At 46.4% G+C, this 72,089-nt stretch overlaps 1 protein-coding gene across 1 annotated transcript; it reads left to right on the top strand.

Annotated features, from left to right (window-relative positions):
- Positions 1–13,789: 13,789 nt before the first annotated feature.
- Positions 13,790–41,395, top strand: LOC144493083 (integral membrane protein 2A-like). Its single transcript, XM_078211963.1, has 6 exons — positions 13,790–14,052; positions 22,749–22,883; positions 26,265–26,462; positions 37,322–37,432; positions 40,021–40,171; positions 40,308–41,395. The coding sequence occupies exons 1-6, from the start codon at positions 13,981–13,983 to the stop codon at positions 40,394–40,396; spliced, it is 756 nt and encodes a 251-aa protein (XP_078068089.1). The 5' UTR covers positions 13,790–13,980; the 3' UTR covers positions 40,397–41,395.
- Positions 41,396–72,089: the final 30,694 nt, after the last annotated feature.

Consider the following 72,089-nt stretch of genomic DNA (forward strand, 5'->3'; position numbering starts at 1 on the left):
TTATAAGATAATGCGGGGGCTGGATAGGGTGGAGGCGGAGAAATTCTTTCCACTTAGTAAGGAACAAAGAACAAAGAACAATACAGCACAGGAACAGGTCCTTCGGCCCTCCAAGCCTGCGCCACTCATGTGCCTAACTAGACCATTCGTTTGTATCCCTCTATTCCCAGTCTGTTCATGTGGTTATCTAGATAAGTCTTAAACGATCCCAGCGTGTCCGCCTCAATCACCTTGCTTGGGAGTGCATTCCAGGCCCCCACCACCCTCTGTGTAAAATACGTCCCCCTGACATATTGTGTTGAACCTTGCCCCCCTCAACTTGAACCTGTGACCCCTTGTGTTCGTCACCTCCGACCTGGGAAAAAGCTTCCCACTGTTCACCCTATCTATGCCATTCATAATTTTATACACCTCTATTAGGTCGCCCCTCATCCTCCGTCTTTCCAGGGAGAACATCCCCAGTTTACCGAATCGCTCCTCATAGCTAAGACCCTCCATACCAGGCAACATCCTGGTAAACCTTTTCTGTACTCTCTCCAAAGCCTCCATGTCCTTCTGGTAGTGTGGCGACCAGAACTGGACGCAGTATTCCAAATGTGGCCTAACCATCGTTCTATACAGCTGCAACATCATATGCCAACTTTTATATTCTATGCCCCGTCCAATAAAGGCAAGCATGCCATATGCCTTCTTCACCACCCTCTCCACCTGTGCTGCTACCTTTAAGGATCTATGGACTTGTACACCCAGGTCCCTCTGTGTCTATACTCCTGATGGTTCTGCCATTTCTTGTATAGCTCCCCCCTACATTAGTTCTTCCAAAATTCCATCTGCCATTTCTCCGCCCAATTTTCCAGCCTATCTCTATCCTGCTGTATTGTCCGACAATGTTCATTGCTATCCGCAAGTCCAACCATCTTCGTGTCATCCGCAAACTTGCTGATAACACCAGTTACACCTTCTTCCAAATCATTTATATATATCACAAATAGCAGAGGTCCCAGTACAGAGCCCTGCGGAACACCACTGGTCACAGACCTCCAGCCGGAAAAAGACCCTTCGACTGCTACCCTCTGTCTCCTGTGGCCAGGCCAGTTTTCTACCCATCTAGTCACCTCTCCTTGTTCCCATGAGCCTTAACCTTCTTAACCAACCTGCCATGAGGGACTTTGTCAAATGCGTTACTGAAATCCATATAGACGACATCCACGGCCCTTCCTTCGTCAACCGTTTTTGTCACTTCCTCAAAAAACTCCACCAAATTTGTGAGGCATGACCTCCCTCGTACAAAACCATGCTGTCTATCGCTAATGAGATTATTCAGTTCTAAATGCGCATATATCCTATCTCTAAGAATCTTCTCCAAAAATTTCCCTACCACGGACGTCAAGCTCACCGACCTATAATTACCCAGGTTATCCTTGCTACCCTTCTTAAATAATGGGACCACATTTGCTATGTGGGACCAAATTGACTGCCATTTTCCTACATTGAAACAGTTCACTTCAGAAGTATTTCATTGGTTGTAAAGTGTTTTGAGATGACGAAATGCGCATTTTTCTTTTTTTTCACAGAAGTAAAATTAAGTTTGCCTGAAGCTGATGGTCTGTTAAGCCTGTAGACATCCATCAAGATTACTATATAAAAACAGAAGTTATGGATCATGCTGCAGTTCACATAGCTGTTGGCATTACATTTTTTCAAATATTTTTTACATCTAATTTAGAATAGGGCATGTAGCCAAGTATTGGTCATCTACTGTTCTGGATCTATGTGATTCTTAGGATAATTTTGACCTTTTTTGATGAAACTACTCTGAATCGAAAACTCCCCTGGTCAGTTTTGAAAGTGATATTTGCAGGAGTTTTCTTTCATCTGTATAGCTGAAGGCACATTAAGTTCCTCATTGTGCATCAGTTTGAAGATTCTTCCTCAATTTCAGACATCTGCAGGGCCTGGAATTTCCTACTCCCTCATCATGGCCATTCCGAAAGTGTGGCAGAAATCCCATCCACCCACATATACAGGGCTTCTGACACATTTCCAGTGAAACTAGAATACCAGATAAGAGTCAACCCAGAGGAAATTTACTGCTGCATGTTAGGATTTTCCTCTACCATACAAATTTCTGACTTAATTCCATCTTACCGAGGGACTGCCTTAGAAGAAGGAAAATAAGAGGGAGGTGGTTGCATATTCAGTGATGGTGTTGCCATTGAATGTGACAAAAATACTCAATATTGGGAAGTTGTATCTTAGTATCAATAGCCAATGTACTTCAAGAGTAAATTATTGTATCCAAAAGACTTGGAGGTGTTTTTGAAAGATCTGCCACTGTAGCACGATTAGGCCACAATGGGATTGGCCCGTCCAGTTTTTGGGATATATCAGCTCTATGCGGCAAAGTAGATCAGCTGCCTTCATAGCAAGTGGTTCATTTTTGAAGACAGTTCCTCATGGTTAGTCCCACAGAAAGCAGTTGAGGCCAAAACTATGTATGTTTTCAAGAAGGAGTTAGACATAGTTCTTGGAGTGAAGGGGATCAAAGAGTATGGGGGGGAAGATGGGATCGGGCTATTGAGTTGGGTGATCAACCATGATCATTACGAATAGCAGAACAGGCTCAAAGGGCCCTACTCCTGCTCCTTTTTTCTATGTTTCTATATTTCTTTGTAACTTGCAATTATATTACATAATTATATGTACAGTGGTACAGTGGATAACACTGCTGTCTCACAGTATCAGGGACCGGGTTCAATTCCGGGCTTGGGTGACTGTGTAAAGTTTGCATGTTAGAACATAGAACATAGAAAGCCACAGCACAAACAGGCCCTTCGGCCCACAAGTTGCGCCGATCACATCCCCACCTCTAGGCCTATCTATAGCCCTCAATCCCATTAAATCCCATGTACTCATCCAGAAGTCTCTTAAAAGACCCCAACGAGTTTGCCTCCACCACCACCGACATCAGCCGATTCCACTCACCCACCACCCTCTGAGTGAAAAACTTACCCCTGACATCTCCTCTGTACCTACCCCCCAGCACCTTAAACCTGTGTCCTCTCATAGCAACCATTTCAGCCCTTGGAAATAGCCTCTGAGAGTCTACCCTATCCAGACCTCTCAACATCTTGTAAACCTCTATCAGGTCACCTCTCATCCTTCGTCTCTCCAGGGAGAAGAGACCAAGCTCCCTCAACCTATCCTCATAAGGCATGCCCCCCAATCCAGGCAACATCCTTGTAAATTTCCTCTGCACCCTTTCAATGGCTTCAACATCTTTCCTGTAATGAGGTGACCAGAACTGCGCGCAGTACTCCAAGTGGGGTCTAACCAGGGTCCTATAAAGCTGCAGCATTATCTCCCGACTCCTAAACTCAATCCCTCGATTAATGAAGGCCAGTACGCCGTACGCCTTCTTGACCGCATCCTCCACCTGCGAGGCCGATTTAAGAGTCCTATGGACCCGGACCCCAAGGTCCTTCTGATCCTCTACACTGCTAAGAATGGTACCCTTCATATTATACTGCTGCTTCATCCCATTGGATCTGCCAAAATGGATCACCACACACTTATCCGGGTTGAAGTCCATCTGCTGTTGTTGTTCCCATGTCTTTGTGGATTTCCTCCCCAGTCCAAAGGTATGCAGGTTAGGTGGACTGGCCATGCTAAGTTGCTCCTTAGTGTCCAAAGATGTGTGGGTTGGGTGGATTAGCCATGGGTTGTGGGGATAAGATGAGAGAGTGGGCTTAGGTAGAGTGCTTTTTCAGAGAATTGGTGCAGACTCAATGGGCTGAAAAGCCTCTTTCTGCACTGTAGGGATTCTATGGGATTCTGTAGTATAGTGTCTTGAAAACAATAAAACATTCCAAGGTGCTTTGCAGGAGCATTATAAATCAAAATATTACAGTGGGTTACATAAGGAGATATCAGGGCAGAGAATAAAAAGCTTAGGCAAAGTAGGTTTTAAGGAGTGTCTTGAAGGAGGAAAACAAATAGAGAGACAAAGAGATATAGGGTTCAGCAGCAGATTAGTGAGGTGGGGTGGAGTCCAGTGATGTTACAAAGGTGAAAATAAGCAGTCTTAGCAATGGTGCACTTTTGTAGTCATAAGCTCATCCTGGGATCAAATATGACACTAAAGTTGCATGCAGCCTGGTTCTGCCTCAGTTATCAGAGAAAGGATGAAATCAGGTGCTAGGAAGCAGAATTTCTGATGGGAACAAAAGATAAAGGCCGGGATTTTCCGGCTCTTCCCACCAGCGGTGACCCACTGCGGCACAGCCAGTGAGCAGTACAAATGGCCACCTTGGATTTCTTTATTCTGTTGAATGTGCCATATAATTACAAGTTACATAGAAACATAGAAAATAGGAGTAGGCCATTCAGCCCTTCGAACCTGCTCCACCATTCATTATGATCATGGCTGATCATCCAACTCAATAGCCTGATCACGTCTTCCCCCCATATCCTTTGATCAGCAGGATGAGAAGATCCCCCATGGCCAATGGTGTGCTGCCTCCGCCGCTGGAAAATTCCAGCCAGTGGCTTCCCACTATTTAATCGGAGGAAATTTCTGCTTATCCAGTTCTGGATAGAAGACAAGTAGTCTGACAATTTGGAGACAGTGGAGGGGTTGAGAAAGGTTGTGGTGAGGTAGCACAGGACATTATCAGCGTACATGTGGAAACTGACATTTTTAGATTATGTTTGTGCACTCTCTCCGCTGCCTCGTCCTTTCCTCTGTGTTTTCCCAATGAAGTCTTTTGATGTGCTCGATGTCTTCCCAACTTACCCTTCTTCATTTTGATTGGGCACAAGCTAGGGACTCTCGTGAGTCAGCGGGGATGTTGACTTCTTCACGGATGCTTTGAGGACATCCCTCAAGTGTTTCAGCTGTCCTCCCCTGACTGAGTAAAGCAGTTGCTTTGAGATCTTTCGTGGACACCAGAGGTGTAAGAATGGGAATTTCAAGGAGCATGGTGGAATCCAGCACCAACTAGGCACAAAGCTTTGTGCCGTGATTGGAGTTTATTCTTTCCAGTTTGGAAATGGTGGTCAATTCCATCTGCAATCCTATGGGCCCAAACTACGATGCAGGGTCTGATGGCCAATGTCTCAGCTTCCATTGCAGCACAGACAGCATTCACAGGACATTTGAGTGATGCAGCAGAAGATCAGACTGCTGCCATCACAATTCTGGATACCAGTATCCAAGGGGTCCCAAGGCATCACATAATCTATTGGCTAACAAATCTACTCCCCAAAGATCTTCTGCAAATCTGTTTGCCTGCTAAAAATCTTTCTTTCCCTCTTCCTCCTCACTTTAATAACAGGTTCTCCTGCCTTTCATGCCAGTCGCTCAATCTCCCACTCATGTCAAGAGAAAGCCTTGCTAGACCACCCATGTCTAGGAGCAGCTGGTTTGTGCAGAAGCCTGACGTAGTGAGATCAACTTTAGCTTCTGTTACACCACTTCCTGTCAACATTGGCAACTTGAAGTGACCACAGAAAGCACCAAACACATGTAACAATGTTTAGTTGTGCAAGGTTAACAGAGGGTGTCATCTGAAGCATGGAGCCCCAAAATGGCGCTGCTGGTGTCAAATTGGCTTTGCATACTGATTAACATCGTGATCTATTTGATTTGCAAACTTCCAGCCACCATGAGTTGCTACTTCCCTCACCAATACAGCAATTTAGTCCAAAGATGTGCAGGTTAGGTTGATTGGCCATGATAAATTGACTCTAGTTTCTGGGGGATTAGCAGGGTCAATATGTGAGGTTACAGGGATAGGCTGGGATAGTTGTCCGTGCAGGCTTGATGGGCTGAATGGCCTCCTTCAGTACTGTAGGGATTCTATGATTTGATCCAATTTATGGCAGAAGTGTGTGCGGATGCAGTGAACACTATATTGGTCCCCAAATGACTGCCCAGCCCAATTTTAAACCCAAGGTATTTGGAATAAGGGCGGTACGGTGGCACAGTGGTTAGCACTGCTGCTTCACAGCTCCAGGGTCCCAGGTTCGATTCCCGGCTCGGGTCACTGTCTGTGTGGAGTTTGCACATTCTCCCCGTGTCTGCATGGGTTTCCTCCGGGTGCTCCGGTTTCCTCCCACAGTCCAAAGATGTGCAGGTTAGGTTGATTGGCCAGGTTAAAGATTGCCCCTTAGAATCCTAAGATGCGTAGGTTAGAGGGATTAGCGGGTAAATATGTGGGGGTAGGGCCTGGGTGGGATTGTGGTCGGTGCAGACTCGATGGGCCGAATGGCCTCCTTCTGCACTGTAGGGTTTCTATGATTTCTATGAAATAAGATATAATCTATGTTAATGAATTTGGCCCAAGCTTAATTTATTTCAATTGGAACAATGTTTAGTTTGCCTGAAAGTTTGAACAACCAAATACTAACTTTGAATATATACATTAAACTGTGGGAGTGAATTTCCAGAGATTCTGCTGCTAACCATTGTAACTTTGATAGGGGAGCTACAGATATCTGTTTTATGATTCTGTTACTTCTGGACTTGACTATTCCAATACTGTCCTGGCCAGCCTCCCAGTTTGAACCCTTCTTAAGCTTAAGCTCATCAAAAACTCTACTGATCATTTCTAAATTGCACAGCTTCAGTTCACCTATCACCCGTGTGTTCACTTACCTATGTCAACTCCCAGTCTGGCAACAACTCAACTTTAAAATTTTCATCTTTGTTTTTAAAAGCTCCAATGATTTGCACACCACCCACCCAACCACCGTCCCATCTGTGCAACCTTTTTTAGCCTCTGCTAAGACTTCTGCACTCTTCCAATTCTGGCCTCTTATGCATTCCAAAATCCCTTTGCTACAGTTGCCAAGGTCCTAAAGTTCTGGAGTGCCCTTCTTAAATCTCTCCAATTCTCTCCTATAAATCCCTCCTTGAACTATCCATTTGGTCAAGCTTCGTCCATATTACAAAAGCTCCTTATGTGGTTTAATGCCAACTTTTGTCTGATTATGCTCATGTGAGGCACTGAGAGACATTTTACGACAATAAAGCCAAAATAATTGTTTTGTTTCTGTGACATGCCTGCTGATGATATGAAGGATGAGCAGGAAAATTCCAAGGGAAATTCACCCAACTTAATTTTACAGTTAAGCAATCAATTAAGCTGAAGTATCAATACATAGAGTGAACTCTTCATAAGATAAAGTGACGTAGACTAATTAAAATAGATTACAAGAAAGAAATGTGTATGTGTATAAAAGATATATATTTTATATATCAACTCCAATGTGCCAGCTCTGACATCATATAGGGAAATAGTAGGACACCAAGATCCCAAACCACCGACTAAGGTCATGGCTTGCTAGGCAGCAGTGATCTCCAGGCTCAGAGATGAGGACAACCTACAGTAAGCTCCTCAAAGCACTGGAGAAATAGCGGCAGCAGTGCCTCCAAATCCTGTAGCACAAAAGGCAGTCCATTAGCGAACTTATCCAGCATTGAGGCACTAAACACTCAAAAACAGTTCCACTGGGCAGGACATGTTGTTCACGTACCCAACACCAGATTCCCAAAGCAACTAATCTACTCAGGACTTGGTTGTGGCAGAAGTCGCCAAAGAGGACACCAGTAAAGATGTAGGGATGTCCTCTAAACATCCCTACCGACTCATGGAAGACCACGGTTTGTGACTAATCAAAATGGAAAATAGTCATTTGGGAAGATATGGAACACATTGTCATACTTCTTCAGTAACATGCAGTGGCAAAGTTGAGGGTCGGAAAGAACGCACAAACGTCCAAACAACTCACCTACCTGACCCTCCAAACACCTTTGCCCCATATGTGGCAGGTTCTGGAGATTGTGCATTAGACTTAACATCTCAGAACCCATCAAATCTTGTGAAAGTAAATCATCAAATTGAGGCATAGATTACAAAAGCAGGGAAGTCATGTTGGAGTTGCAAAGAACTTTAGTGAGGCCACAGCTAGAGTACTGTGTGTAGTTCTGGTCGCCACATTATAGGAAGGATGTGATTGCACTGGAGAGGGTACAGAGGAGATTCACCAGGATTCCTCTGTCTTGGTCACAGAAGACAGAGGGTGGTAGTGGAAGGGTCTTTTTCCAGCTGGAGGCCTGTGACTAGTGGTGTTCCGCAGGGCTCTGTATTGGGACCTCTGCTGTTTGTGATTTATATAAACAATCTGGAAGAAGGTGTAACTGGGGTGATCAGTAAGTTTGCGGACGACACAAAATTGGCAGGACTTGCAGATAGTGAGGAGCATCGTCAGAAGCTACAGAAGGATATAGATAGGCTGGAAATTTGGGCAAAGAAATGGCAGATGGAGTTCAATCCTGATGAATGCGAAGTGATGCATTTTTTTAGAAATAATGTAGGGAGGAGCTGTATGATAAATGGCAGAACCATAAAGGGTGTAGATACGCAGAGGGACCTGGGTGTGCAAGTCCACAGATCCTTGAAGGTGACGTCACAGGTGGAGAAGGTGGTGAAGAAGGCATATGGCATGCTTGCCTTTATAGGACGGGGCATAGAGTGTAAGAGTTGGGGTCGGATGTTGCAGATGTATAGAACGTTGGTTCAGCCGCATTTGGAATACTGCATCCAGTTCTGGTCGCCACACTACCAGAAGGACGTGGAGGCTTTGGAGAGAGTACAAAGGAGGTTTACCAGGATGTTGCCTGGTATGGAGGGGCTTAGTTATGAGGAGAGATTGGGTAAACTGGGGTTGTTCTCCCTGGAAAGACGGAGGATGAGGGGAGACTTAATAGAGGTGTATAAAATTATGAAAGGCATAGATAGGGTGAACGGTGGGAAGCTTTTCCCCAGGTCGGTGGTGACGTTCACGAGGGGTCATAGGTTCAAGGTGAAGGGGGGGAGGTTTAACACAGATATCAGAAGGACATATTTTACACAGAGGGTGGTGGGGGCCTGGAATGCGCTGCCAGGCAAGGTGGTGGAGGCGGACACACTGGGAACGTTTAAGACTTTTCTAGATAGCCATATGAATGGAGTGGGAATGGAGGGATATAAAAGAATGGTCTAATTTGGACCAGGGAGCGGACCGGGCTTGGAGGGCCGAAGGGCCTGTTCCTGTGCTGTATTGTTCTTTTTGATGTTGCCTGGGATGGAACATTTATGTTATGAAGAGAGGTTGGATAAGCTTGGTTTGTTTTCATTAGAGCAGAGAAGACTGAGGACCTACCTGATGAAGGTGTACAAGATTATGAGAGACATGGACCGAGTGGATAAGAAGCAGCTGTTCCCCTTAATTGAAGGATCAGCCACAAGGGGATATAGGTTCAAGGTGAGGGGCAGGAGGCTTAAAGCGAGATGTGAGGAAAAACATTTTTACCCAGAGGGTGGTGATGGTCTGGAATGCACTGCCTGGGAGGGTGGTGGAGGCGAGTTGCCTCACATCCTTTAAAAAGAAGCTGGATGAGCACTTGAAATGTCATAACATTCAAGGTTATGAGCTAAGTGCTGGTACATGGGGTTAGGTGGGAGGTCAGGTGTTTCCCATGTGTCGGTGTAGTTTTGATGGGCCAAAGCACCTATTTTGTACTGTATGATTCTATGATCCTCAATCATGAGGGATTGTCTAAGTATATATATATATATATAATAAATATAATGCACATACACACATATAAGTACACACATATATATAAGATGCAGACAGAAATAGAAAGAAAGTGAGACTAGCTGGAGAGGCAGTGAATGGGTGAATCAGAATGCGAGAGGTAGGATGGGAACAATAGAGGCTGCTCGAAAATGGCACCAATTAGGTCATATGATCCTACATCACACACAGCACAAAACAATATTAATATAGATGCACCATACTTTCAGTTCAGATTACAAAGGGTATGCTTGTGATAGCATTATCATAAGATTGTATTTTATGCAGTACAGGTATACTAGGAAGTCTTGTGACATAGTGGGTAATGTCCCTGCCTCTGAACCAGAAGCTCCGGGTTCAAGTCCCACCCCAGGACTTGATGACCAAGGAAGATGCGTTCATAATGCGGCCAAACAGGTTGAGTGTAAGAGCAGGAAGAGTGGGAGAGACTCCTGGTCAGCCATGCTTGATGTGGAGTGGCACCCCTCAAGCTATAATACCCTGCCAACAGACTAGCAACCTGTTCTAGGAATAACTAGCTATGAAAACAGACAAAAATCTGCCTTAGTGCACCACTAGGTATGGGAAGAGAATTGCATTGGACAGCTCGACTTCTGAATTTAAGATGCTCATGCGACTTACAGCAGTGACTGGCGCTGCAGCATCCAAGAGAATATCCATTACAGACCTGTAGGAGGTCACCGGAGATAAAAAAGACAAAAATGAAGTTTTCCACATGTTACATAGGGATGAAAGCAGATAGTGTTACAGATGTGGACGCTACCTTTCTTTGTGATAGAGAAAATGTGAGTTTGGACACTTGAATTCAGACAGGGGCTAAGGTTGCACATAGTTTGGTTCATCTGCCCGAGACAGTGTCATATTACACTGAGGTTGGTGAGACTACAGAGTGTGTGTTGAGAATCAAATGGCTTCGGTCTACTCAGTGTTTAGATGGATGAAATTAGGTCTCATACAAGATTGCATTCTGGACCAATAGTTGTGACAATACAAACTTTTGGAAGGATTGAGAAAGGCATTCGAGTGGATTCTCAGAGGCTTTTACCCAGGGCTGAAATGGTTGCCACAAGAGGTCACAGGTTTAGGGTGCTGGGGAGTAGGTACAGAGGAGATGTTAGGGGTAAGTTTTTCACTCAGAGGATGGCGGGTGCGTGGAATCGGCTGCTGGTAGTGGTGGTGGAGGTGGATTCGATAGGGTCTTTTAAGAGACTTCTGGATAAGTTTATGAAAGTTAGTAAGATAGAGGGTTATAGGCAAGCCGAGTAGGTAGAGACATGTTCAGCGCAACTTGTGGGCCGAAGGGCCTGTTTGTGCTGTAGCTTTTCTATGTTCTAAACACAAATAATGTCATCATTAAAAATACAACATTAAATTGAAATGGCCTAAAATGGGGCAACTTAAATTGAGGACTTGCTGAATTTTACTCGTGTATTAATGCTTCTGCCTCAATTTGGAACACAGCTACCTGACGGAGAATGATTTGATTTGATTTATTATTGTCTCATGTATTTACAGTAAAAAATATTGTTTCTTACGCGCTATACAAAGCATATCATTCAGAGAATGTAGTGTTATAGTCATAGCTAGAGTGTAGAGAAAGATCGACTTAATGCAGGTAAGTCCATTCAAAAGTCTGATAGCAGCAGGGAAGAAGCCGTTCTTGAGTCAGTTGGTACGTTACCTCAGACTTTTGTACCCTTTTCCTGAAGGAAGAAGGTGGAAGAGAGAATGTCCGGAGTGCGTGAGGTCTTTAATTATACTGCTTTTCTGAGGCAATGGGAAGTGTAGACAGAGTCAATGGATGGGAGGCTGGTTTGCGTGATGGATTGGGCTGCATTCATAGCCTTTTGTAGTTTCTTGCGGTCTTGGGCAGAGCAGGAGCCATACCAAGCTGTGATACAACCAGATAGAATACTTCCTATGGTGCATTTAACCTTTAGTCTTGGATGAGGCGTAGAACTCTTGCCAAAGTTAAGGTTGTGAATTCAAAGTTCAATCTGGACTAATACGTCATTCAGGCTGACATTTACAAAAACAGCAAAGCACCTTTGAAGTGGCATTTCAGATGAAACAAAGTAGTATGGTCCTGTGGTGATTCTGAAGAGCATTCCCACTTATCCTTCAACCACACCACAATTTTCTGCTTATTTGTTGAGCATGAAATCTTGCTGTACATAAAACTGGCTGTTGCATTTTCTACATAAGAGGCTACATAATTGTAAAATGCTTTGGAATGTCAGTTGCGAAGGACACTATATAAAATGCAAGTTCTTCGCCCAAGATCCTGAATTAAAATCCAATCTATATTAAGTCTACATTCAGTTGCTTCAGGAACACAGTAATCTCAACCCAGTTTATGGTGGCCAAAAGCCTATAGTGCAAAAACAGTGTTCCAATTTGGGACTGCAAGAGTAAAATCAAAGGAGGCTAGGAGCCACACTGAGCCAGCAGAATGCTGACCTTGCTAAGTCCATTTCCAGGGGTACAGGGGAAGAAACTGCATTGAGCTTAACCTGGTAGCACAAGTACAGCAAATACTCACTAGCAATTTAGATAGAATTAGCATATATATGGGCGGCACGGTAGCACAGTGGTTAGCACTGCTGCTTCACAGCTCCAGGGACCTGGGTTCGATTCCCGGCTTGGGTCACTGTCTGTGTGGAGTTTGCACATTCTCCTCGTGTCTGCGTGGGTTTCCTCCGAGTGCTCCGGTTTCCTCCCACAGTCCAAAGATGTGCGGGTTAGGTTGATTGGCCAGGTTAAAAAAAAATTGCCCCTGAGAGTCCTGAGATGCGTAGGTTAGAGGGATTAACAGGTAAAAATATGTGGGGGTAGGGCCTGGGTGGGATTGTGGTCGGTGCAGACTCGATGGGCCGAATGGCCTCCTTCTGCACTGTAGGGTTTCTGTGATTCTGTGCATCTGTAAAAGTTGGTGAGAGTTGTAGCTGACATGCCAAATTTCCTTAGTCTTCTGAGAAAATAGAGATGTTGGTGGGCTTTCCTAACTATAGTGTGAATGAAACATGTTATTGATCCAATGTGTTCAATAACCTTCAGGCTCAATCCAAATGATTTGGTTGGTTGATACCAAAATATCTCACTTCAGCTAATTTTTCTTTTGATGAATTGCCAGACTGTCAATTTCATAACCTGATAGTTTGTTTATCTGCAGATAATGTCCATTAAAGAAAGCAGACTATCTAAACCTGTTTTTACAGTGAAGCATGAGCAAGATTGTCTCATCAGTCTTGCAGGGATCTGTTTCCATAATGTTATGTTGCCTGGAAAGAGGTATTAAAGCTTGTGATTGCCTGTGATCACAGCAGACGTCTCATTAACGTTTGCAACACAAGATAATGCTCACTGCTGTGATTTAATTTCACACTGTCATTTAAGAATGAACAAATGTTAAGGGTTCAGCAGAATGGAGTTAGTGTTTACTGTTACCATGGGGCAGGTTGTGACAAAAAAATATATGCAGAATAAAACCGATCAGCTTTAACTGTGTTCATTTGAAATAAGTAAGAAGTTTAAGAACACCAGGTTAAAGTCCAACAGGTTTATTTGGTAGCAAAAGCCACTCAAGCTTTCGGAGCTCCAAGTCCCTTCTTCAGGTGAGTGGGAATTCTGTTCACAAACAGAGTTTATAAAGACACAGACTCAATTTACATGAATAATGGTTGGAATGCGAATACTTACAACTAATCAAGTCTTTAAGAAAATCTGAAAGACTTGGTTAGCTGTAAGTATTCACATTCCAACCATTATTCTGTAAACAGCAGGGCTGGAACAGACTGCCAGCACCGGGGGTGTGTTTTGAGTGGGGTTTATAATTAAAAAGGCTGGGATATCTTTCCCAATGCGCGGAGGGTGTGTTTATTTTTCTTACAACGAGACCACATGAAAACATATGACGTGTTGCTAGCTCACCCTCCCAAGTACATCTCCGAATAAGCGACTCCAGCTCAGCAGCGCTGCCGCCCACAAACCGCGCCGCCATTTCATCAGAGCAGCGCGCACCGTGACCTTTCACCTTTGCTTGGCTGGTGGGCAGCTTGGAACATCAGAGGGTAGTTGAAGCGGCAGGGAGTCTGCGCGGCGGCTCGCGGAGGAGGCGGCAGGGAGTCTGCGCGGCGGCTCGCGGAGGAGGCGGCAGGGAGTCTGCGCGGCGGCTCGCGGAGGAGGCGGCAGGGAGTCTGCGCGCAGTGGCTTGAGTGTGTGCGAGGCAGAGCTTGCGCAGCGGTTCGGGGACTACAGCAGCCGTTAGAGAGAGTGCGTCACAGCGGCCTAGAGTCACCACACCCGCACGGGACACAATCACCCCCACAGGCGGACATGGTCAAGATTGGATTCAACTCGCCCGCCGCCCCGAAGGACGGGAAAGGGGCTCTGCTGGTCTCGGAGCCGGTCAGTGGGAGCGAAAGGGAAGGCGATGGGGAGCCGTGCGAGGGGGCAGCTGATCCCCGGGTTATACTGCGCTCCGGGTCAGAGCCCTGGGAGCCCCGGGTCTGTGTGTCGGAGCCCCGGGGGGGGGGGGGGGGTCTGTGTGTCGGAGCCCCGGGGGGGGGGGGGGGTCTGTGTGTCGGAGCCCCGGGGGGGGGGGGGGGTCTGTGTGTCGGAGCCCCGGGGGGGGGGGGGTCTGTGTGTCGGAGCTCCGGGGGGTCTGTGTGTCGGAGCCCCGGGGGGGTCTGTGTGTCCACAGTAAGAAGTTTAACAACACCAGGTTAAAGTCCAACAGGTTTATTTGGTAGCAAAAGCCACACAAGCTTTCGGAGCGCTGCTCCTTCAGGTGAGTGGGAATTCTGTTCACAAACAGGGCATATAAAGACACAGACTCAATTTACAGAATAATGGTTGGAATGCGAGTCTTTACAGGTAATCAAGTCTTAAAGGTACAGACAATGTGAGTGGAGAGAGGGTTAAGCACAGGTTGAGATGTGTATTGTCTCCATCCAGGACAATTAGTGAGATTTTGCAAGCCCAGGCAAGCCGTGGGGGCTACTGATAGTGTGACATGAACCCAAGATCCCAGTTGAGGCCGTCCTCATGTGTGCGGAACTTGGCTATCAGTTTCTGCTCAGCGACTCTGCGCTGTCGTGTGTCGTGAAGGCCGCTTTGGAGAACGCTTACCCGAAGATCAGAGGCCGAATGCCTGTGACCGCTGAAGTGTTCCCCAACAGGAAGCGAACACTCCTGCCTGGTGATTGTCGAGCGGTGTTCATCCATTCGTTGTCGCAGCGTCTGCATGGTTTCTCCAATGTACCATGCCTTAGGACATCCTTTCCTGCAGCGTATCAGGTAGACAACGTTGGCCAAGTTGCAAGAGTATGTACCGTGTACCTGGTGAATGGTGTTCTCACATGAGATGATGGCATCCGTGTCGATAATCTGGCACGTCTTGCAGAGGTTGCTGTGGCAGGGTTGTGTGATGTCGTGGTCACTGTTCTCCTGAAGGCTGGGTAGTTTGCTGCGGACAATGGTCTGTTTGAGGTTGTGCGGTTGTTTGAAGGCAAGAAATGGGGGTGTGGGGATGGCCTTGGCAAGATGTTCATCTTCATCGATGACATGTTGAAGGCTCCGGAGAAGATGTCGTAGTTTCTCCACTCCAGGGAAGTACTGGACGACAAAGGGTACTCTGTCCGCCGTGTCCCGTGTTTGTCTTCTGAGGAGGTCAGTGTGGTTTTTCGCTGTGGCGCGTTGGAACTGTCGATCGATGAGTCGAGCGCCATATCCTGTTCTTATGAGGGCATCTTTCAGCGTCTGTTGGTGTCTGTTGCGATCCTCCTCATCTGAGCAGATCCTGTGTATACGGAGGGCTTATCCGTTGGGGATGGCTTCTTTAACATGTTTAGGGTGGAAGCTGGAGAAGTGGAGCATTGTGAGGTTATCCATGGGCTTGCGGTACAGTGAAGTGCTGAGGTGACCGTCCTTGATGGAGATGTGTGTGTCCAAGAATGCAACCAATTCCGGAGAGTAGTCCATGGTGAGTCTGATGGTGGGATGGAACGTGTTGATGTCATCATATAGTTGTTTCAGTGATTGTTCGCCAAGAGGCCAAAGGAAGAAAATGTCATCGATGCATCAGTTGAAGGTCCTGTGCGGTGAAGAGTTCTTGTTCGAACCTGTGCATAAAGATGTTGGCATATTGAGGTGCAAATTTGGTCCCCATGGCTGTTCCGTGTGTCTGGATGAAGAACTGGTTGTTGAAGGTGAAGACGCTGTGGTCCAGGATGAAGCGGATGAGTTGTAGAATTGCATCTGGAGATTGGCAGTTGTCGGCGTTAAGTACTGAGGCCGTTGCAGCAATGCCATCGTCGTGGGGGATCCTGGTGTGGAGTGCCGAGACATCCATTGTGACGAGGAGTGCTCCTTGTTCAACTGCTCCATGTGTGCTGAGTTTCTGTAGGAAGTCCGCAGTGTCACGACAGAAGCTGAGGGTTCTTTGTACAATGGGTTTCAGGATGCCCTCAACATAGCCGGAGAGGTTCTCACCCAGGGTCCCATTGCCTGATACGATGGGACGGCCGGGTGTGTTGGCCTTGTGTATCTTCGGGAGGCAGTAGAGATCTCCAACGCGGGGAGTACGTGGGATGAGAGCAAGGAGGGTGCTCTGAACGTCCGGATCAAAGGTCTTGATCAGTCTGTTGAGTTGACGGGTGTGTTCTTTGGTCGTATCTGCGGGTAACTTTCTGTAGTGTTCCTGGTTGTTCAGTTGTCGGTACACTTCTTTGCACTAATCCGTTCTGTTCAGTATGACGGTGGCCCCTCCTTTGTCTGCTGGTTTGATGACAATGTTGCGGTTGGTCTTGAGAGCACGGATGGCGTTGCGTTGTGCTTGGGTGACGTTCGGGGCTGTCTTGTGAGTGCGGCTAATGAATCTGGCCTTGACGCACCTCCTGATGGCTTGGGCATACATGTCGAGTCGAGGGCAGCGGCCTTCCGGAGGAGTCCAATTCGACATGCTACCGTGCATGTCGAATTGGAGTCCAATTAAAACATGCTACCGTGCAAAGGGACCTGGGGGTCCTTGTGCATGAAACGCAAAAGCCCAGTCTGCAGGTACAACAGGTGATCAAGAAGGCAAATGGGATGTTGGCCTATATTGCGAGGGGGATAGAATATAAAAGCAGGGATGTCTTGATGCACCTGTACAGGGCATTGGTGAGGCCGCAGCTGGAATACTGTGTGCAGTATTGGTCCCCTTATATGAGGAAGGATATATTGGCATTGGAGGGAGTGCAGAGAAGGTTCACCAGGTTGATACCGGAGATGAGGGGTTTGGATTATGAGGAGAGGCTGAGGAGATTGGGTTTGTACTCGTTGGAGTTTAGAAGGATGAGGGGGGATCTTATGGAGACTTATAAGATAATGCGGGGGCTGGATAGGGTGGAGGCGGAGAGATTCTTTCCACTTAGTAAGGAAGTTAAAACTAGAGGACACAGCCTCAAAATAAAGGGGGGTCGGTTTAAGACAGAGTTGAGGAGGAACTTCTTCTCCCAGAGGGTGGTGAATCTCTGGAATTCTCTGCCCACTGAGGTGGTGGAGGCTACCTCGCTGAATATGTTTAAAGCGCGGATGGATGGATTCCTGATCGGTAAGGGAATTAAGGGTTATGGGGATCAGGCGGGTAAGTGGTACTGATCCACGTCAGATCAGCCATGATCTTATTGAATGGCGGGGCAGGCTCGAGGGGCTAGATGGCCTACTCCTGCTCCTATTTCTTATGTTCTTATGTTCTTATGACTCTTTCCTCTTCGGTCGCTGTACCGGTTCATTGGCTGTCTCATTGTGTTCGCTGTTGGCCTCTTGGGGTTTGTGGAAGAACTCCCGCAGCCTCATTCGCCTGGTGAATTCCTCTGTGTCCGCTGCGAGACTGATGGGGTCCATTTTAGTGGTGGTGCAGAAATCGAGCCCTCGGCTGAGAACTTCGATTTCAACGGGTTGAAGTGTGTAGTCTGACAAGTTGACAATGGACTTCCGTGCAGTGCTACTGTTTTCTACTGTGGTACCGGGGGAGGCTTGGTTGCTGCTGGTGATGATGCCGAGTTTCTCAAGTTTCCTGTTCTTGGAACTACGCCATCTACATGCACACCATTGTCTCGTCTGCTTGGCAATATTTCTCAGCTGTTCTGCGTCCTGAGCGCAAGTTGACAATATGGACTCTCTTGGTTTCCAGGATGCGGCATTTGCTGTAGAGCCGATGTATGAGGTGTTTGAGGAGTGTGAGAGGTGAAACGGCAAAGTCTCTCAGCGTAGTCTGTGTTATAGGTTGACCTGAGTGGGTTCGCGATCCGTAGTCCTTTCGGGTATCTTGTCTGCTTTCTTGCATCTTTGTAAAAATTTGATGTCTGTGTCGATGTCTGGGTAAAATATGTAGGGATACGGGGATAGGACCTGGGTGGGATTGTCGGGATGTGGAGATGCCGGCGTTGGACTGGGGTGAACACAGTAAGAAGTCTCACAACACCAGGTTAAAGTCCAACAGGTTTATTTGGTAGCAAATATCATTGTGGAATTTGCTACCAAATAAACCTGTTGGACTTTAACCTGGTGTTGTGAGACTTCTTACTGGGATTGTCGGTGCAGACTCGATGGGCCGAATGGCCTCTTTTTGCACTGTTGGGTTTCTATGGTCCATATTCATAAGTGTATCTCAAGTCTTGTAAGTTGTACATAAACTGAATTCAGTGCTGTGTATTTGCGGAAATGTGCACTTAAATACACACTTCTGCCACTATCTACTTCAGTTGTCATTAAGTTAATATGTCACTGCTAAATTCCTAATCTGCACACCTCAGTAGTAGTTTTTGACCTTTTTTAAAATGAGGGGCAGTATTGTTCTTGTAATTCAAATCAGCAAATTAAAATAATTGGATATCACCATACATTAATTGAATTTAATTGCGGTGTTTGGTGACTGTTTTAAAAACTACGGTAACTTTAGCCTGAAAGGGAGTGCTCTCTCGCCACAAATGGTTTAATACCTTCCCTTAGATAATAATGGAGGTAAAACCTTTTTCTTTTTGATGATTCGTTGTCAGCAGGTTGCAGTGCATTGTTCCCTTTAACATTGTACAACTTGTTACAAATAAAGGAAAGACAAATATGTCTTGAACATCGATGCAAGTTAGTTTTCATGGTGCTTGAGATCTCAAAATTGCGACCTTAAATTTAAAGGCTATGAAGCATGACACACACAGACCTACAGCGAGCACACACACAGGCGAGCGCACACACAGACCCAGAGCGAGCGCGAGTGCGCGCGCGCCCAGAGCGAGTGCGCGCGCGCCCAGAGCGAGTGCGCGCGCGCGTGGGTCAGAGCCCCGGGGGGGGGGAGGTGTGTGTGCGTGCGTGCGTCAGAGCCCTGGGTATCTGTTGTGTGTGTGCCCCAGCTCTGTGTTTTTGCGAGCCCTGGATCTGGGTGATTTATTAAAATATTGTTTCTTCCGCACCATACACAGAAAGGATGTAGTGTTAGTCGTAGCTAGGGTGTAGAGAAAGATCAACGTAATGTGAGGTCCATTCAAAAGTCTGACAGCAGCAGGGGAAAAAACTGTTCTTGAGTCGGTTGGTTCATGACCTCAGACTTTTGTATCTTTTCCCCAAAGGAAGAAGAATGTCTGGGGTGTGTGGGGTCCTTAATTATGCTGGCTGCTTTGCCGAGGCCGCGGGAAGTGTAGACAGAGTCAATGGATGGAAGGTTGCTGTGCGTGGTGGATTGGGCTACATTCACGTCCTTTTGTAGTTCTTTGCGGTCTTGGGCAGAGCAGGAGCCATATCAAGCTGTAATACAACCAGAAAGAATGCTTTCTATGGTGCATCTGTAAAAGTTGGTGAGAGTCATAGCTGACATGTCAAATTTCCTCAGTCTTCTGAGAAAGTAGAGGAGTTGATGGGCTTTAAGTATAGCATCGGCGTGGAGGGACCAGGACAGATTGTTGGTGATCTGGGGACAAAATCATGAAGCTCTTGACAATTTCTACTTCGCCCCCATTGATGTAGACAGGGGCATGTTCTCCACTACAATTCCTAAAGTCGATGACAATCTCCTTCATTTTGTTGACATTGAGGGAGAGATTATTGTTGCTGCACCAGTTCACCAGATTCTCTATCTCATTCCTGTACTCTGTCTCGTCATTGTTTGAGATCCGACCCACTACGGTGGTGTCATCAGCAAATTTAAAAATCGAGTTGGAGGGGAATTTGGCCAGTCTTAAGTGTATAAGGAGTATAGTCGGGGGCTGAGAACACAGCATTGTGGGGCACCGGTGTTGAGGGGGCATCGTGGAGGAGGTGTTGTTGCCTATCCTTACTGATTGCGGTTGGTGGGTTAGGAAGTCGAGGATCCAGTCGCAGAGGGAGGAGCCAAGCCCCAGGTCACAGAGTTTGGATATGAGTTTTGTAGGACTAATGGTGTTGAAGGCTGAGTTGTACTTAATTAATAGTAGTCTGACATAGGTGTCTATCTTATTGAGGTGTTCCAGGGTCGAGTGTAGGGCCAGAGAAATGGTGTCTGTTGTAGAGCCATTGCGGCCGTAGGCGAGTCGTAGTGGATCCAGGCAACCTGGGAGGCCGGAATTGATTCTTGCCATTACTAATCTTTTGAAGCAGTTCGTAATGATGGATGTCACAACCACTATATGATAGTCATTTAAGGCAACTGCATGGTTTTTCTTTGGTACGGGAATGATGATCGTCTTGAAGCAAAGTGTGTGTGTGTTCGCTCTGGGGGTGTGTGTGTGTATGCTCGCTTTGGGTGCGTGTGCTCGCTCTGGGTGTGTGTGCGTGTGCTCGCTCTGGGTGTGTGTGCGTGTGCTCGCTCTGGGTGTGTGTGCGTGTGCTCGCTCTGGGTGTGTGTGCGTGTGCTCGCTCTGGGTGTGTGTGCGTGTGCTCACTCTGGGTGTGTGTGCGTGTGCTCGCTCTGGGTGTGTGTGCGTGTGCTCGCTCTGGGTGTGTGTGCGTGTGCTCGCTCTGGGTGTGTGCGCGTGTGCTCGCTCTGGGTGTGTGCGCGTGTGCTCGCTCTGGGTGTGTGTGCGTGTGCTCGCTCTGTGTGTGCGCGCGCGTGCGCTCGCTCTGTGTGTGCGCGCGCGTGCGCTCGCTCTGGGTGTGCGCGCGCGTGCGCTCGCTCTGGGTGTGCGCGCGCGTGCGCTCGCTCTGGGTGTGCGCGCGCGTGCGCTCGCTCTGGGTGTGCGCGCGCGTGCGCTCGCTCTGGGTGTGCGCGCGCGTGCGCTCGCTCTGGGTGTGCGCGCGCGTGCGCTCGCTCTGGGTGTGCGCGCGCGTGCGCTCGCTCTGGGTGTGCGCGCGCGTGCGCTCGCTCTGGGTGTGCGCGCGCGTGCGCTCGCTCTGGGTGTGCGCGCGCGTGCGCTCGCTCTGGGTGTGCGCGCGCGCGTGCGTGTGTGCGCTCGCCTGTGTGTGTGTGTGCTCGCTCGTGTGTGTGTGTGCTCGCTCGTGTGTGTGTGCTCGCTCGTGTGTGTGTGCTCGCTCGTGTGTGTGTGTGTGCTCGCGTGTGTGTGTGTGCTCGCGTGTGTGTGTGTGCTCGCGTGTGTGTGTGTGCTCGCGTGTGTGTGTGTGCTCGCGTGTGTGTGTGTGCTCGCGTGTGTGTGTGTGCTCGCTGTAGGTCTGTGTGTGTCACGTTTCATAGCCTTTAAATTCAACGTTGCAATTTTGAGATCTCAAGCACCATGAAAACTAACTTGCATCTATGTTCAAGACATATTTGTCTTTCCTTTATTTGTAACAAGTTGTACAATGTTAAAGGGAACAATGCACTGCAACCTGCTGACAACGAATCATCAAAAAGAAAAAGGTTTTACCTCCATTATTATCTAAGGGAAGGTATTAAACCATTTGTGGCGAGAGAGCACTCCCTTTCAGGCTAAAGTTACCGTAGTTTTTAAAACAGTCACCAAACACCGCAATTAAATTCAATTAATGTATGGTGATATCCAATTATTTTAATTTGCTGATTTGAATTACAAGAACAATACTGCCCCTCATTTTAAAAAAGGTCAAAAACTACTACTGAGGTGTGCAGATTAGGAATTTAGCAGTGACATATTAACTTAATGACAACTGAAGTAGATAGTGGCAGAAGTGTGTATTTAAGTGCACATTTCCGCAAATACACAGCACTGAATTCAGTTTATGTACAACTTACAAGACTTGAGATACACTTATGAATATGGACCATAGAAACCCAACAGTGCAAAAAGAGGCCATTCGGCCCATCGAATCTGCACCGACAATCCCAGTAAGAAGTCTCACAACACCAGGTTAAAGTCCAACAGGTTTATTTGGTAGCAAATTCCACAATGGTATTTGCTACCAAATAAACCTGTTGGACTTTAACCTGGTGTTGTGAGACTTCTTACTGTGTTCACCCTAGTCCAACGCCAGCATCTCCACATCCCGACAATCCCACCCAGGCCCTATCCCCGTATCCCTACATATTTTACCCGCTAATCCCTCTAACCCAGGACACTTAAGGGCCAATTTAGCTTGGCCAGTCAACCTAACCTGCACATCTTTGGACTGTGGGAGGAAACCGGAGCACCCGGAGGAAACCCACGCAGACACGGGGCGAACGTGCAAACTCCGCACAGATAGTGACCCGAGCCGGGAATCGAAGCCAGGTCCCTGGAGCTGTGAAGCAGCAGTGCTAACCACTGTGCTACCGTGCCGCCCCAAATGTACACCCAAATGTATTTCCCATTCATTTTCATATAAGATGGTTTCTGATGTTGAAGTACACACTGATTTCTGGTTATGGGTAGACGTAGCTTCCACTTAGGGCTACATTCCACTTTGCTAACTGATGGTTATTAGTCTGTAACAAATCCATATTAGGCTGTGTTCATTTTTAAACAGTGCCAAGTATATAAGTATTTGGACTGAAAATTACGACAATCTTAATTTTATCTTTTTAAGGACTGTTTTGCAGCAGAATTATTACAACTGCTGCTGTTGTAACTAGTGGAACAATCATTCATTTTGTAAAATTTTCACCCTGAATCCTGATGTCAACTTTATATAAGATACTTTTGGAGATAAATTACTGCACTTTGTTAAATGTATTTAACTTAGTAAACCAATTCATTTGGTAGGATCCAGAAATTGCTGCAGTGGATGGAGGTGAGAACTCCACAGGAAGATGTTTATTTATGCTTCTTGGACTGGCTTTCATACTATCCGGACTAATAATTGGAGGAGCCTGTCTGTATCGATTCATTGTGCCAAAGGTAATTTCTTGCTCATTATTTGTTATGCAATTTTGCAACGTGTAAAATTAATGAAACACTCGAGATTTTTCTGTAGGGGTGCCTACAAATACGTATCTGTGGAAGTTTTCTATAATATAGGATTTTTAGCACTGGATTGTCGCATATGAAAAAGTTTTGCAATGTTTTCCCTCCATCTTGTGTACTGCTCTTAATGAAATGTTTGTGTTGTTTTTGGAAAGACAATCTTATTAGAAGACTACCTGCACATGTAACAACCAGCTGATGCTAATCTCTAGCAAGTGTTTAGTTTTAGTGGCTATTACAAAGGAGTTGGTGATCTATGTTACATTTGACCTCTGGCTTGTGAAGTTGACTAAATCCCAATTAATGAGAATGCGTGTTTCCCTATAGGTGATGACACTAACATATTTGATCATGGCTGGACACCACACAACTTCTGTGGCAATTTAAGTTGAGTGAAATGAGTGAAACAAATATGGTCTATTGCCTTATAGTCAATCTTTGATGTAACAGCGTGAAACAGATGTCTATGCTATCTTTTCACAATATATTGTCCTGTTAACTAATCAGTGGAATTTGAAATAATTGTTTTGTTGCACCTAATTTCCCTTCCAATGGACTTTTTGAAAAGGTGCATATCTTTGGCTTTGATCTTTGGGTCCTCACTGTCCACGGGGATGGTGCCAGAGGACTGGAGAGTGGCGAATGTTGTTCCTCTGTTTAAGAAAAGGAATAGAAATGACCCTGGTAATTATAGACCGGTTAGTCTTACTTCGGTGGTTGGTAAATTGATGGAAAAGGTCCTTAGGGATGGGATTTACGACCATTTAGAAAGATGCGGATTAATCCGGGATAGTCGGCACGGATTCGTGAAGGTGGGTTGATGAAGGTAGGGCAGTTGATGTCATATACATGGATTTTAGTAAGGCGTTTGATAAGGTCCCCCATGGTCGGCTTATGATGAAAGTAAGGAGGTGTGGGATAGAGGGAAAGTTGGCCGATTGGATAGGTAACTGGCTGTCTGATCAAAGACAGAGGGTGGTGGTGGATGGAAAATTTTCGGACTGGAGGCAGGTTGCTAGCGGAGTGCCACAGGGGTCAGTGCTTGGTCCTCTGTTATTTGTGATTTTTATTAATGACCTGGAGGAGGGGGCTGAAGGGGGATCAGTAAATTTGCTGATGACACCAAGATTGGTGGAGTAGTGGATGAGGTGGAGGGCTGCTGTAGGCTGCAAAGAGGCATAGATAGGATGCAAAGCTGGGCTGAAAAATGGCAAATGGAGTTTAACCCTGATAAATGTGAGGTGATTCATTTTGGTAGGACAAATTTAAATGTGGATTACAGGGTCAAAGGTAGGGTTCTGAAGACTGTGGAGGAACAGAGAGATCTTGGGGTCCATATCCACGGATCTCTGAAGGTTGCCACTCAAGTGGATAGAGCTGTGAAGAAGGCCTATAGTGTGTTAGTTTTTATTAACAGGGTTGGAGTTTAAGAGCCGTGGGGTTATGCTGCAACTGTACAGGACCTTCGCGAGACCACATTTGGAATATTATGTGCAGTTCTGGTCACCTCACTATAAGAAGGATGTGGAAGTGCTGGAAAGAGTGCAAAGGAGATTTAACAGGATGTTGCCTGGTTTGCAGGGTAGGTCTTATGAGGAAAGGTTGAGGGAGCTAGGGCTGTTCTCTCTGGAGCGGAGGAGGTTGAGGGGAGACTTAATAGAGGTTTATAAAATGATGAAGGGGGTAGATAGAGTGAACATTCAAAGATTATTTCCTCGGGTGGATGGAGCTATTACAAGGGGGCATAACTATAGGGTTCATGGTGGGAGATTAAGGAAGGATGTGCGAGGTAGGTTCTTTACTCAGAGAGAGGTTGGGGTGTGGAATGGACTGCCTGCAGTGATAGTGGAGTCAGACACTTTAGGAACATTTAAGCGGTTATTGGATAGGCACATGGAGCACACCAGAATGATAGGAAGTGAGATAGCTTGATCTTGGTTTCAGATAAAGCTCGGCACAACATTATGGGCTGATGGGCCTGTTCTGTGCTGTACTGTTCTATGTTCTATCTCTAAGTCACCTGAGGGGTAGGAATGAAAATCTGATTTTTTTTAGTGGAAATTCATTACACAAATATTGAGCCATTGCCATAGATGCTCTTTGCTTTTCACTTTTCCCATTACAATAAGATACAGTACAGTTTTGAAAAGGAAATTGAATTTAAGAATTGAAATTTTTTAAAGAGGCTTTCTGAAGAATGTGCCAAAATTACTTTGAAATAATTGGCTTGACCAATGGCTCAATTATCTTAGTTTAGTAAACTACTTATTTTGACTTGCATTAAGGAATGCAACGTAATGTGCATAGTACTTTTACTGTACTCTTGTCCAGCAGATCACGTGGAGGCTTACATTCTTAATGGCATAACTAAAGAATTGGTACATGCAAGCCCTTTACTGAGACATTTTTGTTGGGTGCAAACAATACATAATACATTTGAGCAATGTTGCGTGTGCAAGAGTGGTGTTAGCTAACCTCTCTCTTTTTCCACTTCTCAAGGGAGGTACATTGCTGCATTACAATCTTTTGGAAGTTGCACATATGTATTTGCACAAGAAATGACATGGTTAAGTCTGCCTGTGCTCTTCTTTCAAAACTAGGTCAAACATTTTTGTGGGCATTTAAGTGGCATGTGTTAGGAATAAATGCGAGTGAGTTACTAAAATATTTGAACTCTTAACATTTTGAATTTACATTAAGCCTTTGGTCAGCAAATAAATTTACGAAAATAATTTGTAGTGTGTAGGTGCTCCTCAGTTGCAAGGTCACTATAATATTTTCAACTCCTTTGTATGCTGTGTGCCTTTGATTTCAGGGGGAAAGAAATTCAGCATTTTAACCCTGGGTAATTGTGAAAATTGAGCGCTATTCCAATTTGTGTGTGTGTGTTCCTGGAATACCAGCTTAATGCTTTGGCTGCTCTGCACCTTGTTATATGATGGTTTGCACCATGGTGGTCAACTGTGTTAAATGTCGCCTGATCTAGCTCAGGTGCCCCATTTTGGAATGGCAGCCTCTGACACACTTGTCGCAGAGGAAGACAATGGGCTGAGAAGATGCAACACGCTCTACCCTCTGTTTTCTCTGGATCCTCTTTTTGCTAGCTGAACTTAATCATTTCTGCTTTGCATCTTCCCCTGCCCTTACAAATAGTTAGCCTACAGAAGCTGTGGCTGTCAAACACTGTGTCCCAGTTGTCAGTGTCTGGCATCTTTGTATCTCGCTTGCAAATGTCTTAACTTGGAATCCTGAAGTAAAATTGTGCTGATTTTCCTTTTATGGGCATCAAAATTAATTTTTTTGTTTTTCTCTTAGAATAGAGTGTTCCATGGCCAAATGCAATACTTGGATTCTAATATCCTGCCAGATGCCCAGGAAACAGAGGCTCCTTACTTCCTTGCTACGGAAGACATACAGTTCTTGGGAAGTGATGAGAATGTGGCATTGATTGATGTTCCTGTTCCAGAATTTGATGATGCTGATCCAGCAGTCATCATTCATGATTTTGAGTTGGTAAGTTTACACATTAAAATTCCCAGTATGTAGCTTCAAAGTGAGGAAGGTTCTCTACCAAAAGAAGGTCCTGCAAAGATCCTCATTTTGTGGAAATGCATGTTCTGGTCTGAGAACTAATAGCAGTACACTTTGCTCTACACGTTATTTGTGAATTGCCTTCTGTGTTTGGGAGCATAAATGTTGCCTCCAATTTTTAGAATTATACGGTTTATGCTACTTGTTAATTTAAATTTCTCAAGCTAAAAGATGGCAAACGGCTTGGAATTTGGGGAGGAGGGGGTGAGAATCTGACATGTAAAATCCTCACCGCATTTAATAATGTGATCCCAGCTGAACATGTTACTACTGGACATGTCAGAACTTTTAACACGAGCATTTATTAAACAAGAAAAGATGAGCTACACTGTGCTACTCCACAACTATACTTTTACAGATATGTTTAGGCTTGTAAGGATAACAAAAGTTACAAAATCTATCTTGTACTCAGCCACAGTAAATACGCAGTGTATGTAAACCTTAAGGCAACCTTATGGCCCGGCACACGACACTCTGAAACCAAGTGACAGATGCCACCCCAAAGCAACTTCTATGGATCTCTCCTCAAATCCCTCTCCAGCCGTTTGTCAGGCCAAACCAACCGGTATCTCAGAATGCCATCTTTCTTCAAGAGTTTCAAATCTCAATGTTTTGGAATCTTCTCCTAAACAGTGCTTTCTGTCTCTCTCACCTTCCACAAGGATCCACCTCCAGGCTGAAGATGCAACTTTCCCTCCCCGCCCCCCCCATCAACTTTTTAACACCAGGGTTTTGATTTTGCTTCGTGTTCCCCTCCCCTGGATTGCCACATGCATTTAAGCTTTGTCTTCCTCACTCCCTTGGATACTCAGCCATGCTAACAGAACACCACTGCTTTAAAGGCCTGTATTAGGGAGTCTGACCTTGGATATCCTGACTTCTTGCAAACCCACTTTACCTTGATCCTGCTCCCCATAGCTTCTTCCCTCTAATTTGGTGCCTTTTCCTCTGGTCCTTTAACTTCACTGAACAGAACTTTACTCCCTGACTTGTGTATCTTCCATGGGCTTTCTTTTCGTCCCACTCCCTGGTTTCTGCGACTTCTATTCTTTTAGGATTTCGGCTTTCTATATTTTACTCCTGTGTCCAGCTCCTCCTGGCTTCTTCTTCCAACTAAGTTAGAACTGTTTTCTGTTTCTCCGCCTGTGCTGATCCCCTGTTGCTAGGCAACAACCCAGTTTTTTTCTCTACTTTTATTTCGCTTCCCGAAATCACTACCCATTTTGATAACACAACTCCCAATTAATGTCATAAAATCTTATTAAAATGCAGGTAAACTTACTAGTAACCCTTTAAATTGAAACCCAAACTCGAGTTACCTTTTTCTCAACACACATACAGAAATATAAATTGAATTTGAACTTAAAGCTATAGCTTATTCTTAACACCCACAAATACAACTTAAAACTATCTCACATTCCTAATAGTATGCTTTTTCTTTCAACCTGATATCATCATTCCTTAGCCACTGATGATTCTTTCTTCGCCTGCAGTACATCCGCCCAGGTCCTTCTCCTCTGTGAAAACCGAGGCAAAATACTCATTGAGCACCTCTGCCATTTCTACTGGTTCCGTACAGACTTTCCCGCCTTCACCTTTTATAGGCCCGATTCCGTCACGTCTCATCCTTTTACTCTTCACATATTTATAGAACGCCTTAGGGTTCTCCTTAATCCTACCTGCCAAGGCCTTCTCGTGACCCCTTCTGGCTCTCCTAATTTCCTTCTTTAGTCCCTTCCTCCAAGCCGTATACTCTTCTAAATCCCTATCTTCGCCAAGCTCTCTGAGCCTTTTGTACGCTTTCCTTTTCTTCTCGACTAGGTCCCGCACAGCTTTCTTGCACCACGGTTCCTTTAACCGACTAACACCTCCCTGTCTGCTCGGAACGTTGTCCTGTAGAACTCTAGACAGACATTCCTTGAAAAACTGCCACCTCTCTTCAGTACATTTCCCCGAGAATACCTCCTTCCAATTTACTCCTCTAATTTGCTGTCTAATATCTTCATATTTCCCCTTACTCCATATAAACACTTTCCTAGCTTGCCTGATCCTCTCTTTTTCCAATGCAAGCCTAAAGGAGATAGACATATGATCGCTATCCCCAAGATGCTCTCCCACTGAGAGATCTGACACCTGTCCAGGTTCATTGGTCAGTATCAGATCAAGTACAGCCTCTCCTCTTGTAGGCTTGTCCACATGCTGTGTCAGGAAACCCTCCTGAACACACCTAACGAACTCTTCCCCATCCAATCCCCTTACCCTCGGGATATTCCAATCTATGTTTGGGAAATTAAAGTCTCCCATTACAACAACTCTGCTATTACTGCATCTCTCCAGGATGTGTTTCCCTGTCTGCTCCTCCACCTCCCTGTTACTATTGGGCGGCCTATGGAAAACTCCCAGCAAAGTGACCGACCCCTTCGCACTCTGAACTTCCACCCACAGAGACTCGGTGGACAATCCCTCCACAGCATACACCTTCTCTACAGCTGTGACACTATTCCTGATCAGCAGTGCCACTCCACCCCCTCTCTTGCCTCCCTCCCTGTCCTTCCTGAAACATCTGAATCCCGGCACCTGGAGTATCCAGTCCTGTCCCTGAGACATCCAAGTCTCCGTAATGGCCACCACATCATACTTCCAGGCATCGATCCACGCTCTGAGCTCATCCCCTTTATTCACTATACTCCTGGCATTAAAGTAAACACATCTCAATCCTTTGGTCTGAGCTCTCCCCTTCTCTATTCCCTGTCCATCCGCCCTCTTGCACTGCCTATAACCCTTCTCTGTTTGCGAGCTACCTTCCTCACTCTCAGTCACCTCATTTTGATCCCCTCCCCTCAACCTATCTAGTTTAAACTCTCCCCAGTAGCCTTAGCCAACCTTCCTGCCAGGATATTGGTCCCCCTGGGATTCAAGTGCCACCCGTTTTTTGTGTACAGGTCACACCTACCCCTGAAGAGGTCCCAATGGTCCAGGAACCTGAATCCCTGCCCCCTGCACCAGTCCCTCAGCCACACATTCATCCTCCACCTCACTCCATTCCTGTCCTCACCTTCCCGTGGCACAGGCAGCAATGCTGAGATTACTACCTTTGCTTTCCTCCTTCTCAGCTGTCTCCCTAATTCCTTATACTCTCTTTTCATGACCCCTTCCCCCTTCCTACCCACATCAGCGGTACCAATATGTACCGCTACCTCTGGCTCCTCTCCCTCCCACCTCAGGATTTCTGGGACTCGCCCAGCGACATCCTGGATCCCAGCCCCAGGGAGGCAGACCACCATGTGAGACTCCCACCTGCCTCCGCAAAATCACCTGTCCGTCTCCCTGACTGTCGAGTCCCCGATTAATACTGCCTTCCTCCTCTTTTCTTTAGCCCCCTGAGTTACAGGGCCGGACTCCACCCCGGAGACATGGCCACTGCTGCTTCCCCCAGATGGGCTGTCCCCCCCAGCAGTACTCAGGCAGGAGTACTTGTTGTGCAGGGGCACACCCACCGGGGTGCTCTCAATCACCCGAGCTTTACCCTTCCTGGCCGTCACCCACTTGGCCTCCACCCGTGGCCCTGGTGTCACCACCTGATGATAGCTCTTGTCTATCACCACCTCATTCTCCCATACCAGCCTAAGATCCTCGAGCTGTTGTTCCAGCTCCCTAACACGGTCCCTCAGGAACCGCAGCTCGACACACCCCTCACAGATGTGGATGTCCGGGAGGCCAGGTGCCTCCAGGACCTCCCACATACTGCACTGCGAACAATACATAGAACATAGAACAGTACAACACAGAACAGGCCTTTCGGCCCACGATGTTGTGCCGAGCTTTATCTGAAACCAAGATCAAGCTATCCCACTCCCTATCATGCTGGTGTGCTCCCTGTGCCTATCCAATAGCCGCTTAAATGTTCCTAAAGTGTCTGACTCCACTATCACTGCAGGCAGTCCATTCCACACCCCAACCACTCTCTGCGTAAAGAACCTACCTCTGATATCCTCCCTATATCTCCCACCATGAACCCTATAGTTATGCCCCCTTGTAATAGCTCCATCCACCCGAGGAAATAGTCTTTGAACATTCACTCTATCTATCCCCTTCTTCATTTTATAAACCTCTATTAAGTCTCCCCTCAGCCTCCTCCGCTCCAGAGAGAACAGCCCTAGCTCCCTCAACCTTTCCTCATAGGACCTACCCTCCAAACCAGGCAGCATCCTGGTAAATCTCCTTTGCACTCTTTCCAGCGCTTCCACATCCTTCTTATAGTGAGGTGACCAGAACTGCACACACTATTCCAAATGTGGTCTCACCAAGGTCCTGTACAGTTGCAGCATAACCCCACGGCTCTTAAACTCCAACCCCCTGTTAATAAAAGTTAACACACTATAGGCCTTCTTCACAGCTCTATCCACTTGAGTGGCAACCTTTAGAGATCTGTGGATATGGACCCCAAGATCTCTGTTCCTCCACAGTCTTCAGAACCCTACCTTTGACCCTGTAATCCACATTTAAATTAGTCCTACCAAAATGAATCACCTCACATTTATCAGGGTTAAACTCCATTTGCCATTTTTCAGCCCAGCTTTGCATCCTATCTATGTCTCTTTGCAGCCTACAACAGCCCTCCACCTCATCCACTACTACACCAATCTTGGTGTCATCAGCAAATTTACTGATCCACCCTTCAGCCCCCTCCTCTAAGTCATTAATAAAAATCACAAAGAGCAGAGGATCAAGCACTGATCCCTGTGGCACTCCGCTAGCAACCTGCCTCCAATCCGAAAATTTTCCATCCACCACCACCCTCTGTCTTCGATCAGACAGCCAGTTACCTATCCAATCGGCCAACTTTCCCTCTATCCCACACCTCCTCACTTTCATCATAAGCCGACCATGGGGGACCTTATCAAACGCCTTACTAAAATCCATGTATATGACATCAACTGCCCTACCTTCATCCACACACTTAGTTACCTCCTCAAAAAATTCTATCAAATTTGTGAGGCACGACTTGCCCTTCACGAATCCGTGCTGACTATCCCGGATTAATCCGCATCTTTCTAAATGGTCGTAAATCCCATCCCTAAGGACCTTTTCCATCAATTTACCAACCACCAAAGTAAGACTAACCGGTCTATAATTACCAGGGTCATTTCTATTCCCTTTCTTAAACGGAGGAACAACATTCGCCATTCTCCAGTCCTCTGGCACCATCCCCGTGGACAGTGAGGATCCAAAGATCAAAGCCAAAGGCTCTGCAATCTCATCCCTTGCCTCCCAAAGAATCCTAGGATATATTTCATCGGGCCCAGGGGACCTATCGACCTTCAGTTTATTCAAAACTGCCACGACATCCTCCCTCCGAACATCTATTTCCTCCAGCCTATTAGCCTGTAACACCTTCTCTTCCTGAAAAACATGGCCCTTCTCCTTGGTGAACACTGAAGAAAAGTATTCATTCATCACCTCGCCTATCTCTACTGACTCCATACACAAGTTCCCACTACTGTCCTTGACCGGCCCTAACCTCACCCTGGTCATTCTTTTATTCCACACATAAGAGTAAAAAGCCTTGGGGTTTTCCTTGATCCGACCCGCCAAGGACTTCTCATGTCCTCTCCTAGCTCTCCTAAGCCCCTTTTTCAGCTCATTCCTTGCTAACTTGTAACCCTCAATCGAGCCATCTGAACCTTGTTTCCTCATCCCTACATAAGCTTCCCTCTTCCTTTTCACAAGACATCCCTCACTCGGCCATTTCCTCCCTGCCTGACAGGGACATACCTATCAAGGACACCCAGTATTTGTTCCTTGAAAAAGTTCCGCTTTTCAATAGTTCCTTTCCCAGACAGTTTCTGTTCCCAACTTATGCCCCCTAATTCTTGCCTAATCGCATCATAATTACCTCTCCCCCAATTGTAAACCTTGCCCTACCGTACGGCCCTATCCCTCTCCATTGCAATAACAAAAGACACCGAATTGTGGTCACTATCTCCAAAGTGCTCTCCCACAACCAAATCTAACACTTGGCCCGGTTCATTTCCCAGTACCAAATCCAATGTGGCCTCACCTCTTCTTGGCCTATCCATATATTGTGTCAGGAAACCCTCCTGCACACACTGCACAAAATCTGCCCCATCCGAACTATTCGACCTACAAAGGTTCCAATCAACATTTGGAAAGTTAAAGTCACACTGGCTTCACACTCATATTTCACCCGTTCTACCAAGGTACACAGAGAAAAGTAAATTAGAAATTTTTAAAAAAAGAAACTCACCCCTGCTCGCCCTTTCCCCCCAAAGCCCTGCGAGCCAAAGCCCTTACAGCTTTCACTCTGCTTCTCACTCACTCCACTGCCCGCTGTATACTGCGGCCTCCCTTTTATACTTCGCGCGCTTAAAAAACTACAAAATGTCCGCCCACATGACCCCACGCCCGGGCTACTTCCGGGTTACTCTTACACTCTTAATTAACTAAAACCCCGCGAAAAAATAGATATTTAAAGCAGCTCCCTTACCCTTAGCTCTGTATCACTGTATCCACCAGCTCTCCTGTCTCTCTCCTGTTCCGGTGCAACAATGAGTATGTGGATTTTAAGAAAGAGGTTGTGCTGGAATCTTTGAATGGCATCAAGATAGATAAGTCACCGGGTCCGGATGGGATGTACCCCAGGTTACTGTGGGAGGCGAGGGAAGAGATTGCAGAGCCTCTGGCGATGATCTTTGCATCGTCGATGGAGACGGAAGAGGTGCTGGAGGATTGAGGATGTGGTTCCTATTTTCAAGAAGGGGAATAGGGATAGCCCAGGAAATTACCGACCGGTGAGTCTAACCTCAGTGGTTGGTAAGCTGATGGAGAAGATCCTGAGGGACAGGATTTATGAGCATTTAGAGAGGTTTAGTATGCTCAAGAATACTCAACACGGCTTTGTCAAAGGCAGATCGTGCCTTACGAGCCTGGTGGAGTTCTTCGAAAATATGACTAAACACATTGATGAAGGGAAAGCGGTAGATGTGGTTTATATGGATTTTAGCAAGGCGTTCGATAACGTCCCCCATGCAAGGCTTCTGGAAAAGTGAGAGGGCATGGGATCCAAGGGGCTGCTGCCCTGTGGATCCAGAACTGGCTTGCCCAAAGGAGGCAGAGAGTGTGTATAGATGGGTCTTTTTCAAAATGGAGGTCGGTCACCAGTGGTGTGCCCCAGGGATCTGTTCTGGGACCCTTGCTGTTTGTCATTTTCATAAATGACCTGGATGAGGAAGTGGAGGGATGGGTTGGTAAGTTTGCCGATGACACGAAGGTTGGTGGGGTTGTGGATAGTCTGGAGGGATGTCAGAAGTTACAGAGGGACATAGATAGGATGCAAGACTGGGTGGAGAAGTGGCAGATGGACTTAAATCCAGATCAATGCGTAGTGGTCCATTTTGGCAGATCAAATGGGATGAAGGAGTACAATATTAAGGGAAAGACTCTTAGTACTGTAGAGGATCAGAAGGACCTTGGGGTCCGGATCCATAGGACTCTAAAATAGGCCCCGCAGGTGGAGGAGGTGGTTAAGAAGGCGTATGGTGTGCTGGCCTTTATCAATCGAGGGATTGAGTTTAGGAGTTCGGGGATAATGTTAGAAACATAGAAAAACTACAGCACAAAACAGGCCCTTCGGCCCCACATGTTGGGCCGAACATATTCCTACCTTTTAGGCCTACCTATACCCTCCATCCTATTAAGTCCCATGTACTCATCCAGGAGTCTCTTAAAAGACCCTATTGAGTTTGCCTCCACCATCACTGATGGCAGCCGATTCCACTCGCCCACCACCCTCTTTGAAAAACTTACCCCTAACATCTCCCCTGTACCTACCCCCCAGCACCTTAAACCTGTGTCCTCTCGTAGCAGCCATTTCCACCCTGGGAAAAAGCCTCTGAGAGTCCACCCGATCTATGCCTCTCAACATCTTATATACCTCCTCTCATCCTTCGTCTCTCCAAGGAGAAAAGACCGAGCTCCCTCAGCCTATCTTCATAAGGCATGCCACTCAATCCAGTTATATGATGCAACTATATAAGACCCTCATCTCTCCCCACTTGGAGTACTGTGCTCAGTTCTGGTCGCCTCATTACAGGAAGGATGTGGAAAAGATTGAAAGGGTGCAGAGGCGATTTACAAGGATGTTGCCTGGATTGAGTGGCATGCCTTATGAGGATAGGCTGAGGGAGCTCGGTCTTTTCTCCTTGGAGAGACGTAGGATGAGAGGAGACCTAATAGAGGTATATAAGATGTTGAGAGGCAGTGGTGGTGGAGGCAAACTCAATAGGGACTTAGAAATCATAGAAACCCTACAGTGCAGAAGGAGGCCATTCGGCCCATCGAGTCTGCACCGACCATAATCCCACCCAGGCCCTACCCCCACATATTTACCCGCTAATCTACGCATCTCGGGACTCTAAGGGGCAATTTTTCACCTGGCCAATAAACCTAACCCGCACATCTTTGGATTGTGGGAGGAAACCGGAGCACCCGGAGGAAACCCACGCAGACACGAGGAGAATGTGCAAACTCCACACAGACAGTGACCCGAGCCGGGAATCGAACCCGGGACCCTGGAGCTGTAAAGCAGCAGTGCTAACCACTGTGCTACCGTGCCGCCCCTTGAAGAGACTCCTGGAGAGATAGGATCTACAGGCATTTAGAGACGCAAGGACTGATTAGAGACAGTCAGCATGGCTTTGTGAGTGGAAAATCATGTCTCACAAATTTGATTTGAGTTTTTTTGAAGGAGTAACCAAGAAGGTAGATGAGGGCAGTGCAGTTGATGTTGTCTACATGGACTTTAGCAAGGCCTTTGACAAGGTACAGCATGGTAGGTTGTTGCATAAGGTTAAATCTCACGGGATCCAGGGTGAGGTATCTAAATGGATACAACATTGGCTTCTTGACAGAGTGTGATGTGGAGATGCCGGCGTTGGACTGGGGTAAGCACAGTAAGAAGTCTCTCAACACCAGGTTAAAGTCCAACAGGTTTATTTGGTAGCAAGTACCATAAGCTTTCGGAGCAATGCTCCTTCGTCAGATGGAGTGGTCTCTGTTCTCAAACAGGGCACAGACACAGAAATCAAATTACAGAATACTGATTAGAATGCAAATCTCTACAGCCAGCCAGGTCTTAAATGTACAGACAATGTGGGTGGAGGGAGCATTCACTGAGAGTCACTGAGCAGAAACTGATAGCCAAGTTCCGCACACATGAGGACGGTCTAAACCGGGATGTTGGATTTATGTCACATTATCAGTAACCCCCACAGCTTGCCTCCTGGACTTGCACAATTTCACAAGCTGTACTGTCTGGAGACAATACACATCTCTTTAACCTGTGTTGAATGCTCCCTTCACCCACATTGTCTGTACATTTAAGACCTGGCTGGCTGTAGAGATTTGCATTCTAATCAGTATTCTGTAATTTGATTTCTGTGTCTGTGCCCTGTTTGAGAACAGAGACCACTCCATCTGACGAAGGAGCATTGCTCCGAAAGCTTATGGTATTTGCTACCAAATAAACCTGTTGGACTTTAACCTGGTGTTGTGAGACTTCTTACTGTTCTTGACAGAAGCCAGAGGGTGGTTGTAGAGAGTTGTTTTTCAAACTGGAGGCCTGTGACCAGCAGTGTGCCTCAGGGATCAGTGTTGGGTCCACTGTTATTTGTCATTTATATTAATGATTTGGATGAGAATATAGGAGGCATGGTTAGTAAGTTTGCAGATGACACCAAGACTGGTGGCATAGCGGACAATGAAGAAAGTTATCTCCAATTGCAACGGGATCTTGATCAATTGGGCCAGAGGGCTGACGAATGGCAGATGGAGTTTAATTTAGACAAATGCAAGGTAATGCATTTTGGTAGATTGAACCGGGCAGGACTTACTCAGTTAATGGTAGGGCATTGGGGAGAGTTACAGAACAAAGAGATCTAGGGGTACATGTTCATAGCTCCATGAAAGTGGAGTCACAGGTGGACAGAGTGGTGAAAAAGGCATTCGGCATGCTTGGTTTCATCGGTCAGAACATTGAATACAGGAGTTGGAATGTCTTGTTGAAGTTGTACAAGACATTGGTAAGGCCACACTTGGAATACTGTGTGCAATTCTGGTCATCCTATTATAGAAAGGATATTATTAAACTAGAAAGAGCGCAGAAAAGATTTACTAGGATGCTACCAGGATTTGATGGATTGAGTTAATTGAGTTATAAGGAGAGGCTGAATAGACTGGGACTTTTTTCTCTGGAGCATAGGAGGCTGAGGGGTGATCTTTTAGAGGTCTATAAAATAATGAGGGGCACAGATCAGCTAGATAGTCAATATCTTTTCCCAAAAGTAGGGGAGTCTAAAACTAGAGGGCATAGGTTTAAGGGGAGAGATACAAAAGTGTCCAGAGGGGCAATTTTTTTCACACAGAGGGTGGTAAGTGTCTGGAACAAGCTGCCAGAGGTAGTAGTAGAGGCGGGTACAATTTTGTCTTTTAACAAGCATTTAGATAGTTACATGGGTAAGATGGGTATAGAGGGATATGGACCAAATGCAGGCAATTGGGACTAGCTTAGGGGTTTTAAAAACAAAGGGCGGCATGGACAAGTTAGGCCGAAGGGCCTGTTTCCATGCTGTAAACCTCTATGACTCTAAATAAATGAATTAAATTTCATACTTGTCAAAACTGAATGATATTTTTGAAAGTGCTCATGATGTTTCTGGTTTCTTAAGTTTTCTCTTTGTAAATGTGTGATTTTCTACTTCTAGGTCTTGACTGCTTATCTTGATTTGAAATTGGATAACTGCTATGTGATTGCAATGAATACTTCTGTCGTCCTGCCTCCACGCAACTTAGTGGAGCTGTTCCTGAGACTTGCGGTAGGTATCAGTAAATGCCCCTTTCCCCTTGCCCACTGAGTCTAGTTTTCCTGATGCTCACATTGTCGTGGCTGTAAACACAGATCTTTCTCTTTCTTTCTTTCCTATCGCTCTTCATGCCCATACCAGGCCAATCCTGGATGTAAGACCTGCACCCTTGACCCTACTCCCAATAAATTACTGACCAACCAACTTCCCTACTGGTTCCCATGTTAGCTAGGATTCTTAAAAATTCTCCCTGCCCTCGGGTACTGCCCACCCCCACCCCAATTTGCCTTGTTCACCCCGCTTTTCAAAAACCAATGTCCCTTTGCAGCCTTTACTTTCCTAACTGTCTTTTTCATCAGCAAATATAGCAACCAAACCTTCAGTCCCTTCATTCAAGTCATTTATATGAATGGTAAAAAGTTGAGGTCCCAGCGCAAGTGGCATTTGTTACATCCTGGCAACCAGGAAATTAACCATCATGCCTACTCTGTTTCTAATAGTCTATCTGTGCCAACATGTTACCACCTACACCTTGAGCTTTTACTTTATGCAATAACCTTTGATGTGATATCCTATTAGATGCCTTCTGGAAATCTAAGTACAGTACATCCACAGGTTCCCCTTTATCTTCAGCACATGTGATTTCTTCAGAAAAATCCAGTAAATTGGTTAAACTGGATTTTCATTTCGCAAAACATATCGACTCTGTCTGGCTGCCTTGAATTTTACTAAGTGCCTTGCCATGACCTCTTATTTTAATAATAGCTTCTGATATTTTCCCAATAACAGTTGTTCACAGATCCACAGATCCTTGAAGGTGACGTCACATGTGGAGAAGGTAGTGAATAAGGCATATGGCATGCTTGCCTTTATAGGACGGGGCATAGAGTATAAAAGTTGGGGTCTGATGTTGCGGTTGTATAGAACGTTGGTTCGGCCGCATTTGGAATACTGCGCCCAGTTCTGGTCGCCATACTACCAGAAGGACGTGGAGGCTTTAGAGAGAGTGCAGAGGAGGTTTACCAGGATGTTGCCTGGTATGGAAGGGCTTAGTTATGAGGAGAGATTGGGTAAACTGGGGTTGTTCTTGCTGGAAAGACGGAGGATGAGGGGTGACCTAATAGAGGTGTATAAAATTATGAAAGGCATAGATAGGGTGAACAGTGGGAAGCTTTTTCTCAGGTCGGTGGTGACGTTCACGAGGGGTCATAGATTCAAGGTGAAGGGGCGGGGGGGGAGGTTTAACACAGATATCAGAAGGACATATTTTACACAGAGGGTGGTGGGGGCCTGGAATGCGCTGCCGGGCAATGCGGTGGAGGCGGACACACTGGGAACGTTTAAGACTTATCTAGATAGCCACATGAACAGAGTGGGAATGAAGGAATACAAAAGAATGGTCTAGTTTGGACCAGGGAGCGGCACGGGCTTGGAGGGCCGTAGGGCCTGTTCCTGTGCTGTATTGTTCTTTGTTCGGCCAACTGGCTTGCAGTTTTGATTTGTCTTCTCTATTTGAATAAAGGAGTTACTTTTGCTATTTTCCAAGCTAATGGTACCCTTAATCTAGAGAATTTTGGAAAATTAAAACCAATGCATTAACTATCCACTTCATCCTCGGGTTTTAAAAGAAGTTCTACCACCTCCACGGTTATTACAATTTTGACCCCATAATTATCGCTTTTTTGATAAGCTCCCATTACCTCTTCCTTTATGCTCTGTGCTACCGCGTAATTACACTTAGAGGGGGTGATCACCATCCGCACAAGTGATTTTTTGCCTTCATCATTTCTCAGCTCAATCTCAACCACTTCCACTCCTGATTTCCTGAATTTGGGTCATTCCCCTCTAATCTGCTAATACCCTCATTAATTAGCAGAGCCACTCCTCCTCATTTTCCTAGCTTCCTATATGACACTACCCTTCATTATTCGGGTTCCAAACTGTCATTCTGTGGCCATGTCTCTTATTTCTATCTGCACAGTTCTTCTGTTTTGTTTTGAATGCTATCTGCATTTCAGATGCTGAGCCCTTAGCCCCTTTCTTTTATCATTTTAATGATGCTGATTTATTCCGAGATTTATACTCTGTCCCTTCCTGCCCGTCTGTTTATCACTTCTCATATTATTTACCTTTCTCTCTTCCCTGGTCTCTCCACATGGTTTGCCACATCTTCCTAAATTTGACCCCTTACCCCCACAATTTAGTTCAAAATCGTCTCTACTTCCCTAGTAATGCAACTCGCATTGTTGAGGTGTAGTCTGTCCCAACAGTATGGCCCCCACTTTACCTAATACTAGTGTTGGTATCCCAATAACCAGAACCCACTTGTACTGCTTCATTGACCCCTGCATTAAATTCTCTCATCTTATTTGCCCTATGCCGATTTACACGTGGCTCAGGTAATAATTAGAATTTAATCTTGAACCCTAAAACTGATATTTTGAACATTCCTCTCTGCTTTAAATGGAAAGTTGTAAAGGAAGTAAATAAAAGAATCATTCACACAAAGGGAAAATCCTCTTGAGAAGTTCTTGAGCAATATATAGTGGAATTTGATTGCGATTTCATGTAACATTTTGAAAATTACAATTTCTCAACAGACAGGTGAATACTTGTATCAGACCTACCTTGTTCATGAAAATCTGGTGGTGACCGAGCGTATTGACAATGTTGACCAATTGGGTTATTTCATCTACCGTCTCTGTTCAGGGAAAAAGACCTACAGATTGCAGCACAGAAACACCCTGAAAGGTATAGTTCCATCATTGAAATTACTGGATTTAATATTGACCAAGCTATAAACCCCATTAATTTATGCGGAACTAGCAAATTTGCATTGCACTGTTTGTCAAATGCTCAGTGATTAACTTTTTTTTAACTTCAACAGGCATCCAGAAACGCTCAACAGAAAACTGTCACAGAATCAAGCACTTTGCCAATAATTTTGTCGTTGATACCTTGATCTGTGAACCATAAGGAGTTTCAGTCAGAGGGATGCTATTTTTACCCAGCTGACTATTGAGGCTTTCCATGTGCAGTACATGCAACCTATAAGTAATGTGTGACAATCAAAAGCCTTATTAGCTTTGCTTTTGCAGTCTGTATTCCAGTGCAAATACTGTTGCTTCACTAAAAGGCTTTCCAAATGTGACATCTGTTTGCATTGTTTATTCAATAGATTTATCAACATCTGTTCTTACAAATTTGCAATGTAATTTTTATCCTTGATGTACTGAGACTGCTTAAAGGAAGTCAGTAACATACTGATGTCAGGGAATGGAAAGTCAGTGTATCTTTATGGTATTGAATTTCCTCGTATACTTCTAAGGATTGACATTTACCAGCTTAGCGAGATTAAACATTTGTGCAGCTACTGTACTGAGGTTATCAATGTTGTAATGTAAACATTTGAAAGTGTGATCTGCCTTGTGTTTTGTGATGTATCATGGAGTAGTTTGATGTTTGCACATAAATGTATAACAGTATTGCATTAGTGGACAATCCACTCAACAAAAATTTCAGATTTTAGATACTTATCAGCTGTGGTTACTTCTAATGCTTAGAATTTAATAAGTAAATTCATGTACCTAAATGTTTTTAGGGTGCCAGTCTTTGATTTCATCTGATTTGACACAAGGTGGAAAAAATTGGAACAATATTCAAATTGGACAGCACTGTATAGTTTCTTTAGCAGCAAATGTATTGAACTAGGGGCTATCTAATTGTTAAGGTTATTTGAATTACTAACCCTGTGGAGTATTTGATGTCTTTTAAATATTGTAACCTTTATTAAATGTCTTTAAAATTACTGCAGCCTGTTATTTTTCTGTTCCCTGTTAAACCAGAAAAGTTAGTGTATCAGAATGCTGTTCTGTGATATGCACTGTAAAATGCTATCCATTTGGAGTTGCACAGCATAAGCGTTAAATGTAACTTTCATGACTGAAAACTTGATCATTAAAGTTCTGCCCTAGATATCTCGATTTAAGCAATAATTTTATTTAGCTATTGTGATATAAACAGGGCCAAGTTTTAAGGCTGATAAAATTGGGTATCCTAAATTAAAGAATTGGGCATATTAAAATCAAACAGTCAAACCTCAGGCAGGCCAATTGTACAAATACACAAACGTGTCAGCGCCTGACCCATCAACCACCCATCAAAGGTCGTTACAATCAATCGAGACTCAGCAGGAGATCATTGCACCTCATTGAAATGCACAAGCCTATTGTTAGAAGCCCAGATCGGGCCAGACTTTCTGTCACCGAACGTTCATAGAAAAACTACAGCACAAACAGGCCCTTCGGCCCACAAGTTGTGCCGAACACATCCCTACCTTCTAGACCTACCTATAACCCTCCATCCTATTAAGCTCCATGGACTCATCCAGGAGTCTCTTAAAAGACCCTATTGAGTTTGCCTCCACCACCACTGACGGCAGCCAATTCCACTCGCCCACCACTCTCTGTGTGAAAAACTTAGCCCTAACATCTCCCCAGTACCTATACCCCAGTACCTTAAACCTGTGTCCTCTCGTAGCAGACATTTCCACCCTGGGAAAAAGCCTTTGAGAGTCCACCCGATCTATGCCTCTCAACATCTTATACACCTCTATTAGGTCTCCTCTCATCCTTCGTCTCTCCAAGGAGAAAAGACCGAGCTCCCTCAGCCTATCCTCATAAGGCATGCCACTCAATCCAGGCAACATCCTTGTAAATCTCCTCTGCACCCTTTCAATCTTTTCCTTCCTATAGTGAGGCGATCAGAACTGAGCACAGTACTCCAAGTGGGGTCTGACGAGGGTCTTGTATAGCTGCATCATTATCCCCGGACTCTTAAACTCAATCCCTCGATTGATAAAGGCCAGCACACCATACACCTTCTTAACCACCTCCTCCACCTGCGGGGCCGATTTCAGAGTCCTATGGACCTGGACCCCAAGGTCCTTCTGATCCTCTACAGTACTAAGAGTCTTTCCCTTTATATTGTACTCCTTCATCCCATTTGACCTACCAAAATGGACCACGATGGGCGGCACGGTAGCACAGTGGTTAGCACTGCTGCTTCACAGCTCCAGGGTCCCAGGTTCGATTCCCGGCTCGGGTCACTGTCTGTGTGGAGTTTGCACATTCTCCTCGTGTCTGCGTGGGTTTCCTCCGGGTGCTCCGGTTTCCTCCCACAGTCCAAAGATGTGCGGGTTAGGTTGATTGGCCAGGTTAAAAAAAAAAAATTGTCCCTTAGAGTCCTGAGATGCGTGGATTGGCGGGTAAAATATGTGGGGGTAGGGCCTGGGTGGGATTGTGGTCGGTGTAGACTCGATGGGCCGAATGGCCTCCTTCTGCACTGTAGGGATTCTATGATTCTACGACGCATTTATCTGGGTTGAAGTCCATCTGCCACTTGTCCGCCCAGTCTTGCATCCTATCTATGTCCCTCTGTAACTTCTGACATCCCTCCAGACTATCCACAACCCCACCAACCTTCGTGTCGTCGGCAAACTTACCAACCCATCCCTCCGCTTCCTCATCCAGGTCATTTATGAAAATGACAAACAGCAAGGGTCCCAGAACAGATCCCTGGGGCACACCACTGGTGACCGACCTCCATTTAGAAAAAGACCCATCTATACCCACTCTCTGCCTCCTTTGGGCAAGCCAGTTCTGGATCCACTGGGCAGCAGCCCCTTGGATCCCATGCTCTCTCACTTTTTCGAGAAGCCTTGCATGGGGGACCTTATCGAACGCCTTGCTAAAATCCATATAAACCAGATCTACCACCTTCCCTTCGTCAATGTGTTTAGTCATATTTTCGAAGAACTCCACCAGGCTCGTAAGGCACAATCTGCCCTTGACAAAGCCATGCTGAGTATTCTTGAGCATACTAAACCTCTCTAAATGCTCATAAATCTTGTCCCTCAGGATCTTCTCCATCAGCTTACCAACCACTGAGGTTAGACTCACCGGTCGGTAATTACCTGGGCTATCCCTATTCCCCTTCTTGAAAATAGGAACCACATCCGCAATCCTCCGGCACCTCTCCCGTCTCCATCGACGACGCAAAGATCATCGCCAGAGGCTCGGCAATCTCTTCCCTCGCCTCCCACAGTAACCTGGGGTACATCCCATCCAGACCCGGCGACTTATCTATCTTGATGCCATTCAAAGATTCCAGCACAACCTCTTTCTTAAAGTCCACATACTCGATCCTTTCAGTCCATCGCACGCCCGCAGTACATCCACCCAGGTCCTTCTCCTCTGTGAAAACTGAGGCAAAATACTCATTGAGCACCTCTGCCATTTCTACTGGTTCCGTACTGATTTTCCCGCCTTCACCTTTTATAGGCCCTATTCCGTCACGCCTCATCCTTTTACTCTTCACATATTTATAGAACGTCTTAGGGTTCTCCTTAATCCTACCTGCCAGGGCTTTCTCGTGACCCCTTCTGGCTCTCCTAATTTCCTTCTTTAGTTCCTTCCTACAAGCCGTATACTCTTCTAAATCCCTATCTTCGCCAAGCTCTCTGAGCCTTTTGTACGCTTTTCTTCTCGACTAGGTCCCGCACAGTTTTCGTGCACCACGGTTCCTTTAACCGACCAACACCTTCCTGTCTGCTCGGAACGTTGTCCTGTAGAACTCTAGACAGACATTCCTTGAAAAACTGCCACCTCTCTTCAGTACATTTCCCCGAGAATACCTCCTTCCAATTTACTACTCTAATTTGCTGTCTAATATCTTCATATTTCCCCTTACTCCATATAAACACTTTCCTCGCTTGCCTGATCCTCTCTTCTTCCAATGCAAGCCTAAAGGAGATAGACATATGATCGCTATCCCCAAGATGTTCTCCCACTGAGAGATCTGACACCTGTCCAGGTTCATTGGTCAGTATCAGATCAAGTACAGCCTCTCCTCTTGTAGGCTTGTCCACATGCTGTGTCAGGAAACCCTCCTGAACACACTTAACGAACTCTTCCCCATCCAATCCCCTTACCCTAGGGATATTCCAATCTATGTTTGGGAAATTAAAGTCTCCCATTACAACTCTGCTATTACTGCATCTCTCCAGGATCTGTTTCCCTATCTGCTCCTCCACCAGCCTGTTACTATTGGGCGGCCTATGGAAAACTCCCAGCAAAGTGACCGGCCCCTTCCCACTCTGAACTTCCACCCACAGAGACTCGGTGGACAATCCCTCCACAGCATACACCTTCTCTACAGCTGTGACACTATCCCTGATCAACAGTGCCACTCCACCCCCTCTCTTGCCTCCCTTCCTGGGAGATGGGACACCTGGGGGCAGACCCTGGTGTCCTGTCAGGCAGACATCAAGAAACCCACTGGGTAGTGGAACCCCCTCCTTGGACCTCATTGGCCAGAAGCCAGAGAAGTTTTTGGAAAGGTCAGCAGGCTGGGGGATAAAGGGACACATTTTGAGCGACCAGCAGCGAAGACTCGACGAAGGAGGCGGCCTTGCCCATTTGGAAGACTGACCAGAGAAGGAAGGAAAGAAGAAGCTGCCATCGCGACTCACCTTCGTGACGATGGACCAGAGGGACTTAGAGAATCGGGCCTGCAGTTCAACCAAACCATCTTTACGGGTAGTATACTTGAATCTGCTGGGGTATCCTCTTGTTTTATGTGGGTAATTTAAGGGTTAATAGTGTTATTATTAATAAACTTGTTGAACCTTTACTTGTGTTTGTCCATCTTCCAAGTAAGGACACCGGGGTAAAACCTTGGAGTAAGTAGACTGGTTGAAAGTATCTGAGAATTAACAGGTACAACAATGGCACCCCAGATGGGACTGCGATACGAAATGATACGTTACTCCGAAGTCGAACCTTCAACCCGGTATTCTCCAACACTCCGTCTGAGCCTGAATTAAGAGGGCAGCTGCCCCACGTGACGGCCAGTCTTAAGTGAGTGAAGGACTAATACAGATTCGACCAGTAAATTGGGCCATAAACCCGGTGTCTGTAACATAAGGTGGACAAACTGTGTAGTTAGAACTAGAACAGCCTAGGGAATTTGGGTAAAATCTACGGGAGGGAATTTAGCGAAAACCGGACCCCTACCCCGATCCCTTACCTATACTCAAGTGACGAATCCTAAATGGAAATAATCATGGCCAGTCATGCTGAATGGGAGGACCTCTGGGATTGGGGTTCAAATGTCCAAATCCACCCATGGGTCTGCATTCTGTCACAACTGGCCATAATAGGAATCCTACTTATGATAGTGTACCTAACCATCCTCACATTTAAGTTCGCTGATGGAAGACCGCACGCATACAACAATTGGAAGTGGAGGTAAACACACGAGAGGAAAGGAACCAAATCCATATGATACACGTGAGCCAATTCCAGGCTCAATGTGATAAAGCCTCCCAAAAGGCACAGCGCGCTGTCCGTGAGAGAGAGGCTGCGCTGCAACAGGTAGAGGAAGTTAAACGTAAATGCAGCGACCTACAGGCTGCAGTGAAAGTTTTGCACCAAGCAGGAAAAGTAAATACAGCCCGCGCAACAGACCACTCCAAATGCCTGTGTGAGATTGAAGATTTAAAACCACAACTAGCCATAAAAAGGGGTGTAATGTGTGCATACACGACTGAAACAGGGGATGGTGACCCAGGGGTAGAGTGGGGGGATTTAGAAGAGGATGCCTGCCATTATGCAACAGCTAGCGTCACTGCCGACTGGGGACCCCCACCTCCCTTCCCGGTTGTGGAACCAACGGCACCACCTAATCCAGCCCCCATCTGGGGAAACTCAGTCTCAGCTCCTAGTCCTTTTACCATCCCAATAAGCCCAGTCACTAATCCGGTTCCTGTACCGATGAATCCGGTCACCACCCGACGACAGGACGGACAGAACCACAATGTGACTTATGTAACTCCATACACCATGACACAGCTCACTGACATAGCTAAAGCGATTGGAGTATCACAGTGTTATAACTGTGGGCAATCCAACCATTTTGCCCGAGACTGTAGGGCACCACCAAATTTCAGGGGACCAGCAAACCCCGCACACCCATACACCTCTGCTGATCGCCGACACAGGGAACCACAAGGCCGCACAGGACATAGGCCCAACCCCCGACACCAAGAACGATACAGAGCTGAGCCCAGAGGCCCACGCCCACAAGCGCAGTGTTATACCTGCAGGCAACCCGGCTATTTTGCCAGGGAATGTAGAGCCCCACCCAGCCAGACCCCACGACCGCCCCAACAAATTCACAGAGGAGAACCCCGACCTATGTCATTAGAAGGACCTGCCAGACAATGCATCACAACCCCAGTGGATGCCTCCGACACCCCTTTCAGCCTCTACCCCCAATTAGACTCCGGACCGGAAGCATAACTATGTCAGACCTCCCCAACTTGGGTCTGCAACACTGAATGGGATAGTGTAGAGAGACCCCTTGTAAAAGGCAAAGTAGGAGGCCGCCCCATCGAGTTCCTATGGGACACAGGGGGATCCCGTACCACTCCTAACACATCCCGTGACCTCCGCTGCACTTGGCCGAGCAGGAAAACAATAATGTTAAGTGGCTTTACGGGACATTCACAGGAAGGCTTGGAAACAGACCCATTAGAATTTCGACTGGGTAATATAATATGTCAGCACCCAGCTATCTTGGTTAAACTCCACCCAGAGGCAGAGCACATTCTAGGGTTCGACCTGATGAGGAAATGCAACCTATCGTTTGACCCCGCTAACTGTTGCATTTGGCAAATGCCAACCACCTGTCAATCCCCAGTCGAGGTGGCCACCAGCAGATACGTAGACCGAATATCTACTTTTGAAGAATTGTGGATCAGGCCCACAGAAATGACGGAAGACCCTGAAGCACAGGGTATATTAGCCAAACACACACACGCATTCGTCAGTCACAAGCATGACTGCGGCCGAATAACAGGGGAGGTAATCATAGAAGGTCCTGACCCTAAACCCCAAAGACAGTACGGCTTCCCTGAGTAAGCCAAAAGGGAAGTGGCCAAAGTGATTAGCAGTTTATTAAAACAAGGAGTCCTGCGCCCTGTTGCTTCCACTAACAACTCCCCCATATGGCCGGTAAGGAAACCGGACGGTTCCTGGATACTCACAATCAATTATCAAGCCCTAAATCAGACTACCCTCGTCACAGCCCCCACAGTGGTGACGAGCCCAGAAGCCATGATGAAACAAGCCCCACACGCAAAACTTTTCACAGTATTGGACATCAGTAATGGCTTCTGGTCAATTCCCTTCGATCACCACTGTCAATACAAATTTGCCTTCACGTTCCAGGGACAACAGTACACCTGGATGTGTTTACCACAAGGTTTTCATAACTCCCCCTCCATATTTCACCGGCGCTTAGCAAAAGGCTTGGAGGGATTCTCCAAACCAGAATGTTTGGTACAATGCGTAGATGATCTCCTCTTACAGACTGAAACAAGAGGGGAACATCTAAAGTTATTGGATGAACTGCTGAACCTCCTCACTACATTAGGGTTAAAGGTAAATCCCAAAAAAGCCCAGATCATGAGACGACAGGCTCTTACTTGGGTACAGTAGTGACTGAGGGAAAGCATGAGATAGAAAGGAAGCGAATCGAATCTGTAACACGCCTCCCCTTACCAAAGGACGTGAGCTCCCTGCGCTCCTTTCTGGGCTCAGTGGGGTACTGCCGCAACCACAGAGACGGCTTCGCCACTAAAGCCGCTCCCCTGTCCGAACTTTTACGGAAAAACACCCCGTGGGTCTGGACTGCGCGACACACACAAGCAGTCTCAGACCTCAAACAATCCCTTGCACAAGCCCCTGCCTTACAGGTACCCAACCCTGAACTCCCCTTTGCCCTTGAAGTAGCGGCCACTGACAGCACACTAGCTGCCGCGCTCCTCCAAGAACGGCACGGACGACTCGGCCCAATTGCTTACGCTTCCCGCAAACTAACTCCGGTTGGACGAAGTTTTTCGGTGTGCGAAACCACTTACTATCAGTGTTCTGGGCAGTGCACCACTTTAACTACATAGTCGGCTTGAACCCTCTCACTATACTTACTGAACACGCCTCCATACAACTACTGCTGAACGGCCGAATTAAAGATGGGACGGTTAGTCAAAACCGTATTGCACGGTGGACACTCATGTTACAGGGTCGAGACATTGCGGTCAAACACACCCGGGTCCCCACATTCCTGGCAGGCAACCTAACCTACGGTGGGGAGCCCCATGAATGCCAGGTTCCGGCAATAAAAGACCCCAAGGGGCCATTTTTGCCAAAACAAAAGGGGGGAGGAGCCAGTGGAATCAGCCAAACCCAGGCTCAGGACAGTTTAAAAATTTTTGTAGATGGGTTATCCATGGTGGAAGAGGGAAACAGGAGGACAGGATGTGGGATATACGTGCAAGACCAAGAAGGCAAGCCCCTGGGGGAGATAGCCTTAAAACTTCCAGCACACATGAGTGCACAAGCTGCAGAACAGGCAGCGATAGCGTACGTAGTCAGCCATCCTGAGCTGTTCCCCACACCCGCGGGCATACACTCCGATAGTATGTATGTCTGCAACAGTTTAACAGACTTCATGCCCCTATGGGAAGCAAGGGGATTCATATCTGCAGATGGGAAACCTCTACCACTGTTAAGATTTATTTTCCAGGCTGCCCAAGACCGGGAGTCTGGCATAATTAAAGTAAAGGCCCACCACCGCACCTCCCCACTTGGGAATATATGGGCGGATGAATTAGCCAAACAGGGTGCTAGAGAGGAGAAGTTTTAGCAACCAATAGTTACAGAGTGAATTGAAGTTGTGACTGTTGCCAGACCAAGGTTGAAGACCTGAAACAAGCCCAGAGCAGTGAACAGGACCTGAAACAAATTCAGGAAGGGGCAAACCCCGCCTCCTTTGAAAAATGGCGAGACGCAATATCGGTCCAGGATGGGCTTGTCCTTAAGGACGGCCTATATGTGGTCCCAACCAGGGACCGTAACCAAATCATTTTCCAAAACCACGATGTCCAGGGCCATCAAGGGGCAGGAACCACAAGTGAGCGAATCAAAGGATTGTGTTGGTGGCCAAACCTAGAACAGGATGTGCGGCATTACGTCGATAATTGTATCATCTGTGCACAGAACAATCCTGATAAATATCCCCACAAAGGGGAACTGAGGCAGACTCGCCCTGTGGAAGGTCCCTGGACAAATCTCCAGATTGACTATATTGGTCCCCTACCGCCCGGAGTGGGAGGTTACAAATACATCCTGGTCATCGTAGACACTTTCAGTAAATGGGTGGAAGCTTTTCCAACCCGCACTAACACAGCCAAGGTCACAGCTGACATCCTAGTGCAGCACATATTCACTAGGTGGGGCCTTCCCCGCAGCATCGACTCGGACCAGGGAACTCACTTCACTGCCCAGGTAATGCAAAGCGTAATGGAATTGTTCGGGATAAAGCAACAATTCCACATTGCTTACCACCCCCAATCTAGCGGTGTAGTAGAGAGGATGAACCGTACCCTCAAAGATATGATCCGTAAGACCGTTCAGCAGAACAATCACTCCTGGAACAAAGTCCTTCCCTTCATATTAATGATAGTGCGCAATTCCGTATCTAGTTCCACCGGATTCACTCCCCATGTCCTCATGACCGGGCGACCTGTGCGAGGAATTGAACCTTTACTCGGACTGGATCAGTCTGGGCCCGAAGTCATGGCCCTCACCCACGAAAATGCCGTGAATCTACTGGGGTATCCTCTTGTTTTATGTGGGTAATTTAAGGGTTAATAGTGTTATTATTAATAAACTTGTTGAACCTTTATTTGTGTTTGTCCTTTGTCCATCTTGCAAGGAAGGACACCGGGGTAAAACCTTGGAGTAAGTAGGCTGGTTGAACGTATCTGAGAATTAACAGGTACAACACTATAAACTGACAATGAAATTTAGTCCTACGTCTGCATCTTTTAAGAATTAAAAGCAGTAAACTTGTGTAGGGTCCATTCACTCCTCAGAATAGATGACGATAGCACTGATGCATTGAATTTCTCTTATTGAGTACAATTTAAAATTAATATATTATAGAAACTGAAAAAAGACTGGAGAGAGGGAGATACTGCAAGAGCCAGTCCTGTGCTGGTCAAATAACTCAAAACATACTCTGGACTGAACAGGTCTTAAAGCAGACTTGACCCAAACCGAAAACATAGGGCTGAATACAAGTTTTTTGTTACCTCATATTGAAATTGTTTTGTACAGGCTGTCTCTAACTTTCATAAATAATTTGCAGCTGTGGCCATGAAAAGCTTTGTTTTGGCTGATGAGAAAGCCTGTTACCTTTCAAAAATGCAATCAATTTCTAAGCTAACCCAGCATGCCTGCTGAGTTTTAAAATGTGGTCAAGTTAACTTTAAAATCTTAGCATTTAAATGTAATTGCATAGGCAGAAATATCTTAAAATGAAGTCTTTACATAAACGAAGCAAACAGAGCTAAGCCTACATAAGATCCCTCAAAGTGAATTTTGGTAAATCTTTGGCTCATCTGCTGTTTTCAAAATTTTGAAACTTCACACCAGTCAAGCTCTGATCAGGTCTGATCAGATTCTTGTACAATCTGGGTTTCTTAAAACTCATTTTAAACACCATTTATAATCAGTCGTTAATGGATCTGTAGTTTAAGTTAGTTCACCTTATCTGAAAGTAGGAACAAATTGTGTATCTCCTACTTTATGTAGAGTGCTGGAAATATATGCAATGTGTCTGAAGAGATGACCATCGTTCATTAATCCAAGAACAAAACATCAAGATGCGCATTTCCTCTCTGGAAGTGATTTCTCTGGTTAATGAATTTCTATGGTATAGTTTATTAATTTAAGGCCACTTTTGGGCACTACTTCAAATAAGTGGCTTGAAATCACTGCTTCATACCCCAATCTATGTCATTGAACTAAGTAGCTGGAAGCAAAGGATATTTTCCAATTGAACTATGTTATCAATCTGTAACTGCTCAAAATCATAAGGGGTCTAGTGATTGAGTAAATTGTTCCAGAAGCATTGAGAAATACATAGCACAGATTGAATGTGATGGGAAAAAGATGTGGAGATGCCGGCGTTGGACTGGGGTAAACACAGTAAGAAGTCTCACAACAACAGGTTTATTTGGTAGCAAAAGCCACTAGCTTTCGGAGCGCTGCTCCTTCGACAGGTGAGTGGGAGTTCTGTTCACAAACAGAGCATATAAAGACACAAACTCAATTTACAAAATAATGGTTGGAATGCGAGTCTTTACAGGTAATCAAGTCTCAAAGATACAGACAATGTGAGTGGAGAGAGCATTAAGCACAAGTTAAAGAGATGTGTATTGTCTCCAGACAGGACAGTTAGTGAGATTTTGCAAGCCCAGGCAAGTCATGGGGGTTACAGATAGTGTGACATGAACCCAAGATCACGGTTGAGGCCATCCTCATGTGCAGAACTTGGCTATCAGTCTCTGCATTGTCGTGTGTCGTGAAGGCCGCCTTGGAGGACGCTTACCCAAAGATCAGAGGCCGAATGCCCGTGACCGCTGAAGTGTTCCCCAATAGGAAGAGAACACTCTTGCCTGGTGATTGTCAAGCGATGTTCATTCATCCGTTGTCGTAGTGTCTGCATGATCTCCCCAATGTACCATGCCTCGGGACATCCTTTCCTGCAGCGTATCAGGTAGACAACGTTGGCCAAGTTGCAAGAGTATGTACCGTGTACCTGGTAGATGGTGTTCTCACGTGAGATGATGGCATCCGTGTCAATGATCCGGCACGTCTTGCAGAGGTTGCTGTGGCAGGGTTGTGTGGTGCCGTGGTCACTGTTCTCCTGAAGGCTGGGTAGTTTGCTGCGGACAATGGTCTGTTTGAGGTTGTGCGGTTGTTTGCAGGCAAGAAGTGGGGGTGTGGGGATGGCCTTGGCGAGATGTTTGTCTTCATCAATGACATGTTGAAGGCTCCGGAGAAGATGTCGTAGCTTCTCCGCTCTGGGGAAGTACTGGACGACGAAGGGTACTCTGTCCACCGTGTCCCGTGTTTGTCTTCTGAGGAGGTCGGTGGGGTTTTTCGCTGTGGCGAAATCTCTAACTATTACCACCCTATTTTTCTTGGAGCTATCTGTAATCCCCTTACATATTTGCTCCTCAATTTCCCGCCGACTATTTGGGGGCCTATAGTACAACCCTATCAAAGTGATTTCCCCCTTCTTACTTCTCAGTTCTACTCATATAGACACAGTGGCCGAACCCTCGGATATATCCCCTCTCGGCCGCGATGCTTTCCCTAATCAAAAGTGCAACTCCCCCTCCTCTCTTACCTCCTGTTCTATCTTTCCTGTAGCATCTGTACTCTGGGACATTGAGCTGCCAGTCCTGTCCCTCCCTTAGCCATGTTTCAGTAATTGCTATAATATCCCAGTCCCATGTGCCCATCCATACCCTGAGTTCATCTGCCTTGCCCGTCAGGCCTCTTACATTGAAGTAAATGCAGTTTAATCTGGACTTCTCTTGCTCTGTCTTGCTTTTGCCTGATCTGTCTGGTACTAGGATTACTGACACTGCCTTTACTACTTAATGTGCTCTCCTTAACTTCTGTGCTGTCCTCAAACTTCTCTTCTGTCTCCTTACTGCTTTGGGTCCCACCCCCCGCCAAACTAGTTTAAACCCTCCCGAGTGGCTCTAGCAAATCTCCCCGCCAGGATGTTAGTCCCCCTCCAGTTCAGGTGTAACCCATCCTTCTTGAACAGATCAGCCCTTCCCCAGAAAAGATCCCAATGATCCAAAAATCTAAATCCCTGCCCCTTGCACCAGCTCTCAAGCCAGGCATTCATCTGCCTCATCCTCCTATTCCTACTCTCACTAGCGCGTGGCACCGGTAGTAGTCCTGAAATTACTACCTTCGAGGTCCTGCACTTTAGCCTTCTGCCTAACTCTCTATATTCACACTTCAGGACCTCATCCCTTTTCCTACCTATGTCGTTGGTACCAATATGTACAACGGCCTCTGGCTGCTCACCCTCCCCCTTAAGAATGTCCTGCAATCGCACAGAGACGTCCTTGACCCTGGCACCAGGGAGGCAACACACCATCCTGGAGTCTCGATCGCAGCCACAGAAACGCCTGTTTGTGCCTCTAACTAGCGAGTCCCATATTACTACTGCTCACTTGCTCTTTGCCCAACCCTGTCCCACAGCAGAACCAGCTGTGGTGTCACAGGCCTGGCTGCTGCTGGTATCTCCCCCTGACAGGCTATCTCCCTCAATAGTATCCAAAACGATATACTTGTTTGAAAGGGGAATAGCCACAGGAGACTCCTGTACTACCTGCCTGCCTCTCCCTGCAGTCACCCATCTACCAGTCTGAACCTGTGGTGTGACAACCTCCCTGTAACTAGTGTCTATCACACTCTCTGCCTCCTGTATGCTCCGCAGTGCATCCACCTGCCGCTCCAACCGAACAATGCGGTCTGTGAGGAGCTGCAACTGGACACACTGCCTGCAGACAAAGTTGTCAGGGAGACTAGATTGCTCCCTAATTGCCCACATCTGGCAGGAGGAGCATGGCACTGCCCTAGCTGCCATATTGCCCTTATACAGGTAAATGGATAAAAGAATCTCAACTCACCTCTCCCTTGCTTGTGGTCTTCCTGCCGACTTTTTTAGTTAGAGGAGGAGGGAGAGAGGGAAACACTGAAGTAGTGTTTGGGGTTTAACTGTCTCTTCACAGCAGCTCCTCCACAAACCAGTTGATGACCCTCCAGCAGCAGTTGATATTTGTCTCAGTGTGCGTCCCCGGAAACAGCCCGTAGAGCACAGAGTCCTGCTAAATTCTCCCTCAGTGTACCCAAACAGGCACCGGAGTGTGGCAACTGGAGGATTTTCACAGTAACCTCACTGCAGTGTTAATGTAAGCCTAACTCGTGACACTAATAAATAAACTTTCAAACTTTAAATTCAATCTATTGGTCTTCAGTTGGAGGATCAGAGGAAGAGCTGTTACATTTTGTTATTCATTCATGGGTATGTGGGTGTCGCGGGCTGGACTGGAAGGTCATGCTGGCTGGGAAGGAGCAGGAAATCCAGCCCTAGGCAATGAATGTCCATAAAAGATTTGAACTATTGTTCTGGGAATTTCACAGGGTATACACCAGTCAGGAGCACTCAGTGCCTGATCAAGGGATTTGGGAAAGTAATGCCCACTGAGAACCCCGCCCTCCCTCCCCATCATTGATGCCAACTCCCCCTCCCCTGTGACTAGCCCCCCCCCCCCACCCCGCCCATCCACATTCTGTGACACTGGTTGGCTTTGCTTACTCTCCTGACCGTTTTTTGCAATTCCAGTGAGTCCTGGGGTTTCGTGTGACACCCTGGATCAATCATATCCCAATAGCCATTGCCTCTTCATTTTGGCTTCATTCAACCATAGCCATGATAGTAACTCAAGGCAACTTGATGTGGCTAGTAAGAAACTGGAAGATTTATTGACTGAGAAGAACTGTACTACTAGTGAAATGTGAGGTGATTCATTTTGGTAGGACTAATTTAAATGTGGATTACAGGGTCAAAGGTAGGGTTCTGAAGACTGTGGAGGAACAGAGAGATCTTGGGGTTCATATCCACAGATCTCTAAAGGTTGCCACTCAAGTGGATAGAGCTGTGAAGAAGGCCTATAGTGTGTTCGCTTTTATTAACAGGGGGTTGGAGTTTAAGAGCCGTGGGGTTATGCTGCAACTGTACAGGACCTTGGTGAGACCACATTTGGAATAGTGTGTGCAGTTCTGGTCATCTCACTATAAGATGGATGTGGAAGCGCTGGAAAGAGTGCAGAAGAGATTTACCAGGATGCTGCCTGGTTTGGAGGATAGGTCTTATGAGGAAAGGTTGAGGGAGCTAGGGCTGTTCTCTCTGGAGCGGAGGAGGCTGAGGGGAGACTTAATAGAGGTTTATAAAATGATGAAGGGGATAGATAGAGTGAACATTCAAAGACTATTTCCTCGGGTGGATGGAGCTATTACAAGGGGGCATAACTATAGGGTTCGTGGTGGGAGATACAGGAAGGATATCAGAGGTAGGTTCTTTACGCAGAGAGTGGTTGGGGTGTGGAATGGACTGCCTGCAGTGATAGTGGAGTCAGACACTTTAGGAACATTTAAGCGGTTATTGGATAGGCACATGGAGCACACCAGGATGATAGGGAGTGGGATAGCTTGATCTTGGTTTCAGATAAAGCTCGGCACAACATCGTGGGCCGAAGGGCCTGTTCTGTGCTGTACTGTTCTATGTTCTATGTATGTTACTTAGGGTTTAACAACACAACTGTACAAGTCTACTTCCCGACAACTCGACTCCAACTGAGGACTTTCACCTCCGGAAATGCATGCCCTCATTCCCTATTGGCCCAGGTTCATATGCTCATGCTCCATTGGTTCTGACATGGTCACGTGGCCTGCAAATAATGGCCCATTTAAAGGGCCACATTATCACAGCTACAAATTTCCATCCTCTTCCTTTTCCAACCTCTTCTTTATCTTGTGTCATGTCTTTCTGTGAGGAATTGTATATGCAAACTATTGTTAATTACCTTTTAACACTTAATACAGAGGCTTTAAAAGTTTTTTAAAAGTTCAGCAACTTTTTAAGCTTAATTTCAGAGATAATTTCAAAAGGACACGTAGCTCTGAGTACCACGTCTTAACTGGATTAATAGGCCGGAATTTTACCCCCTGTCCCGCCCTGGAATCGGGATGGACGAGGCTCGCATAATGGAATCTCCGTCAGCCTCTAGAACCTCACCCGAGCGAGGTCGCAAAATCCTGCTTATGCTCCGGAATTTTACCGCCTTGCCCGCCTGAGGCTCGTAAGATCTTGCCTGAGGCGATGGAGAATGCTGTTCTGCAAGCCTCACCCGCCCCAATTCTGGTGTGGGCGTCATGGTAAAATTCCAACAATGGTGTCTGATTTCGTCTATTTGTAGTGCCAAATGGTCGGCCTATTTGGCAAAAGGAAAGATTTCATTTTATGTAACACCTTTAATGACCACAGGATATTTCCAACCACTTTACAGCTAATGAAGTCCTACTGAAGTGCAAACACTGTTGTAATGTTGGAAACACAGAAGCCGATTGGCATATAGCAAGGTCTCACAAACAACAATGTGATAATACCCGCATCATCTGTTTTGGAGATGTTGATTGGGGAATAGAGGTAGGTAAATCCCCGAGACTTGATGAGGGATTTTCCAGGGATGTTCTCCCTGGAAAGACGGAGGATGAGGGGAGACTTAATAGAGGTGTATAAAATTATGAAAGGCATAGATAGGGTGAACAGTGGGAAGCTTTTCCCCAGGTCGGTGGTGACGTTCACGAGGGGTCATAGGTTCAAGGTGAAGGGGGGGAGGTTTAACAGTGATATCAGAAGGACATATTTTACACAGAGGGTGGTGGGGGCCTGGAATGCGCTGCCAGGCAAGGTGGTGGAGGCGGACACACTGGGAACGTTTAAGACTTATCTAGATAGCCATATGAACAGACTGGGAATGGAGGGATACAAAAGAATGGTCCAGTTTGGACCAGGGAGCGGCATGGGCTTGGAGGGCCGAAGAGCCTGTTCCTGTGCTGTATTGTTCTTTGTTCTTTGAAGTGTACCCCAGGACGTTGTGGGAGGCTAGGGAGAAAATTGCGGGTTCCCTGAGCTGAGATATTTGAATCATCGATAATCACAGGTGAGGTGCCTGAAGATTGGAGAGTGGCAAATGTTGTGCCTTTGTTTAAAAAGGGCTGCAGAGAAAAGCCTGGGAACTACAGGCCAGTGAGCCTCACATCTGTGGTGGGTAAGTTGTGGGAAGGTATTTTGAGAGACAGGATCTACAGGCATTTAGAGATGCAAGGACTGATTAGGGACAGTCAGCATGGCTTTGTGAGTGGAAAATCATGTCTCACAAATTTGAATTGAGTTTTTTGAAGGAGTAACCAAGAAGGTAGATGAGGGCAGTGCAGTTGATGTTGTCTACATGGACTTTAGTAGGGCCTTTGACAAGGTACTGCATGGTAGGTTGTTGCATAAGGTTAAATCTCATGGGATCCAGGGTGAGGAAGCTAAATGGATACAAAATTGGCTTCTTGACAGAAGCCAGAGGGTGGTTGTAGAGGGTTGTTTTTCAAACTGGAGGCCTGTGACCAGCGGTGTGCCTCAGGATCAGTGCTGGGTCCACTGTTATTTGTCATTTATATTAATGATTTGGATGAGAATGTAGGAGGCATGGTTAGTAAGTTTGCAGATGACACCAAGATTGGTGGCATAGTGGACAGTGAAGAAAGGTATCTCGGATTGCAACGGGATCTTGATCAATTGGGTCAGTGGGCTGACAAATGGCAGATTGAGTTTAATTTAGATAAATGCGAGGTGATGCATTTTGGTAGTTTGAACCAGAGCAGGACTTACTCAGTTAATGGTAGGGCGTTGGGGAATGGTAGGGCAAAATACGGGCAATTGGGATTAGCTTAGGGGTTTAAAAAAAAAGGGCGGCATGGACAAGTTGGGCCGAAGGGCCTGTTTCCATGCTGTAAACCTCTATGACTCTATGAATAAACATCGGCAGGGAGATCTGCTCTTTTTCAGAACAGTGGGATGGGGTTTTTTATGTCCAGCTGAAAGGGTAGACGGGGTTTTGGTTTATCCAAATGACAACACTTTCAAGGGCGCAGCACTCCCTCAGGACTGCACTGGAGTGTCAACTTTGAGTTCTGTGCTCAAGCCTGGAGCAGGACTTGAATCAACAACTTCTGGCTCAGACTGCACTACCAACTAAGCCACAGCTGACATGGCAGGCCATTGTACTTGAAGTTCATGAAGCTTTCAGATGCCCCATTGACTTCACTGTGCCTTTATCAATTAGCAACTTGCAATGCAACTATTTATATGACAGGAATGGTGATTTTTCATTTAATTTTTGTAAATGAACTGAGTGCATGTTGCTCACCGCGAGTCGTATCACTCCAGCAAACACTTGCTGCTGCCTCGACAAAACAGCCAGCATAATCAAGGACCCCACACACCCCGGACATTCTCTCTTTCACCTTCTTCCTTCGGGAAAAGGATACAAAAGTCTGAGGTCACGTACCAACCGATTCCATCCCACCACGGCAGGTAATGAAATTTAAACTCAATTTAGGGTAGCACGGTGGCACCTCTTCCTTCAGGATTCCTTTGTCTGGACTGACTTCCACTGTTACAAAAACTCTGATATCCAGCCAACACGGTCTTCCCAATTACTTTAAAATGTGTCCATTGCAAACTTCAGGATTAGTTTAGAAACCTAGCTTCTCACCAGCCAATTCTGTTTCAGCTTTCTCTGTGATGCCCAGGAAAAGCATCCTGTTCTATTTCCAGGTTTCTAGAAAAAACTGCCCTTGAGTTTTTCTGGAGCTTGCTTTCTTGCACATTACTCCACCGTACAACTTTTCCAGCTTCAAGCAGAGCTTTCTATCTGCAGCGGCTCTGACTTGCAGTTAAAACTAAGAACAAAGAAATCCCTTCTCTCTAGAAGTGGCCTCCTGTTGCTAAGCAATGCCTATTGGTTTATTTATATTCACACTATACCCCTCTCTAAGCACAATAGAAATCCAATTGGAACTTAACCAACTCCCAAGCATACAAACACTTTAGTCCACAAAAATCTAACTATAGACCCCTCCAGGCACAGAAACATTACATTAAACCCACTCAAAACTTGTATCTTATTTCTAATGTTTACCCTTACAAATATAAATCCCTCTGTTTTCATAAGTTTCCCAAAATTACGACATCTAGTTTTGGCCTCTCCCACAAGTGAAAACACGACTTTAAGCCTACTTTACCAAACCCCTTCAGGATTTGAAAGGCCTCTCCCAAGCCACCTTTCAGCTTTCTCTATAATAGAAAAGAGTTTAAAGTCTGTTCAGTCTTACCGGATAGAATTCAAAAACTGAGAGCTCCAATGCCTCTATATCCTTTTTGTAATAAAATAAGAACCGTGTACAGTTGTATTCCAAAGTGTGATCTAAGCAAAGTTCTACTGGAGATCCCACGATATACAAAAATAGCAACATTACCTGTGTCAACAGCTTCTCTTTTTCTTCAAGCTCATCATCGTTTAGGTGTTCAGTCTCATCAATTTTGCACTGTTCTCCTTTCTGCACTTGAGCTGAGTTTGGTAGGTCAGGGTTACGTGGCACCTATAGTGAAATCCATAGATTTTAAGTGATGCGTGTGTTTCTTCACTTTGGCCTAGACCTCAATTCAATTCATAAGAGTTCGAAAGCACAGAAAGAGGCCCTTTCGCCCATCCTGTCAGCACTGGCTATCAAGCACCTATCCATTCTAATCCCATTTTCCAATAAATAAATTCACAACAAACCAAAATTGCTGCCGTTCCTGAGATAAACTGACTAGGAGATTCAGTGATTATTAATGGATGATGTTCCAATTGCAGATGCACCATTCTTAAGTCTTTTTAAATTGGAAATCCATAGCCTCTATAATGCAGAAATGGACCATTTGGCCCATCTAGTCCGTGCCTATCCACATGAAAAATATTCCAATTGCACTTATCCACCAGTTTCTCAACTTTAACTTTAATCCAATCTATGGTTCAATGTTCACAATTTCTGCTTTAATCATTAACCTAGAGGTAAATTCCACAGCTTCAACTCTGCAAATAAGTTTCCCTCACTCCCTCTAGACCTCCTGCACTTGCAGCACAACAGCTGTTAATATTCAGGTAAATTTTACATGAGTAAACAACCAGTACATTCAGAGGGCCGGGTTGGGGGGGGGGGGGGGGGGGGGGGTGGAGAGTGGGAGATAAACAAGGGGAAAGAGTGTAAGAGAGAAAAAGGATTTGATTTGATTTATTATTGTCACACGTATTAACACACAGTGAAAAGTATTGTTTCTTGAGAGCTATACAGACAAAACATACTGTTCATAGAGTACATGGGGAGAAGGAAAGGAGAGGGTGCAGGATGTAGTGTTGTAGTTACAGGCAGGGTGAAGAGAAAGATTAGCTTAATATGTGACAGGATCAGCCACATTACACCAACCTCATCCCCTTCCTAGTGGTCATTTATAGAATAGCATTGGACAATATAATGAGCTCAAATCCAAACTGATTGTTTTCAAGACACAAGTGTCTTTTTACGAGAGGTCAGTGACTACTTTCATCACTCTTCCAAAGGTTGAGTGGTAGTATTAGTACAAAATTTAGAGACTTTGTTCTAGCTAATTCAAAATTACCAACTTCCAGACAATAAACACTTTACCTTGTAGCCAATAGTTTTTCTGTAATATAGGATCACTTTTTCTAGCAGTTCAAACAGTCGAGGAGGAAAGAATTGAAAGTCCTGAATATTGGGCTGTTTTGGTGGACGAGGTGCCTAGGAAGATAAGGAAAAGCATCAAAGCTAAATTTCTAGGAGTAAGAAACAGCCAGGACCACATAAGAACATAAAATGTGTAACAAAGCCTCTGTTGACCTTTGTCAAGTTATGTTTTCTTTTAAGGCATTTAATCTAATCACCTTGCGTCTGAAATTGGGAAACATGCTAGATGGTACTCATCTCAAACAGTGACATTTTCCCGCATCTTCTTAGTTCGGAACAAAAGGAAAGGACAACTAATTACAGAATATTTTCAGATCTCGGTAAAATATTACTTTGTGTTTATCCTTTTTACAGATTGTAACGGCTTTCTCTTCGACTGCATGCTAGTACTGGACAGAGTGTATACATGTTGGCCTTCGGAATATGCAGCAATAATTTCCAAAATGCAAGTACTGTAAAGTTCCTTAGGTTGGAATGGTTCTGCTAAGCTTGTTGGAATGCAATACTGAACTCCCACTTGTTTCAATAATGGCAATCTTATAATGTCCTATCACAAAAAAAACCAGCAACCTCAACCAGTGACTAAATGTAGGAGGGAATGGAACCATCTCATTGTTATTGCCCGATCCAAACTTACTTTGGGTGTTTTGGGCTCACTGACACGAAGGGCCTCTTGGAAATAAGCATCAACAGCATCGTTTGCTTTCCGTTCTCATTTGGGAAGGTTCAATCATTCAGTTAGAGCCAACTGTGGATAAAACAACTTATCGGTAAACAGGTTTTTAAAAAATTATGTCATACATAGAAAATTAAATAGCCATCCAAAGCCAAACTTACCTTTTGCTTCTCCCGATAGTCTTCACCTTGGAAGTTGTACACACTGCCCTCTGTTTCCATAGTGACATTTCTCAGTGAACACTCACCCAGATTTGAGAGCTTTTCTGTTAGCTCTGCTATCTACAGATTAAACACAAAGAGGGATGTCACCGTTTGAATGGCGATTGGTAACAAATACATCACTGGATGGGATCCTCGTATATTTCAAGGAGGGGTTACAAAGAATATTCAACATCCAAAAACAGGGTGTTTAAGAGCTTACAAGGTCAAAGCTTTGATGTGGAGATGCTGGCGTTGGACTGGGGTAAACACAGTCAGAATTCTCACAACACCAGGTTAAAATCCAACAGTTTTGTTTGGTAGCATGAGCTTTTGGAGCGCTGCTCCTTCCACTCACCTGATGATAACCTGGTGTTGTGGGACTTCTTACTGAGATCAAAGCTGAGTACAGTGGGCAAAATGGACTGATGTATGAGGAGAGATTGACTAGGTTAACATTGTTTTCGCCAGAGTTCACATGAACTTGATGGTTTGAGTTTTAAGGAGAGGCTGGAAAGACTGGGGCTTTTTTCTCTGGAGCGTAGGAGGCTGAGGGGTGATCTTATAGAGGTCTATAAAATGATGAGGGGATAGATATGGTAGATAGTCAATATCTTTTCCCAAAGGTAGGGGAGTCTAAAACTAGAGGGTATAGGTTTAAGGTGAAAGGGGAGAGATACAAAAGTGTCCAGAGGGGCAATGTTTTTACACAGAGGCTGGTGTGTGTCTGGAACAAGCTGCCAGAGGTGGTAGTAGAGGCGGGTACAATTTTGTCTTTTAAAAAGCATTTAGATAGTTACATGGGTACAGAGGGATCTGGGCCAAATGCAGGCAATTGGGATTAGCTTAGTGGTTTTAAAAAAAAGAGCGGCATGGACAAGTTGGGCCGAAGGGCCTGTTTCCATGCTGTAAACCTCTATGACTCTATGAATGAGGGGGGATCTCATAGAGACTTATAAAACTTTAATAGGACTAGACAGGGTAGATGCAGGGAGGATGGACCTGATGCTGGAGTGCCCAGAACCAGGGGTCACAGTCTGAAGATTTGGAGTAGATCATTTAGAATGGAGGTGAGGAGACATTTCTTCACCCAAAGAGTGGTGAGCCTGAGAATTCATTATCACAGGAAGTAGCTGGAGATAGTTACAGATGGAGCATGAGAGGATAAAATCCAATACCAGTGTCTTGTGCTTAAACAAAGGAGACTATAATGGGATGAGGGAGGAGTTGGCTAAGGTAGACTGGGAGCAAAATCTTTATGGTGCGACAATTGAGGAAAAGAGGAGGACTTTCAAAGCGATCTTTCACAGTGCTCAGCAAAAGTATATACCAGTGATAAGGAAGGACTGTAGAAAAAGAGATAATTAGTCATGGATATCTAAGGAAATAAAGGAGGGTGTCAAATTGAAAGAAAATGCATATAAAGTGGCAAAGATTGGTGGGAACCTTGAGGATTGGAAAATCTTTAAAGGTCAGCAGAAAGCCACAAAAAAAGTGATAAAGGTAAGATGGATTATGAGAGTAAACTAGCTCAGAATATAAAAACAGATTGAAGGGGGCGACCTTTATGCTTAAGACGACTTTTATGCTTAATATCATGGACGTTTTTACGCGTGGATATCAAATTTATTTTAGAATATTGTCAGCAGCTCACAGCAATGCGATGACTCATGGGCACCCCTTAATCACTTCAGACAACCTCATCACTTTAGACTCCGAGCAGGGAAAACATAGACAATAGCTCAACTGATTAGATGATGCAAGAAGCTCAAAACACAAAGGGAACCCTCCAGAAAGAGATCAGCCCAGGGAAATGGGTTCACATCATCATCAGCTACAGATCAATTCCACCTATCTATAATGGCTTTTTAATATCTTGCTATTGTGCCACTGCTTTGTGTGATTAGCAGGCACTGATCATGTAACTGGGAGTAAATGATGAGCCTATTACCATATGTTTGGTGCGAAGTTCAAAACCCTATAAATTGTAAAGCGCACAATGGCCAGGGAGAGCAGTTGACGAGCAGCTGCCTCTCCCCAGGCCTGCGGTTTTTGTTATTTTAAACAGAGAATAAAGTTTGTGTTGCCTTTTTGTACTGTACTCATGTCTGCTTGTCTTTTATGCTGGTCGGAAGCGAGAACTTCCCCTTACAGTTTGGTGCCGAAACCCGGGAGGAAGCGACCACTCGCTGGACCCACGGTGACAAGAATCAAGTGGGGGAGAAGTCAGTTTCAGACAGCCAGATTCCGGAAGGATCCGAGCGCCGTCGGGACCACGAGGGGACTTCCTCCAAACTGGATACCAGCTGTAGACTGAGTGGGTACAAAAAGTGCACTGACACTGATTGGCTACTGCACAAATTCCACTGACTGAGAACTTTAAATTTGTAACACGGTCAGGTACACTGCTGTCGGCTACCTATTGGTCGGCTACCTATTGTGAGAGGGACTTGTAAGCATCCACAAGAGGTGGACCATTGTCATGGCAGACCTTCATGTCCCTGCTAACCGCCCGGTGCACCAATAAGAGGGATAAAGAAAAAGGCCTTATTGGATGAGCGGGTAGGTTAGGCACACCTCTGCCAGCCAGGAACTTAGGGAACCGAAAGGGTTGACAGATTCCAGAAGCACTCACAATAGGAGCGGGGTACGGGCAAGGGGGAATGCGAAAGGTACAGGGAGGTTAGTTAGGAAGGTTCAGTCGCTAGGTATACATGGGGAGGTAGTAAATTGGATTGGACACTGGCTCAATGGAAGAAGCCAGAGAGTGGTTGTGGAGGATTGCTTCTCTGAGTGGAGGCCTGTGACTAGTGGTGTGCCGCAGGGATCGGTGTTGGGTCCATTGTTGTTTGTCATCTATATCAATGATCTGGATGATAATGTGGTAAATTGGATCAGCAAGTTTGCTGATGATACAAAGATTGGAGGTGTAGTGGACAGTGAGGAAGGTTTTCAAAGCTTGCAGAGGGATTTGGACCAACTAGAAAAATGGGCTGAAAAATGGCAAATGGAATTTAACGCAGACAAGTGTGAGATATTGCACTTTGGAAGGACAAACCAAAGTAGAACATACAAGGTAAATGGTAGGACTCTGAAGAGTGCAGTTGAACAGAGGGATCTGGGAATACAGGTACAGAATTCCCTAAAAGTGACGTCACGGGTGGATAGTGTCGTAAAGAGTGCCTTTGGTACATTGGCCTTTATAAATCGGAGTATCGAGTATAAAAGTTGGAGTGTTATGGTAAGGTTATATAAGGCATTGGTGAGGCCGAATTTACAGTATTGTGTACAGTTTTGGTCACCTAGTTACAGGAAGGATGTAAATAAGGTTGAAAGAGTGCAGAGAAGGTTCACAAGGATGTTGCCGGGACTTGAGAAGCTGAGTTACAGAGAGAGTTTGAATAGGTTGGGACTTTGTTCCCTGGAGCGTAGAAGATGAGGGGAGATTTGATAGAGGTGTATAAGATTTTGATGGGTATAGATAGAGTGAATGCAAGCAGGCTTTTTCCGCTGAGGCTAGGGGAGAAAAAAACCCAGAGGGCCTGGGTTAAGGGTGAAAGGAGAAAAGTTTAAAGGGAATATTAGGGGGGGCTTCTTCACGCAGAGAGTGGAGGGAGTGTGGAATGAGCTGCCGGATAAAGTGGTAAATGCGGGGTCACTTTTAACATTTAAGAAAAACTTGGACGGGTTCATGGATGAGAGGGGTGTGGGGGGATATGGTCCAAGTGCAGGTCAGTGGGACTAGGCAAAAAATGGTTCGGCACAGACAAGAAGGGCCAAAAGGCCTGTTTCTGAGCTGTAATTTTCTATGGTTCTATGGTTCTACAGAAAGACAAGAGAGAGAGAGACAGACAGACAGAATGCCCCATGAAGGAGAGCCCAAGGAAAGATTACCCCAGGACAGAGATTCCGAAGTAGGTTGCGCATATGTAGGGGGAGGAAGGGAGCAAGAGGACAGCCTCTCCCTAGAATGGGGGCCAGAAGGATCTCTTAGCCGAGCATTTGAGATGCGACAGCAGAAACTAATCAGGGAAATGTGCACGGAGGGATGGGACTCCTGCCCGTCCTTCCCCCTACAAAGGGAATGGTGGAATAGCCACCAGCGGGACGCTTCTAAAAAGCTGCAGTAATTTTAGTTAAACAGTAAGTGATAGCGGTGCGTATGAACCAGGATTACCAGGAAAGGATAGAGGAAAAGAACAAGAGGATTGCAAGTTTAGAGGCTCGGATCACAGAGTTACGAGCCGAACCCCGTAAAATTAGTGCCCCGGAGACCACCATGCCTTTGGTGTACCCCACACTTCCCAGTGCACCACCCGAGTACGAACCCGGCAGCGTCCAGGAATGTGCCCCAGTACAGAGGACAGCTAATGGCCAGGATCGCTATAAAGCATTCACTCCCTTAGAAAAGCAGACTATCCTAAAGGAGTTAGGTACCCTGCGCACCCAAAGTAAAAATACAGAGTTCTGGAGGACTCTTGAGGAGATGTGGGATGTCCACGATCTCCACCCCCGTGATATCCAACAGATAGTCAGCAATAAATGGAGGACTCTAACCGGCACTGACCTGGAGAACCCTGCCACCTCCACGATCCAGGATGGGGCATGGGCGAACGGAGTCCCTAACAATGCCTCCAGGGGAATCCAAAGGAAGCATATAATGCCTTTAAACGCGCAGTCTGTACAACTCTGGGAAACACGACCATCCGATTCACACTGGAGAGGGACAGTGTTGAGGGGAGTACTGAGATGCAGGCTGTTGGACTGGATGGGATTGATGTTCATAAGGAGGAGGTGTTAGCAATTCTGGAAAGGGTAAAAATAGATAAGTCCCCTGGGCCGGATGGGATTTATCCTAGGATTCTCTGGGAGGCTAGAGAGGAGATTGCAGAGCCTTTGGCTTTGATCTTTGTGTCGTCATTGTCTACAGAAACAGTGCCAGAAGACTGGAGGATAGCAAATGTTGTCCCCTTGTTCAAGAAGGGGAGTAGAGACAACCCTGGTAATTATAGACCGGTGAGCCTTACTTCTGTTGTGGGCAAAGTATTGGAAAGGATTATAAGAGATACGATTTATAATCACCTGGAAAGGAATAATTTGATTCGGGATAGTCAGCACGGTTTTGTGAAGGGTAGGTCGTGCCTCACAAACCTTATTGAGTTCTTTGAGAAGGTGACCAAAGAGGTGGATGAGGGTAAAGCGGTTGATGTGGTGTATATGGATTTCAGCAAAGCGTTTGATAAGGTTCCCCATGGTAAGCTTTTGCAGAAAATACGGACACATGGGATTGAGGGTGATTTAGTGGTTTGGATCAGGAATTGGCTAGCTGTAAGAAAACAGAGGGTGGTGGTTGATGGGAAATATTCATCCTGGAGTTCAGTTACTAGTGGTGTACCGCAAGGATCTGTTTTGGGGCCACTGCTGTTTGTCATTTTTATTAATGACTTGGATGAGGGCGTGGAAGGATGGATTAGTAAATTTGCGGATGACACTAAAGTCGGTGGAGTTGTAGACAGTGCGGAGGGAAGTGGCCGGTTACAGAGCGACATAGATAAGCTGCAGAGCTGGGCTGAGAGGTGGCAAATGGAGTTTAATGCAGAAAAGTGCGAAGTGATTCACTTTGGAAGGAGTAACAGGAATACAGAGTACTGGGCTAATGGTAAGATACTTGGTAGTGTGGATGAGCAGAGGGATCTGGGTGTCCATGTGCATAGATCCCTGAAAGTTGGCACCCAGGTTGATAGGGTTGTTAAGAAGGCATACGGTGTGTTAGCTTTTATTGGGAGAGGGATTGAGTTTCGGAGCCAGGAGGTCATGCTGCAACTGTACAAAACTCTGGTGCGGCCGCATTTGGAGTATTGCGTACAGTTCTGGTCGCCGTATTATAGGAAAGATGTGGAAGTGTTGGAAAGGGTGCAGAGGAGATTTACCAGGATGTTGCCTGGTATGGTGGGAAAATCGTATGAGGAAAGGCTGAGGGGCTTGAGGTTGTTTTCGTTAGAGAGAAGAAGGTTAAGAGGTGACTTAATAGAGGCATACAAGATGATCAGAGGATTAGATAGGGTGGATAGTGAGAGCCTTTTTCCTCGGATGGTGTTGGCTAGCACGAGGGGACATAGCTTTAAATTGAGGGGTGAGAGATATAGGACAGATGTTAGAGGTAGGTTCTTTACTCAGAGAGTAGTAAGGGTGTGGAATGCCCTGCCTGCAGCAGTAGTGGACTCGTCAAAGTTGAGAGCGTTCAAGTGGTTATTGGATAAACATATGGATGATATTGGAATAGTGTAGATTAGAGGGGCTTTAGATTGGTTTCACTGGTCGGTGCAACATCGAGGGCCGAAGGGCCTGTACTGCGCTGTAATGTTCTATGTTCTAACTGGGGAAAAATCCAATCCTGTCGGCAGGAAAAGGGAGAATCCAGCAGCAACTATGCTGCTCGCCTGTATGAGGCTTATTGTGAGTCGTCTGGGCAGGGAAACCCTGACCCTAACGATGCCCTGAACATCCAAATGTTTCTAGACGGGCTTTCCCTGACACATCAGGAAGTTTTAAAATTAGGTATTGTCACTGCGGACACCTACGATACCGCAGTGCAGTGGGCAAGCCGGGTAGACGCCAGGGCTGGGGCAGGGAGCAACCGAACCGCACCCAGGTTCCAGACAGCCTCTGCAAAAACAGATGCTCCTACCTTTAAACCAACAGCTAAGTGCTTCCACTGCGGAAGACCCGGGCACATAGCTAGGCACTGTCGATCAGAACCTGGACAAACCTGTGGGACCTGTGGCAGAACAGGTCACTCAGCTGAGCAGTGCAGGCTAAAGCCCAAGCCCGAAACCCACTTAGACATGCAGGAAGCCTTCCTGAACTGGCTGAGGGACCAGGGGAAGGCATGAGCACAGGCGGCTCCCATAGACACGGAGGGAGACAACCGTGTCTACATGCCTGCCCTCCTGGGGGGCCTGCCTTGTGAAATGTTAGTAGACACAGGAGCCTCTGTATCCCTGACCGACCTACCCCTTCCCGTGACCAAGGATTACATCCACATAGTAGGGGTGGGGGGAACTCGTATTAAGGCTTACAAGAGCAAGACGGTAGTCTTAGAGGTAGCAGGACGAGTGGTGCCGGTCCAGTTCTTTGTGCCAGAATAATGAGGGAACCATGCTAGGAATGGATATTTTAGAGGAATTAAGCAGACTCATAGACCCCAGGAATCATAAGATTCATTGGCCCCACAGTAATGGGAACAAATGTAAGCTCCACCAACCCTGCCAAAACATCGCAACAATCGGGAGTGTTAAAACATTTCAGAGGGACTGGGACACAGAGCCTCAGCCTTTTGGAATAATTTGTAAAGTACTGACAGGAGTATGGGCCAGGGATAAGCAGGACACAGGAAAGGTCCCTATGGATCCGGTCCACATCCCCAGCCCAGACCACAAACCCCACAGACAGTACCCCATAAAACCGGAGGCATACCAAGCCGTGCGGGCTATTGTACAGAACCTAGAAAAGAGGGGGGTAATACGCTCTGCTACTAGTACCACGAACTCCCCAGTATGGCCAGTAGCAAAGCCCGATAAAACCTTCCGTTTAACAATCAATTATACAGAGCTAAACAAAGTCACTCCAAATGTACATCCCATAATGGCAAGCCCCTCCACAATCCTGAATGGATTGGGCCCTAAGTATAGTATTTTCACAGTGTTAGACATAGCAAACGGCTTCTGGTCGGTGCCATTAGACACGGAGTCTCAGGACAAATTTGCATTCACTGTGGGTGAAAAGCACTATACCTGGACGAGACTCCCTCAGGGGTTCCATAACTGCCCCGCCATCTTCCACCAGGTTATGAATAAGATATTAGAGGGAGTAGATCTCACCCGCTACCGCTGCACTGTCCTTCAGTATGTGGACGACATCCTAATTGCCTCAGAAGACAGGCGAGGACATGCTGCAGCCCTGATTGAGGCGCTGCGAGCCTTAGAAAGGGGCAGGTTGAAGGTGAACCCCAAAAAGGCCCAGATAGGAAGAGACACTGTCCTGTACTTAGGACAGGAGATATCCCAGGGTACTAGGACCATGGAGGAAGGAAAGAAAGGTAATAGCCCCAGACTGCATCAGGCGCCCCCTGCTGCATTTAAACCATGGCCGTGATCACACCGGCAGAAACAGCATGAACCATCTCCTGAGTAGGGATTGGTGGTGGCCGGGGATGGGAAGAGACATAGCTAAATACTGTCAGCGATGTATCACACGCGCGCAGCACAACCCCGGGCCACTCATAAAGACCCGAATAGCTCACCAGCCAAGACCCCGGGGGCCGTGGGAAAATCTCCAGATAGATTTCACACGACCACTTCCCGCTTCAGGGAGCAAGAGATATTGTTTAGTCATAACTGACCAATTCACCCGCTGGGTGGAAGCGTTCCCCACCCGGGATCGCACTGCTTCCCCACCCGGGATCGCACTGCTTCCCCACCCGGGATCGCACTGCTTCCCCACCCGGGATCGCACTGCTTCCCCACCCGGGATCGCAAAGCTTCCCCACCCGGGATCGCACTGCTTCCCCACCCGGGATCGCACTGCTTCCCCACCCGGGATCGCACTGCTTCCCCACCCGGGATCGCACTGCTTCCCCACCCGGGATCGCACTGCTTCCCCACCCGGGATCGCACTGCTTCCCCACCCGGGATCGCACTGCTTCCCCACCCGGGATCGCACTGCTTCCCCACCCGGGATCGCACTGCTTCCCCACCCGGGATCGCACTGCTTCCCCACCCGGGATCGCACTGCTTCCCCACCCGGGATCGCACTGCTTCCCCACCCGGGATCGCACTGCTTCCCCACCCGGGATCGCAAAGCTTCCCCACCCGGGATCGCACTGCTTCCCCACCCGGGATCGCACTGCTTCCCCACCCGGGATCGCACTGCTTCCCCACCCGGGATCGCAAAGCTTCCCCACCCGGGATCGCACTGCTTCCCCACCCGGGATCGCACTGCTTCCCCACCCGGGATCGCACTGCTTCCCCACCCGGGATCGCACTGCTTCCCCACCCGGGATCGCACTGCTTCCCCACCCGGGATCGCACTGCTTCCCCACCCGGGATCGCACTGCTTCCCCACCCGGGATCGCACTGCTTCCCCACCCGGGATCGCACTGCTTCCCCACCCGGGATCGCACTGCTTCCCCACCCGGGATCGCACTGCTTCCACTGTGGCAAAAATCCCAGCGAGTGAAGTAATTCCCAGATGGGGGGTCCCTTTGCAGATCGACTCCGATCAGGGCACCCACTTCACGGGAACAGTTATGAAAAAGACGTGCGAGTGGATGGGAATAAAGCAGAAGTTCCACATCCCCCTACCATCCACAGAGTTCAGGTATGGGAGAGAGGATGAATCGGACCCTGAAGTCCGCACTCGCAAAGGCTTTCCATGGAAAACACAGCAGGTGGACAGAGGTCCGACCCACTGTGCTTATGAAACTCATCCCCAAATCGCGTTGCGGGATTAACCCCTTAGGAACTGATGACCGGGCGGGCCATGCAATTACCCCAAGGCATCATTACCGGAGGGGAAGATTTGGGACCCTTAAAAGACAAAATCAGCAGATATGTCTTAGAACTGAGTGAGCAGCTAAAAGAAATGAGACAGCAGGCGAGAGAACAGCAGGAACTTAAAGATAAAGAAAGGCAGTGCCCTGAACAGGCCACGGTGCCAAAAGCAGGATCCCAAGTAATGGTTAAATTGCTCCCTGAAAGGCCTGGTCTAGCGCCCCCGGTGGTCGGGGCCACATCGAGTCCTCATTAGTGGGGATACCTGCTATTCCCTCCATACACCACATCCCCACCCTAAAGGACCATCCGCGGTGGAAGGGGGGGTAGGCAGAGAAGGGGAGGTCTTTTCGTACCTGGGATTCCTTTTCCCTTCCCTGGGAGGGTTAGGATTACAGATGGGCGAACTCACAGCACGAGTACAGAAAGAAGCTCGCATTCTGGAAGAAGTTGCGAATGCTACTGCGGAGGCTGTGGCAGAGGTAAACAGCGAGCTGATAGCCCTGAGGACAGTAGCCCTACAGAACCGCCGAGCCTTAGATTATCTCCTTGCGAGTAAGGGAGGTACCTGTGCCTTAATAGGAACAGAATGCTGTACATTCATCCCTGACACCTCAAAGAACCTCACCAATCTAGTGGAACACATTCACAACAAAGTGACAAAACTATATGAGATCCCCAACAGCAGCTGGATGGATTGGCTGATGGGGGGCTCATGGTGGACATTTTTAATACAGGGAGCCATGGTTCTAATTGGCAGTCATTGCTTGCTGTGTGCTGACAGTCTGTATAAGTGCAATTTGTAAAGGTTTTGTGCCCAGGCTAACTGCTGTCGCCGCGTATCGCACCGAGACCCCTTCTCCACCGCAGCTCCGTGAC

The sequence above is a fragment of the Mustelus asterias genome, chromosome 4 (genome assembly GCF_964213995.1).
Source record: "Mustelus asterias chromosome 4, sMusAst1.hap1.1, whole genome shotgun sequence".
Taxonomy (NCBI): domain Eukaryota; kingdom Metazoa; phylum Chordata; class Chondrichthyes; order Carcharhiniformes; family Triakidae; genus Mustelus; species Mustelus asterias.

Excerpts from the sequence above, each read along its gene's own strand:
- LOC144493083 (XM_078211963.1), top strand. The coding sequence starts at position 13,981 with ATGGTCAAGATTGGATTCAACTCGCCCGCCGCCCCGAAGGACGGGAAA. Across the intron at positions 22,884-26,264 it reads ATCGATTCATTGTGCCAAAG|AATAGAGTGTTCCATGGCCA; the intron begins GTAATTTCTTGC and ends TTTTTCTCTTAG. Across the intron at positions 26,463-37,321 it reads TCATTCATGATTTTGAGTTG|GTCTTGACTGCTTATCTTGA; the intron begins GTAAGTTTACAC and ends TTCTACTTCTAG.